General features: G+C 32.6%; 4 protein-coding genes and 2 non-coding genes across 6 annotated transcripts; 5 read left to right on the plus strand and 1 right to left on the minus strand.

The window, feature by feature from the left end:
• Window positions 1-13,832: 13,832 nt before the first annotated feature.
• LOC21402878 lies at window positions 13,833-15,849 on the plus strand. Its single transcript, XM_010096451.2, has 4 exons — window positions 13,833-13,973; window positions 14,114-14,301; window positions 14,499-14,565; window positions 14,936-15,849. Exons 2-4 carry the CDS (start codon window positions 14,147-14,149, stop codon window positions 15,212-15,214), a joined length of 501 nt encoding a protein of 166 aa, XP_010094753.1. The 5' UTR covers window positions 13,833-13,973; window positions 14,114-14,146; the 3' UTR covers window positions 15,215-15,849.
• Window positions 15,850-24,166: 8,317 nt separating this feature from the next.
• Window positions 24,167-24,237, plus strand: TRNAG-GCC. Its single transcript has one exon. It is a non-coding gene; the product is annotated as a tRNA-Gly (tRNA).
• Window positions 24,238-24,246: 9 nt separating this feature from the next.
• Window positions 24,247-24,335, plus strand: LOC112091297. The gene has a single exon (XR_002902080.1). It is a non-coding gene; the product is annotated as a small nucleolar RNA snoR114 (small nucleolar RNA).
• Window positions 24,336-27,202: 2,867 nt separating this feature from the next.
• On the minus strand, window positions 27,203-33,036 carry LOC21402880 (kinesin-like protein KIN-14K). Its single transcript, XM_024164519.1, has 18 exons — window positions 32,847-33,036; window positions 32,372-32,499; window positions 32,187-32,270; window positions 32,019-32,096; window positions 31,830-31,922; window positions 31,713-31,742; window positions 30,890-31,231; window positions 30,720-30,801; window positions 30,536-30,631; window positions 30,269-30,448; window positions 30,003-30,109; window positions 29,713-29,891; window positions 29,389-29,553; window positions 28,957-29,210; window positions 28,666-28,829; window positions 27,764-28,290; window positions 27,385-27,485; window positions 27,203-27,267 (listed from the first exon to the last, which is right to left on the minus strand). The coding sequence occupies exons 1-18, from the start codon at window positions 33,034-33,036 to the stop codon at window positions 27,203-27,205; spliced, it is 2,865 nt and encodes a 954-aa protein (XP_024020287.1).
• Window positions 33,037-38,751: 5,715 nt separating this feature from the next.
• On the plus strand, window positions 38,752-42,539 carry LOC21402881 (post-GPI attachment to proteins factor 3). The gene is made up of 6 exons (XM_010096454.2): window positions 38,752-38,982; window positions 39,066-39,164; window positions 40,010-40,271; window positions 40,380-40,576; window positions 40,788-40,975; window positions 42,049-42,539. Exons 2-6 carry the CDS (start codon window positions 39,070-39,072, stop codon window positions 42,333-42,335), a joined length of 1,029 nt encoding a protein of 342 aa, XP_010094756.1. The 5' UTR covers window positions 38,752-38,982; window positions 39,066-39,069; the 3' UTR covers window positions 42,336-42,539.
• Window positions 42,540-45,353: 2,814 nt separating this feature from the next.
• LOC21402882 (NADH dehydrogenase [ubiquinone] 1 beta subcomplex subunit 10-B) lies at window positions 45,354-52,741 on the plus strand. The gene is made up of 3 exons (XM_010096455.2): window positions 45,354-45,727; window positions 45,835-45,925; window positions 52,458-52,741. Exons 1-2 carry the CDS (start codon window positions 45,439-45,441, stop codon window positions 45,876-45,878), a joined length of 333 nt encoding a protein of 110 aa, XP_010094757.1. The 5' UTR covers window positions 45,354-45,438; the 3' UTR covers window positions 45,879-45,925; window positions 52,458-52,741.
• Window positions 52,742-62,785: the final 10,044 nt, after the last annotated feature.

Here is a 62,785-nt window from a genome sequence, read left to right on the forward strand (position 1 = left end):
CACATTTAAAGTTTATCAAAGAGGTTCGAGAAATAATCTAATAGCAAGAGAAAAACAAAAACAAAAGTGCTTTTGCATCTACAGAACATTAACTTTCTGACATTTGGCACTTGGATCTTCATTTTGAAAATTTGAACAATTAGTTTCTCAAACTCTCATTTTCTTGGCACTTGGTTTCTCATTTTAAAAAAATTTGACAGTTAGGTCCCTAAACTCTCATTTTCTTGACATGTAAGTTCACTTTTTAAGAATTTAGACAAGTGGATCCCAACCACCCATAAGAGAAACCAAGTTACTTAAGAAACTCATTAAAAAATAAGTCAACATGATGTATGCTCACTAGTTAAGGTGAACGTTCAGACTGTCTGCCACGACCCTAAAGTCCGACAGGCCTAGGACTGGCCTGACTCAGTCAAGAGTTTTATAAGATATTTTCAAAAATAAAAATACAAAGATATTATTTGGAGAGGCCCGGTCCGGCATGAATAAGCTTCTGGACTTAAAACCTCAGTCTGGCTCAGAAATTAGGATGGGACTCGTGCCAACAATAGAGGGCCTCGGGCCGGCCCATTCGGTCTGGACTAAACTTGCAGCTCTATTCACTAATAAGTAATATCTCTAGAAAATTGATATGGTAAATGTTTTAGAGGGTATTAGGTACATAGATCAAATAATCTGAACCCATAAGTCCGATCCAAATTGTTCTTTGATTAGTTACTTTAAGTAACATTATTTGGATTGTGTAATCGATTTGAATCAGATTGCAATTTAAACTATATTATTTAGATTTTATAGTTTTTGAACCAAAAAGGTTCAAATCGCCACAAATCGAACTCACAAATTAATTATACCATAGTGTTTTAAAATACTTATTTCAGTATCCTAAAATTTTCATTGTATAAATTTTTTTCTTGCTTTTCGTATTTATTTTGAATGTAAGATAAAAGTTGAAAATAAAATAAATTTGAAAACTTTTAAGAGAATAAGTAAATGGGAAGATTAGCATGTAATCTTTTAGATTTATAGTTACTTGGTAGGATAGCTAAGTAATAGAATAAGGATTCAAATTACCTTTCCAATTTTAGTATATAAATTGTGTCTAATCAATCAAAATGTACCACAATTTAAAAATTAAAATATCTTTTTAACTAATTTTTTCCCATTTTTCAAGCAAAAAAAAAACTTTTTCTTATTTTGATATTTATATCTATTGAATGACATGAGCTATTGTAATTAATTAGACATTAATTGAGACATAAAAATTGAAGAGTCAAAAAAACTTATCTTGTGAGAGATTTAAGATTCTTTATGTGTAAGATAAACTAATTTCAATCCTTTTAAAGTTAGACAAATTTATGCAAATTAAAGGAAATTTTACTTCCTCTAATATATAAAATTCAGAATATCCTCTTCTTTCACTCTTCATTTTAGTCATATATTCCTGTTTTTAGTTTTTTCTCTCTTTTTTATTGGACACATAAACTTTATAACATGATTACTTGGATAGATCGTTACGCCCTTTATGTAATTAAGTTATCATCATAATTTACAAAAGAAAAACATAATCATCACATCAAGTCTTGGGTCCTTTCCATAAAAAAAATAAAAATTGGGGACTTGCGCTGTTAGAAAGCCGTCAAAAATTCAGCTATAATGCCATTTAACTCAGATAAATAAAACAAAAATTCACACGCAAATAAATCTAATAATCTATAATCTATAATATTAGAAGTGTGAATAGCGCTTCACTTTTTTTTTTTTTTTTTTACCAAAACGGGCTACGTTTTTGGTCGAAAAAGTTACCCCTCCCTCTTTTCTTTAAGTTATTCATTTTATTTTTTTATCCTATTATTTATTTATTTTTCATTTTAGTCCTTTTTTAATTATTTTTTATTTTTGCATGAAATTTTATTTCTTTTTCATTTTGATTTCTTTTATCTAAAACCTATTTATTTCTTTATTTTATGTTTTTTTAATTTTTTACCATGGAACTTTATTTCTTTTTCATTTTAATTCCTTTTACCCTAAAATATATTTATTTTTTCATTTTGGTCCTATCATTTTGTCAAAAAAGTGAACCCCTTCCCCCCTCTTTTAAGTCCTTCAATTTTTTTTATCCTATAATTTATTTATTTCTTCATTTTAATTCTTTTTTTTATTTTTACCCCGAATCTTTATTGCTTTTTCATTTTGTTTCCTTTTATTTTAGAACTTATTTATTTCTTCATTTTGGTCCTTTTTTATTTTTTTTTATTTTTACCCTAGCACTTTATTTCTTTTTCGTTATGGTTCCTTTTGTCCTAAAATTTATTTATTTCTTTATTTTGGTCCTCTTTTTTTTTTTTTTTTGCTTCTCACCCTAATTTTTTATTTTATTTTATTTTTTCATTTTGGTTCCTTGCCTTAAAGCTTATTTAATTTTTCATTTTAGTCTTTTTTTTGTTGCTTGTCTAAAACTTTATTTTTTTCATCCTGGTTCCTTTTTAGAATTTTATATTTAGATCTTATATGCTTTTAAATGTGTCTCATTCCCAAAACTTTATTTTGATACACATTTCCCTTCCACTATGCCTTATTTAATTGTAACTATTATTTTTTAACACAAGTATTCTCTCTAATTTGTTTTTATTGTGTAATTTTAAGATGCGATTTTTCTCGTACTTTGCTCCTACTAACATGATTTCTTTCATATGTGCCCATGTTCAATTTTTTTCCCTTTTTTATTTTCGCTTTGCCAAAATGTTCTTTGTAATGTAATCCTTTTTTAAAGTAATTCTTTTAAATAATTTTGTCATCGATTGTTCACATTGAAATCAATTTTTTAGATGTGTCTCTATTTAATTTTTTCTATATAATCCTTATTATTTTAGTAGTGGTACTGGTAAAGATGTTTGTTTTAGTTATTATTTGATTAACTAGCTAACAACATCTTTATTATTAAATGAATTAAAAGAAATAATAATGTGGTAATCAAAACTTAACACAAAGATTACTCCCTACGTGCAGTTCAACTAGTGTATACTAAAAAGAATGAGAGTTTCTATACTAAGACCCCACTCTTTTCACAACTTAAATTACAACTTAAATTTTTGCTACAGTACTTTTTTCATAAAAATTCAAATATAATTTGTTTATTACAGTATTTTCTCTCACATAAATTTACTTTTTAATTCAAGTTCTCTAACTTGAGTTGTGAAAAGAATTGCTTAAATTTTCCAAAATTTTAGAATAGAGACCCCAAGTGTCAAGGCAATGGGAATTTGAAGGTCTAGTTCAATTTTTTAAAATAAGGTTCCAGTACCAAAGATTAAAAAGTATGAGGACCCAATGTGAAGGGGGAAAAAATGAAAAAAGAACAAAAGCAAAAACAAAACAAAAAATGAAAATAAAGAGCGCGTTTAGAACTCGTTCCAAAATGATTTTATTTTTTGTATGAAAATGAAAATGAAAACGTTTCCAATCTCAGACAGAAATCATTTTTAAAAATGTGTTTGATTGTTTTATCAAGAGATTATTTTCAGTATAAAAAAACTCATTAATGTATCTCTCTCTCTTCGAGAGAGGAGAAAGCGAAAAGAAAAAATGAAAAACAACTAAAATTCGTTTTTCATTTCGCTCTCATTTTATACTAAACTAAAAAATCGTTTTCATTTCTGTTTTTTGTCTTTATTGCGCCAAACGCCGTTTTGAAAACGTTTTCATTTTTTCTTTTTCGAAAAACATGAAAAATAAAAACATGATTAATTCCAAACACGGCCCATCCTTTTAGTCCACGTAACCTCCAAGCTGACTAATGGTAATTACTGCTTTAATGGGCTAGCCATCATAGTCCCATGGACTCCCAAATAAACGCGTATTTGCATGTGCTCTCATTTACCCATGGAATTGAGTAATAAATGGGGAAAACTCTGTGTCATTAGACACAAAAATGTGAGGCTACATGGTGGAATCCACGTAGACCCTACAAATGAGATCACTTTTGTGTGTAATTTAGATAAATCTCATTGGACACATAAGGATGCTCAATAAATGAACCGTACACCCAAATAACAAAACTGATTGTTATTTGGGTAGTATATATTAGGAAGAAAGAGGGAAATATACTAATATTTGTATTTGAGATGAATTAAAATTAATAGGTCAATAGTTTATATAAGTTAATAAATAGGTTAAATTACTGTTTTCGTCCATAACTTGTCTGGTTATGAATCATAACTTGACAAGTTATTTTCAATTTTTGTCCATAACTTATCTAGCTATGAACCATAACTTGACAAGTTTGTCCATAACTTATCTGGTTATGAACCATAACTTGACAAGTTATGACCTATTAATTTCTATAACTAAAAGTTGGCATATATACTTTCTTAAGCTTTTCATATTGGCATATTTCCTACTATTTCTCTATATATTAGTAGTGTACATTGAAATTTTTCCTTTTTTGATCAGAAGGAAAAAAACAATGTCTTTTGACAAAATAATTCACTCATCGAAGATATATGAAAATTTATCTAACAAACATTTAATTTACATTCACCTCACTATCGATTATCTTTCACATGTAAACAACAAAATTAAGAATACAAATACGGAACATATAAGATTTTTGAATACATACAAATATTTGAATACATAATTAGATAATTATTAGATCAAGTATATAGTTATCTGATCTGAGATATCCTTTATGTTTAGCTTGAAATTGAATGTTAGGGGTTCTGAAGATAATCTCATGATTTTAGAGACTTTGGAGACATTCTGTTTAATAAGAGAGAAAGAAAAGCAAACGGAAAGTAATTACATCAAAGAAAGAAAATTTGAAGGAAAGGAAAGAAGTTAATTTTCCTATCGCTTTCGTTAGGTCTGTACATCCACTTAGTATAATATTATCTGCTTTGCTCCTAAGTCTGTACAGTTTTACTTTTAGACTTCTCCTTAAAAGATCTCATACCATTTGAAGGTTGTGTCCTTCCTTTTACATTATCACCTATATCCTTCTCCATGCGATATGGAATTGCACAGTTTACCTTATCTTGACTATTTTACCTCAAGGAATTGATAGCTATCACATCCTTAACCTTATCAAACTTGTCCAAAGCATCTAGATGTTTAAGTCGAGTTAAAGACGGAAGATAACTCGTGATCTTATTGAAAAGATTATGTAACGACTCTACTTCTCAAACTGTTACTTAACGTGCTTAAACATGATTTCTTGATTCTAAAACATTTCCTTGAGTGTTAAAAATTCAGAGAATTTTCTTTTTTCTTTTACTAATATTAAAAGAAACTTCAAAATTATTAATTCAAATATAAAATGATCAGAAACCATAATAACAATAAATCGGACAAAAACTTAAAGTCATAAAGTAATAGTCAAGGACTTTAACTTATAAAAATGTATCTTGTAAAACTAATTATTTAATATATAAGCTTTACGTAAGGTATAAATTCAATACTGATTTATTAATATCGTAAATCATTAAAATTATTAAGATAATATGCATTTAATAAATTTATCAACTTCACATTTTTTAACATGCAGTTCATATATTAAACTTAGACTTAATCATAGAAAAGTCTTAAGTTTTATTTCATTATAAGACCTATCATTATTAGTCAAAATCACTTAACATATATGGTCATATACAATTTTATTCAATTATAGATTTCATAAAAACTTTCTTAAGTGCCGAAGTCAAATTGCATGATGGTATTCTATACCCTTACCTCCATCGTCTTTGCATTGCTCTGCCAGTCTATCAGTTCGGTCAAATTACAGGTTTTATAACCGATTTACCGATAGCATGAACAACTTTAAATGAGCTTTCACTCAGTAAGTACAAATATTTCCCATAAAATATTTACATAACAATAAATAAATGCATGATTCCTTATGCTCAATTATTCAATGTGTCTTATTGTTGTGGGTCCGTAACCCACAAGTCCCGGGATCGAAACCCCTCACCTACAAAATTGAACATGTTTGTTCTCGAATGGAACTATGTTGTGCTATGTTATGTTTGCCAACATGATTTATTTTATGCCTCTATTTAATTTGAAATAATTGATATTTATGGCATCATGCAAACAGGTGAACTAAGAAAACAAGAGGCTAATTAAACTTAATTAAGTGTTGTATCAACCTTCACTATGAAACGATACAACTAAGACCTTGGGTGTAGTTGGAAGGTCACTTCCCTGACTCGTCATTGGTTGCGCGCACCCGGTACAAACACAGGACCCATAAAATATAAGAAGCATAAATGGAAATTCATAATTGGTCATGCATTTTATTTTAATGTATCGTGATACTACAGTTTGTACTTACTGAGCTTTAACTCGCCATGCGTTTGTGTCAATGTTGTAGGTAATACGGATAAGAAACCCACTGTCTGATGCGTTTTGATAGATTGACTGAAGTGGCACAAGATGATGGAGGCCCCAGTTTTGGACGCTGCTCCACAAGTTTATACATTCCGCAGCCACAAATATTTTGAGTTATACATGTCTGAAACTTAGAATACTTTCACTAACATGTTTTGACTTATTAACAGTTAGTTAAATGACAAACTTATGTATAATTAAGAACAAGTAATATGTTTTATCAAGACTAGTAATCAACTGTGTAAATTATAAAAATGTTATTTTGATACTGGAAGGTCGCTTCCCTGACTCCCCATTGGTCGCGTGCACCCGGTACGAATACAGGGCCCATAAAATATAAGAAGCATAATTGGAAATTCATAATTGGTCATGCATTTTATTTTAATGCATCGTGATACTACAGTTTGTACTTTTGGAGCTTTAACTCACCGTGTTTGTGTCAATGTTGTAGGTAATATGGGTAAGAAACCCACTACCCGATGCGTTTTGATAGATTGACTGAAGTGGCGCAAGATGATGGAGGCCCGAGTTTTAGATGCCGCTCCACAAGTTTATACATTCTGAAGCCACAAATATTTTGCGTTATACATATCTGAAACTTAGAATACTTTCACTATTATGTTTTGTCTTATTAACAGTTAGTTAAATGACTAACTCATGGATAATTAAGAACAAATAATGTGTTTTATCAAGACTAGTAATAAACTATGTAAATTATAAAAATGTTATTTTGATACTGTAAGAATATTATTTTGTAAATTCTGTTATTAGGATTCTGTAAATCTAGTATTAGTAAATATTTAAGTTTTAAAAAAATTCCCTGAAATTTTAGTAACTAAGAAGCTAATCAAGTTAAGTAATTACGTTTAAGCAAGTTTTGTGACAACTCGGGAAGTCGGGTCATCACAAATTATCCTGACAACCTATCAACAAACAACGTGACTGAATTTGGTTACACTTTTATTTTTGTATATATTACTAGTTGGAAAGCACGTGTTATCCACGTGCATATTCAGTTCTTGAAGTTTTTAAATGTGCGAATGATTTTTCAATTCTATTTATTTTTTAATCTATTATTTTCTTCAAAGTTTATGGTAAAATTAAAAATAAGTATTTAAGAAGAGTAGATTTTAAGGAATAGTTTGTATTTGATAGAGTTAGAGGAAAAGGATTTAAAAGAAAAGAAATGGTTAAGTAGGGCCACATTTAAGAAAAATTAGATAAAACGAATTTTTAAAAAATAATTTAATGAAGCAGGTTGACAAATACATAAGATGTGAGAGGGAACAACAAAATGAATAAGAAGAAATAAAGAAAGATTAAAAAGAAAAAATAAAAAGAGAGGAAGGACTGAAATAAAAAATAGAAAAGCAAGGAGAGACTATAAAAGAAATAAAAAAAGTAAGAAAAGGAGGATTTAAAATGAAAAACTAAAGAGGGGAATGACTAAAATAAAATAAAATAAAAGATGAAGAGGGACTAAAAAGAGAAAAAAGTGGCATTGTAGAAGTTTGTTTTTACACTGGTCAAGAAGGCTCGGGGAAAAAAATTTAAGTAGGGGCACATTTGTAAAAATTTATTTTGGTAGGACAACTAAGAAACAAAAATTATGAGAATAACTTTTGTATAACAATATTTTAGAACACTATGGAAAGAAAAATCTAAGTAGGATCACATTCTAGAAAAAATATTTTAATCATGGTAAGTCAAAGGAGAAAAAAAGTTTAAAAAGAATGATAAAAACAAAAAATATAAAATTTTATGGAAGAAAAGTAAATGGGACGATAAAAAAATTGCGAGAATAACTTCTAGTATAACAATATTGTAGAGCACTACTTGAAAGAAACATATAAAATAGGTTCGCATGTGAAAAAAAAAATGTTTTAATTGGAAGTAAATGGGAGAAAAGAAGCTAAAAAGAAGGGCATGAATGAAAAATATAAAATCAATAAAAGAAAAAAGAAAAGATGGAAAGCAAAAAAAAAAATCCAAAACATTCATTTCAACCAAAACGAGCATTTTGATTGAATTTTTTGAAACTTCTACATACAGATAGATTATAAATGTAAAATAAAAGGTGAATATATATATATATATATATACACATGTTTTTGACAATATTGCTCAAGAAAATCTCCCAAACTACTTTTATTTTAAAGAACAAAATACAAAAATGAAAATCTTGTCGAGGAAAGTATACTGTTCGAACTTGGAGCTCATACGCCGTCCATTTACAAAATAAAATTAGGGTTTTTTGCACGATTACCCTATAAATTTATTGTGGTTTAGCAAAGTGTCTTCAACTTTCAATTTGACAATCAACTCCTTAAATTTATAAAATTGTTGTAATGTATCCCATTTTGTTAAATTTGCTCAAACATTTTTATTAGATTTAATGGATTAATACTTGAGGAATTGAAAAATATTTGTATTATATATGAATTAGGATGTTAAAATTTTTTGTTGAACTTATTTTTACGACACTAATTTAACACAATCATCATCAAAATATAGCATATTGCAATAATTTATAAATTTAGAGGCAACTTGTCGAAATTAGAAGCTCAAAGAATAAGTTTGTAAAACCAAATAAGGAGTAAATTGCTAAAGCCATATATGTGTAGAGACAAATGTGTAAAATACTCATAAAATTATGACTAAGCTAGTAAGCTTGATGTAATTTATTAATCAAATAGAAAGATAGTTTTTTCGTTGCTACAGATTAGTATCCAACTCGTATAAACATATTTTATTGTCAAAAGAGAATAAATTAAAAAAAAAAAAAAAAAAAAACCCATCGTATAACATATTTTAGGTCACACTATCAAACACTAGTAATTCCATTCAAGTGCCAGCGTAGCACTAAACAATAAAATAAAAAAGCCAGGTTCCCATATTAATGTAATATTCAAAATACGGTACAAATAGAATAGGGTTTTTTTTTTTTTTTTTTAGAATAATAGAATAGGGTGTTTTTGGCGAATGCAACAATAAGTTAGTTGGCATCTTAAATTCAGTAGAATATACTTTTTTTTAATAAAGAATTCGGTAGAATAAGTTGACCCATAGAGCATTGCTCCTTTTAAATTGTTATTGGTTTTTAAAATTAATCTACCATAAAATTAAAATATAAAAATATCGCACCATTAAAACACAATTTTAAACCGTCAACACTATGTTCCATTAAATTATTATTTATATATATATATAGATTTTTAAATGTTATTAGATTTTGATATTAATGTCTTGGTTAAAAATTATATCCTATCAATAAAGAATTTCTTTCTTCTCATACCCTAAAATTCTTCAAAAAATGTATATTTATTTATTCAATGTAAACAGGGGCGAAGCTAGCAGCTCCCCCACTCCCCCGGGCCAAGGGCTCCTTTGCACTTTTACCCTCCACTAGAATTTTGACATTTTTCCTTCTAATTTGCCCCCTTTGAAATATTTTTATTACAATATGTACAAAGATTTTTTTTTTAAGTTCAATTACGCTCCAAATTTTGACTCCCATGTACCCTAATATATATATATATATATATATATATATATATAAAAAGCTTAAATAAATCAAACATCAATTACACTACTATATAAATTCATAATTCTTTAGATCTGTAAGTTTAAAAATTGAATTAAGACTCTATTATACTTTTACAAAATCTTAAATAAGGCCCCGTTTATTTCACCGATTTGAGTTTAAAATTTAAGTTTTGTTACAGAAAAAGATCTCAGAACAGTCACATTTAACTTTTTTGCTACAGTAAAAAACTCTCACATAAACTCATATCTCAACTCGAATTAAAAACTAGAATCAACGAATTAATCTAAAATTAAAAACTCGAATCAACGAAATAACATTTAATTTGATTCACACCCTCTAAAAAAAATTTTCTAGCTCCGCCAGCATCTAAACGACTATTACTTTGGGAGAATGGTGAGTATGAGACGTGTATGGAGAAATCAAAAGGAGAAAGGAAGAGAAACAGAGTGGGGTTTTCTTCCATTTATCCCGTTTTTTTCGCTGATTTGAGTTTTGTTACAGTAAAAAATTCTCAGAAACAGTCACATATAACTTTTTTGCTACAGTAAAAAACTCTCACATAATATCACATTTCAACTCGAATTAACAAACCGAACGGGTAATTTATCAAATCACAACCGGCAAATTTACGCTTGTCTTTTCCACTTTGGAGTGGAATCATCATGGACAATCTTTAGCCCTTTTTTAAGATAAGCTTTAACACTTTGCTGCACTTAATTGTTACTCAGACACTTTTTTAGATCACACTAAGGTTCAAAATAGTAATAATAACAAACAAAAAAAAAAGAATCTGTCTCTTTTTTTTTTTCTTTTCTTTTTTACTTTTTTACTTTTTTACTTTTGAGATAGTTGGATCCATATACGCATATTGTTTGGACTGCATTCAAGACCATCATAGTTAATGAAAGAAATTTAGAAAATAAGGATGATGTAAACATTCAAACCAATAAAAAAATGTTCCTTGGTTGGACTAAAGTCTGTTTGCTTAGTCTTGTTTTAGTCCAACATCAATATAGGTCAAGTAGACAATTCAGATTCTCATTCAATGGAGAGATTCGATTTTTTTTTCTCTCTTTTCTTTTTTAATTAAAAACTCCATTAAATCTAATCCAATTAAATCAGTTTTTTCTGACTTTTCTATCTTAATAATTGAGTTAATAGTGGCCTTTATTAGAGCTAAATATCTCATTAATACTCTGTATTTTTTTATAATATTAAAACAGTATTTTTACCTAATTTAAAGAAACGTACTTTTAGTACCCCAAGACTGATTTTTTCTAACATAAATTATACATTCTACTATTCTCATTAAGTAATGACAAACTAATAATTTAAAAAAAAAATTATTTAAAAATTAAAAAATTAAAATACATTAAAATATTTTCAAAAAATATTTTAAAAGTTACTAATTTCTATTTAATTAATTAAAATGGCAGTTTGAACATATGTCCCAAACATCAGTCTTAAAATACCGAAAAACATTTATTTAAACATAAAAGTACCGTCTTAATATTATTAAAAACACAAGATAACAGTGAGATGTTTCAATATAACAAAATGATTTTATCCTTTCGTAAAATGGTTTCATTTTAGGGAAAAAAACACCATCCAAAAACTTTATAAAAAAGAGATAAAAAAAGATAATATTAAAGAAACAAATTCAAATTATGAGATGAATCTTTCAACCAAACGTCTCCTAAAAACTATGTAAGGTGTGTCATTAGAAAAGTGATGTTCATGTGTAATATGTAAATATAGTCATTATTATAAAGGTTGCAACTTTAAGATAATGATTAGAGAAACTTTACGGTACATTTGTGACGGGGTAAGTATTTTTGACTGTTAGATTAAATTTTTAACGATTAGATCTATATAGGTTAATATTAAAAATTTATAATACGCCACATAGACATGATCTTGTTGTAAATCTGACCTGAAAAAATTAATCAAACGGTAAAAACATTTATTCTACTGGTGGGTCACAATTTTAAAATGCACTGTACAAAACCTAATGATTAATATCAAAATATACACAGATAAAACGATTATCACAAATAATATTATTGAAAAATTTAACAGTATAAACATTTTATATACTAACTTATTTTTTAATAATCAACTGAAAAAAGACTGATAGTCACCAGGGGCGGAGCCACTTGAGGCCCTACGGATAGCTGCGCCTCTCCATCCTCTCTGTCCAAGTGGCTCCTTCAATATTTGGCCCCTAAAATTTTATTTCTTACATTTTTGCTCCCTTTGAAATTTTATAACTACGGTTTCTTTACATATGATTTAAAATATATTCTTTTTTGTTATCTCCCAAATTCTAGTTTTATTTATATCCTTTTTTAATAGAACTTTTTTACTGTGAAGATAGAAACAAAAATTAGTTTTGGGATGTCTAAACATCACAAAAGAACTAAAATGAAATTCGGTGTAAAGCCAAATTTGAGTTAAAAAGTAAATTTATGTGAGAAAAAATATTGTAGTATAAAAAGTAAAATTTAAATTTTTATAAGAGAAAACACTATAATAAAAAGTTTGAGTTGTGATTAGGGGTGTACATGGGTTGAGTTGGATTAATTTTAAGATTTTTTTAAACCCAACTCATAAGCATCGGTTTGGAGAAAATACAACCCAATGTTACTAGAGAAATACTCTTAATTAATGCGTTTTTGGTTGGTTTAGGTTAGGTTGGGTTGTCGGTTTATGAATAATTTTGTTATGTTTATTTTTTTTAGTTTTCAATTGATAATAAGTAGAGTTTCAAATTTTAATTTGCTCATAAAGAAGTGGTGTTTCTTGTGTTAGTTAATTGAGCATTTATAAAATAATTTATACTACTATAAGCTCTAAAAAACATATACTAAGATAAGCTAACAAAGGTGCATTTTCCTTTATGCTTTCGGTATATCAAATATATTATACATTTTTATTTTAAGTATATATGAAATTCAGGTTGAGTTGGGTTGTAAAACCCAACCCATAACTTCAGTTTGAAGTATTTATAACCCGTAATATATATTTTAATTTGTCGGTTTATCATTTACACAATAAACTATTCATTTATTATTAAAATCTGATACTTATTTAATTTAATTTTAAAAATATGTTATTTATTATAATTTCTCTTTATTCGAATATTGCTCTTTGTATATAGGTAAAATATATCTCGTTTACTTTGCAGATTCAAGTTTTTAATTCGAGTTGAGATGTGATATTTTTTAAAAACTTTTTACCGTAGCAGAAAAAGTTAGATGTAATATTTTTTAAGAATTTTTTACTGTAAAAATCTAAAATTAAAAACTTAAAACGGTAAAATGAACGAGACAATAGTTTATTAGCGGTGCACACTAGAGTGGAGCAATTGAGCAAACAACAGATTAGGCTTAGCTTCACAAACCAAAAAAAAAAAAAAAAGTTATTAGACGTAAGGAGGAAAAAAAATAAAATAAAAAAAGTATTAGACGTTTGGAGGGAAAAAAAAAAACAAAAGAAAAAAAAGTTATTAGACGTAAGGAGGAAAAAAAAAGAAAAAAAAAAGAATTAGACGTTTGGAGGAAAAAAAAAAAACAAAAGAAAAAAAAGTATTAGACGTAAGGAGGAAAAAAAAAGAAAGAAAGAAAAAAAAAGAAAGACGTAAGGAGAAAAAAAAAAGAGAGAGAGAGATGATTTTTCGTGCATATCTTGTGGGCCAACTACCTCCATTTCCCACACGCTTTGTAAATTCTAATCCAACGCTGGGAAAACCCGATAACGCAGGATGTACGCTACAACCACTCGCAGAGTAGAACTCGTCATTCTCATTTCCTCTTTCGTTGCCTACAGTTTCTCTCTCCTCTCTCTGTGAACGATAAATACTCAGACAACCCAATCCTTATCTTCCTTCTCCCTCCTCTCTCTCTCTCTGTCTGACCCTAAAAAAAATCTCTACTTTCCTTTTTTTTCTCTTTTTTTTTCTTTTCTTTTTTTTTTTTTTCTTTCAATTCTCCCCTTCAAAACCCCTCCTCCTGTTTGGAGGAGCCTCTTCTGCTCAGCACAGGTTTTCTCTCTCTTCTTTCTCTCTCTATTTTCTTCTTCTTTCTCTGGTTCAAACACGATCTAAAACGTGTAGATCTGCGTAATAAAAATAATATTTTGATATATATTTTCTAAATTTGTTTTCTTTTTTGGGTTTATAAGGCGTTTTTGGTGCGAGATCTTTGGAATCTGAAGATGATGAAGGGGTGCGGTTACGAGCAGAACGCCATGGCAGGATGCGAGGGGTTGAGGATGGTTGTGGGATCTGTCGTTTGTCCAAAACCTCGTCGTTTGGGGATTCTCAATCCCTCCATTAACGACCACATCAGACCTCTTAGATATCCCACCAAGTATGACTCGTGTTTTTTTTTTTTTTTTTCCTGTTTTAACTTCTTCCCTAAATTTCTGGAATTTTAATTTAGAGTCTTGTATGTACGTATGTGTGTAAAGAGAAGTGAAAAAAATTCGTTTCTGTTTTTGGGAAAAAAAAAAGATTATTTCTTTCTTCTGATAGTAATTATTGTGTTTTTCCTCTTTGTCTTACCAGTCCTTTTCAATCGGAAGTTGGGGATTCTCAAGCCGGAACAGAACTCCTTGATATCATTCTCACCAAGGTTTTCTCTCTCTTCTCTCTATGTGCAATTTTTTTTCTGGTCTTTTCTTGGTTTGAAAACTTGAACCTATTTTTGTGTTTTTAATTAATTTTTCTAAAGCTTGTTTGGTAACAAATTTTTTCTTTGACTGGGAAAATATTATATATATTTCTTGAATCTTAATCAATCTTCACTTAATCTGAGCGATACCAAACAAATTTTGCAGTTGAAATTTTGGTTTGAAAATTAAGACCCATATTCTTTATTCGTTCAAGGATTATTCCTAACCCAAAAACAAAAACAAAAAAAACAAGTAATTAAAGGGTAAATTTTGTTTTTTGACCTCAAGCTGAGATTTTATTTTATTTTGTCATATGAATTTTAATGGCAGGGGAATAGTTCAGAAATACACAATAACCAAGTAGCTTCATCTCCACCGTATTTCTGTGGATCTCCACCAAGCAGGGCTTCAAATCCAGTAATCCAGGACGAGCAGTTTGGCAACGGGAAGGTGGGTTTTGTATCCGCAACACCGCCGTCGCCGTCCTCCGCCCGCAAAGGCGGCTGCGCTCGGATGAAATTCGGGCACAAGCCGGCGGCCGTGCGCGTCGAAGGGTTCGATTGCCTCAGCAGAGACCGCAGGAATCGCAGCATCTCTGCAGTGGCTTGAAAAAGGAGGAGGAGGATGATCATATAACCCCCAATACAACAAAAAAAAAAAAAAAAGGTTTTTGAGAGAAGTAAAAGGGGTTTTGAGAAAGAAGAGGAGAGAGGGAGAGAAAAGAGAGTTTTTAGTCTTGTAATATATTTGTGTATATAAGGGTCAAGTTTTATGCAAGTTTCTGGTTCTGCTGATGATTTTAGTCTTTTGTTATGGTAACCCCAAAAATGTATCTGTAAAGTAAAGGTCAGTTTATGAGAGTATTTTCCCATTTTGATGATCAGGAATAAAGAGAGAGAGAGCTAAAGAGGGACGTCTTGGTAGAGTTTGTCCACCTTTTTTCTTTTGTTTTGTTGGGGGTCTTTATCCGAGACTCCTTTTGAGAGAAGGTTCCTTCATTGGACAAGAGTCTGTAATTTAAAAGCAAATCTTTGAGTCTTTTGTTTCTCATAATCCTCCTTTGTAATTTGTGAAGAAAGATGGAGGAAAATGGGGGCTTAAATTATTTTGGAATTTTTGCTACTTTTTTTGTTCTTTTTGGTGGGCACCCATTGTTTTGGTGCCTTTGTTTCTTTTGCTTATGAACAAGTCTTGTACAGAGAAAGCACGTGGCTGTGAATACAATTTATGAAGTCATTAATTAATCTGTGAATTTCGTAATAGAATATTGGGGGGCGTGTGATTATGTTTATTAAAATAAGAAATAACAACGTTTTGGTTCACATATTCAGAATTATTTTTAATTTATATGTGAGTTTTATAAGAGAAAATATTGTAATAAAGTATGAATTATAATTTAAATTTTGAATAATGTTATGAATTCTCATACTAATCACTTTAAATCAAGAGTTTATATTTTCATAAGTTGTAGATTAAACAAAAATGAAAAATACTAGGGTTTGGCAGGCGACACTAGTGTTCACGCGCGTTATGATTTAAAATTATTTTTGATTTATGTGTGTTTTGTGAGAGAAAAGATTATAGCGAATTACGAATTATGATTCAAATTATAGTACGAATTTACTAATTAAACGCACGCTAATTAACCTGTGTATTTCGTAATAGAATATTGGGGAGCGTGTGTTTATGTTTATTAAAAAAAGGAATAAGAACGTTTGGTTCACAGATTCAGAACTATGATTTAAAATTATTCTCAGTTTACGTGTGTTTTTTGTGAGAGAAAACATTGTAGCGAGTTACGAATCATACTTCGAACAATGTCACGAATCCTCATACCAAACACCCTCTTAAATCAAGAGTTTATATTCTCATAAGTTGTGCAACTGCATGATTATTTTATAAGAGATTAAACGAAATGAAAAATGCTAGGATTTGGCAGGCGACACTAATGGTATTGCATGCGCGTTAATCCCTGTTATGATTATAAATAAACACATCAATAGATGAGGGGAAATTATTTTTAGTTCTAATTTTCTCATTCATATGAAATAACGACGCCCCATAGAGCCTTTTTTTTTGTTTTTTTAATTAAAAAAACAATCATGTTAAGCATCTAAACATTAGATAGTTTTATGTGGAAACATCACAATTACATGGTTATCAATATTTAAAAATAAAATACAACCAGTAATGCTAATGTCACTGAGATAATCATTAATTCATTAGTACTTTTTTTCCCTATAGAGTTCATTAGTACTTAGATATGAAAGTACGTGACTTACCTAGCTACTAATTACATACATGAACAGTGATACACATGAAAAATTTTATTCATGGTACACGTACTAAACCTCAGTAGTTTTTGTAATATTGAATTACTATTTTGTTTAAGTTATTTTACTGTTCTTAACTAATATTTAGGGCTGTTCGGCAACTATGGGCTTGTTCTTTTGAGTGAAAAACTCAAAAAAAGACAACTCGAGTTACAACTTTATTCGAGTTCATGTTCTTTTAAGTTTAAACTCTAGTTCAAACTCGAGTTTAGAACTAAAACTCGAGTTCAAATTTCTCCTTCAACTCGAGTTCAAAAACTCGAACTCAAATTAATGAACAATATTTTTTCTATTCTTAAAAATGCTATAACTTTTTCGTTTTAATTCTGATTGAGATGATTTTTTTTCTATGCGTTGACAACGAAAAGACGAATAAAACCCGACCCATATACCCTATTAAAATTTTTCATCAACATTGAGTTTTTATTAAAATACTATATAAATACAAATTCAAGTTTTGACTCACTTAAACACAAACTCAAAAAGATTCTTATCTCAAACCATAACTCAAATGTACACAACCAAACACAAACTCAAATTACAAGTTCAACTCCCCGTTCATTTCGCTGATTCGAGTTTAGAATTCAAGTTTTGCTACAATAAAAAGCTCTCACAAACAATCACATTTAACTTTTTTGCTACAGTAAAAAGTTCTCACATAAAATCACATCTCAACTCGAATCAGCGAACTAAACGGGCCGTTATAACTCAAATTCAACTAAAAAATTATACTCAAGTTAAACTCTAAGGCCCCGTTCATTTCGCTGATTCGAGTTTAGAATTCGAGTTTTGCTACAGTAAAAAGCTTTCACAAACAATCACTTCTAACTTTTTTACTACAGTAAAAAGCTCTCACATAAAATCACATCTCAACTCGAATTAAAAACTCGAATCAACGAACTAAACGAGCCAAAGAACAAGCCCTATGTTTTTGAGTGAAAAACTCAAAAAAAGCAACTCGAGTTACAACTTTATTCGAGTTCATGTTCTTTTAAGTTTGAATTCGAGTTTAAACTCGAGTTTAGAACTAAAACTCGAGTTTAAGTTTCCCCTTCAACTCGAGTTCAGAAACTCGAACTCAAGTTAATGACCATATTTTTTCTATTCTTAAAAATGCTATAACTTTTTCGTTTTAATTCTGATTGAGATGATTTTTTTCTATGCGTTGACAACGAAAAGACGAATAAAACTAGACTCATATACCCTATTAAAATTTTACATTAGCATTGAGTTTTTATTAAAATACTATATAAATACAAATTCAAGTTTTGACTCACTCAAACACAAATTCAAAAAGATTCTTATCTCAAATCATAACTCAAATGTACACAACCAAACGCAAACTCAAGTTACAACTTCAACTCAAGTTATAACTCAAACTCAACTAAAAAATTTAACTCAAGAATACTTGTAAAAGAACAAGCCCTGAATAACTATTTTGTTTAAGTTATTTTACTGTTCTTAACTAATATTTAGGGCCTGTTCGGCAACTATAGGCTTGTTTTTTTGAGTGAAAAACTCAAAAAAAGACAACTCGAGTTATAACTTTATTCGAGTTCATGTTCTTTTAAGTTTAAACTCGAGTTCAAACTCGAGTTTAGGACTAAAACTCGAGTTCAAACTCGAGTTTATGACTAAAACTCGAGTTCAAGTTTCTCCTTCAATTCGAGTTCAAAAACTCGAACTCAAATTAATGAACAATATTTTTTCTATTCTTAAAAATGCTATAACTTTTTCGTTTTAATTCTGATTGAGATGATTTTTTTTTCTATGCGTTGATAACGAAAAGACAAATAAAACCCAATCCATATACCCTATTAAAATTTTTCATCAACATTGAGTTTTTATTAAAATACTATATAAATATAAATTCAAGTTTTGACTCACTCAAATACAAACTCAAAAAGATTCTTATCTCAAATCATAACTCAAATGTACACAACCAAACACAAACTCAAATTACAACTTCAACTCAAGTTATAATTCAAACTCAACTCAAAATCTACACTCAAATTACCTAACTCAAAAACATCAAAGAACAAGCTCAGTTTCATCATCTTTGTTTACAGTGACGGAGCCAGCCTTTCACTTCAGTGGAAGCGTACATTAACTTTTTTTAACAAATTATTTTAATGGGAGTATATAAAAAAATATATTTATTTTAATAAGACATATATTATTTCAGTAAAAATTTAAGTGTAAAATTTTAAAAATTTTAAAGATAATATTTTTTTAAAAAAAAAATTTGAATAGGAGCTGCTTCCGCTCATCTTCAAGTTGTTTGTTTGATTGTGATGTGTTAATATTTTTCTCTATCACTAGATCTCAATATTATGTAAATATGAATACCCGCTAAATGATCACCGCACATGTTCCCTTAGCCTCAATACTCTTGACACAGCACTTTTCAACAATAAATTATTAAAGATATTTTTATGGTAGGATTTGAAAAATAAACTGTCAGTAGGTTGATTTTTTAATAATTAAATTAATATTAAAAATGATTTATTTTATATTTTTGATAAGATTTAATAGTAAAATTCAAAAATCATGCAGGACCCTAATATTAGGTCCATTAGGTGGTTTGCTTTTTCGTATTAAATTCGTACACGTGAATCTAGAAAAGGGTCGCATTTTGAGAATAGTCGTGATTAGCATATTTTTTGAATATAAAAAAACGTATTCTTGAAAGCATCGTCGGAGAGGGGGTGTTGTGGGGACTCTTTTGTTTGGTTGTGTGTGGTGTGACGTGGAGGATTGGTATTACGAGGGTGTTTTGTGGGGGAGATTTTGAATGGTCCAAAAGGCTGACGAAAGGGAACAAAGTTAAGTTGGTGGGGCAATTTTGATAGCAACTAGTTGGGCTAAAAAGCCCAAAAGGGATGTACGTACAGAAAAACTGTTTTAAAATTTTAAGAGAACGCAGTAAATAGTAAATTTTTAAAATTAAATTAAATCAACAATAGATTTTAAAAATATTTAAAATAAATATTAATTTACGAGGTAAATTAATTATTTATCGCGTAAAAATTTATTTACGGTTAGTAAAATGTAATTTTTTTTTAATGATTTTTTACGATTGGTAAAAAGAATTTTTTTTATGTAAATAAAGATTTTTTTAAAATTTTTTATCGCGTAAGTTATTTTTTACCGTATAAATTACTATTTACTTTAGATTGTTTTAAAATATACTATTTACTTAATCTAGTTTTAAAAATATACTACTTATTACAATTTTCTTAAAATTTTTACCTTTTACTCTTCATTAATACTTTTTTAACTAATATAATTTTTTAATTAAAGAGTATTAATTAAGAATAATGAGTGAAAATCTAAAACACGTGAATTTGTCTCTTTTTTCCATATAATAGGAATTTGCACGTACATTCTGCAGATACACACACATACATATATACACACTGAATAATATTAAGAATACTAATTTAAATATCAATTTTTGTGTATTAACTTATGTAATATGTGAGTTGTTATTTTTACATTAATGAGTGTTTAAAATATTACCACTTCAATTAATGATAAAAGATTATATCTACTGATAAAAAATAATAATTCAAATATCATATCAATTAGTACATAAATAGTTGGGACTTGAGTTTGTGTTCCTACATTACTCATACACATTATATGAAAATCTCGTTTATTTTACTGATTTAAATTTTATTATAATAAAAAATTTTAAAAAATAATTATATTTAATTTTTTTACTATAATAAAATTTTTTTTACATAAAATTATATTTTAATTTAAATTAAAAATTCGAATCAGTCAAGAGTATGAAAGGAAGGAATGCTTGTGTTGAGTTTGATGTGTTTTGGTTTTAATTAGAGTACGTTTAATTTATGTATTCAGAATCATAATTTAAAATTATTTTTATTTTACGTATATTTTTTATAAAAAAAATATTATAAAAAATTATAAATCATGATTTAAAATTAAAAATGAATATAAGAAACAAACGTCATGTTAGTCCTTGAAAGGTAAAGCCAATGGTGAGCAAACGCGGGTACAGTTGTGGCAGAGCTATGTATATGTAAGGTCTGTTTGCGTTTGTGTCATAGAATGACATAATCGTCTCCAAGTGCTTACACGCCTCTTACTATTGTAATTGAACGTCTAAATTGGTAAGTAGGAAAGAAAATAGGATAAAAATATATATATATATATAAGTGATAAAAAATAATAATGATAGAAAGAAAATTATTTTTTTTTATGTTATTTGGTATGAAAAGATAAAAAAAAATTAATTTACTTTCACTTGTTTAGTATTAAAAGTTAAATTAAGAGTAAAAAAAAAATCTTACTCATAAATTACTTTTATACTCTTAAATTTTTTTGCTTGAATGTTGATGAAAAAAATAATAATTTAATAACTTTACTCATTTTAATGAGTTGTCCTCATTTTCTATCCACTTGTAGAAAGAAAAAAAATAATAAGATTCACATGTATTATTTTTCACTCTAATTTCTCTTCCTTTCTCTTTTCTCTCTTATCAAACAACTTACATTTTTATTTTCCCTCCTAAAATCCCTCCGGCTTCTCTCTTCCTTCTACTTTTCTTTCCTAACGAACATACTCTAATAAAGTCGTTGTCCTTACCCCTCGGTGCTTCATCCTTTGGACGAGGTCCACTCAGCGGTTTAGACTCTTTCAACGTACATGTACGGTTGCTGACGTACGTAATAGTATTGCCAAGTATCAGTCACTACCATGCTTCTTACCCAAAAGAAAAAAAAAATTCAAAGATGTCCTTAAGCTATGTACCCTTATTTAATATGTTTCTAAACTTTAATGAAGATTTATTTAGAGCTCATTTAAAGTTTCGTTCATTTTATCGATTTAAATTTTTAATTTTAGTTTTCTACAGTAAAAATCTCTCAAAAAATGTCGCATCTAACTTTTTCTGCTACAGTGAAAAGCTCTCAGAAAATGTCACATCTCAGCTCGAATTGAAAACTCGAATCCGCAAAGTGAACGAGGCCTAATAGTTTATTGATTTGAATTAAAATGTAATTTTATGTGAAAATTTTTTACTGTAACAAAAATGTTAGATGTGATTGTTTCTGAGAGCTTTTCACTGTAACAAAACTCGCATCGGTAAAATGAACGATACCTTAATTCTCTAAATTACGAAAGGAAAGATTCTCTAGTACGCTTGACGTACTGATAGGTTAAGTTTTTTTAACTGTTAGATCTGCATACTTTTTGACTTTTACGTGATTTTATACAGATCCGACAGACATAAAACCTGACCTACCTATATGTTGACATACCGAAAAAAATTATTTACACAAAATATTCAAAAATAACACATCCATTTATAAAACTAAAAAAATGATTACGTGACACTACTTATAATTTTATAGATGTCCCTCCATCTATTTATTTAGTTTAACTTGTCCTTTTATTGAAAAGAAAAGTATGAGTTGATATAAAATCAATAAGTCGCGGGATACTAATGAAATATAATCCGTTCATCAAGCATTTTGGACGATTTTATCTAGTTCATAAATGAAATGAAGCCTTTTTAAAATTTAAATGACATGTTAACTATAGTATATAGTTCAATGTATTATATGCAATTAATAAAGAATAAAATGAAATAAAAGTTCACTAGCTTGCATACGGGACTCTTAACAGAATAATTTTTAGAGTGTAAATAAGCGAAATTATTTGACTCTCCATGTTAACAAAGAGTGAGGGTTCGTTTAGCACGATGATTTAAACCAGAGTGATTCTAATAATGATTCTAAAACCAGAACCATGATTCATGATTTTAAGTTAAAATCATGATTATGAAACCATGATTCAGAATTATGAGTTTAAATCACTTTGAATTAAGAGGGGAGGGGTGGTTTTAGAATAATGAGTGATTCTAGTTTAAAATATCATATCAGATTTCAAATCATGATTCAGAATCATCCAAACCAAACACTGATTCAAAATCACTGTAAACAACCACTGATTCTAATTTAAGATCCAGAATCATAATTCTAAATCTATCTACCAAATGAACTCTTAGTCTCATTGAGGTGAGATCCACTTGCTCTATTTTTATGGTAAAGTAATGTATTTGAATACGAACTCTCTAAAAGGGGTTAACTCTTGTTTTGCAAGAGATACAATATGCTAACAAAAAGTAGTTCCAACTATTCATTGTCATAAATATGCATATTTCTAACATCATATTTTATTATTTAAAATCATGCCAATTTAACATGATCTAACAAGAAAATAAACCTTATGCATTAAAATTATAGCAGTTAAGTTGTTTTAATTGAAGTTCCTTAATTCTATGCCTCTGATATTTATTTGATTTATGAATAAGAATAATAAGACTATACTTTATGTGTTCCTAAATAGTATATTTAGTAAGAATACATAAGTTTTTCAAAAAAAAAAAAAATACTTGGTACAACAATTCCAATCCCAATTTTTTGTCCTAATTCTCCAGCTATCATTCTTTTACTGTCAAGTGTTTAAAAACTGTACACATCAAAAAATAATAAGAGGTTTCATCTATGCATATAAAAAAAAAAACTCAAAAGTTAATATAAAAATTGAGATTAGATTGGTATCTCTAGCATTTTTTTTTTTCAACAATTGGCATAATTAAGTAATTTGTACTTTTTTGTATAAAAATTATATTTATTTTTGGGTGCTCTGTGTTAATTTTCCTCTCAAGATTTAGAAATTTTAAAAGGTGTAGCATGTTTTTTTATTCGCACCTTTACAGGTACTCCTCAAAATTGCAGTTTCTAATTCGTGAATGTATGAACCGGTTAAAAGGGGCAATACAATATTTTTCATAGTTAAATGTTGGGCCAATCCTAGTTTATAGTCCTTGAATTCTATTTTTAATTCATTTTGGTTCATAATTTTTAAAATGTTGAAAACTTAATCTCAATGTATCAGTTGTTTCTGTTTTAGTCGCTTTTATTAATTAGGTGTTAAAAAAAAACAAAATATGCACATAATTATGACCTGAAAAATGCAAAAATAACACTACTAACTAAATATCATCAACATTATGTTATCTAGTTAACCTCAATTGATGAAACCATCTAAAACAGTAATAAACTAACAAATTGAGGTTAAACATAGGACGTTAAAGAGTCATAGATTAAAGTGGAATTAACAACAAAATCTAGAGACTATTTATTAGTATACATTATTAAAACTCATAAAAGCTATCACTAAACACAAGAAGCACCAGTGGTCTAGTGGTAGAATAGTACCCTGCCACGGTACAGACCCGGGTTCGATTCCCGGCTGGTGCATTTCAAGTTGAACTATGATGAATTAAGCGCTGAGTGTGATAGGTGGGGTCTATCACAACCGTCCGATTCTTCCGACGAAATCAAGCGCATCTGAGCTTTAACTATTTTTTTTTATTAGCATCAATTTCTAACCTCTGATGATAATTTTTGATAAAAAGATCCTTAAACTTTTAAAATATTATAATTTAAACAATCATCCATTTGTGTTAAATTTCTAAAACCGTCCGATTCTTCCGACGAAATCAAGCGCATTTGAGCTTTAACTTTTTTTTTTAAAATTAACATCATAGTTTCTAACCTCTTATGATAATTTAATCATATTTTTTTAATTTTGATAAAAAGGTCCTTAAGCTTTTAAAATATTATAATTTAAACAATCATCCATTTGTGTTAAATTTCTAAAACTCTCCGATTCTTCCGACGAAATCAAGCGCATCTGAGCTTTAACTTTTTTTTTTATTAGCATCAATGGTTTCTAATCTCTGATGATAATTTTTGATAAAAAGATCCTTAAACTTTTAAAATATTATAATTTAAACAATCATCCATTTGTGTTAAATTTCTAAAACTGTCCGATTCTTCCGACAAAATCAAGCGCATCTGAGCTTTAACTTTTTTTTTTATTAGCATCAATGGTTTCTAATCTCTGATGATAATTTAATCATATTTTTTTAATTTTGATAAAAAGGTCCTTAAACTTTTAAAATATTATAATTTAAAAAATCATCCATTTGTATTAAATTTCTAAAACCGTCCGATTCTTCCGACGAAATCAAGCGCATCTGAGCTTTAATTTTTATTTTATTTTTATTAGCATCAATGGTTTCTAACCTAATTTAATCCTATTTTTTTAATTTTGATAAAAAGGTCCTTAAACTTTTAAAATATTATAATTTAAACCAATTCGTCCATTTGTGTTAAATTTCTAACGGATTCTTACGTGTGACTTCGCGTCCTTTTTTATGTTCAAAGACAAATATGCCTTCAAGCTCACACCTAAAAAAAAAAATAAAAACAAAACAGCAAAACTCCTTTTCTGAAGGAAAAAAAAAAAAAAAACTCAAAACCCTTTTTTTCTTCTCTCTCCCACTCTCGATTCATCATCAGTGTCGACGACCAGAGGCCGTCGGAGATCTCGAGAATTGGGTCTCGAGCACGGGTTCGCCAAGCTCTGCGACTGAGGGCGGCGGGAACTGGTGAAGAAAGTACCAGATTTGCAAAGTATAAGAAGAAACTTACCGCCATTGACGAGCTTGGAGAAGCGTAGCTGAAGGGCGGTGTGCTTTTTCGTTCTCGCTTCCTCTCTTCTGCTTCAGAGTGTAAGGTCATTATTTTCCCATCAAGTGTTGGAGTGCTGAAGATTTGTTGGCTTGAGGTTGTTTTCCCCTTTTATTGAATTTCGAATGCGGTTTATTCAATTCTCATTTGGTCCATGTGAAAATTTTACAAATTTTTTGTTTTAATTTAGTTTGTTGTGAAGGTTGTCGGATTCTGTATATACATATATGTATATATTGTTGTAACGTAGCTTAGTAATCATGTAAACACGGTTAATTTGTTTGTTATGTTCATTTTGACCCAAATAATTTGAAATTTGCTTAATTGTAGCGTTCTGTTAAGGTTTTCATTTCTTTTCTTCTTCCGTGAAATTAAAGAGGTTTCGAGAAGCTAGTTTCTGAAACTCAGTTACTTGGAAATTTCATGTCAGGATTATGGTAAGTATTTCAGGATTCGAGTGTTTTATTAATGTATAAGATCATTATTTTACTAAAATTCCTTGAAAATCCAGTCACATCCATCGCACATGAGATATTCTGTTAAATAAGTAACAGAAATGGATGGAAAGGTTTAAATCGCTAAACATGGCATCGTTTACTTCGCGGATTTGAGTTTTCAATTCGAGTTGATATGTGATATTTTTTAAGTACTTTTCATTATAGCAGAAAAAGTTAGATGTCATATTTTTTGAGAGTTTTTTACTGTAAAAATTTAAAACTAAAAATTTAAATGGTGAAATGAACGAGGCAAGTTCGTTTATTTTGTTGATTTGAGTTTAAAATTTAAATTTTATTATAGTAAAATTTTTTTAAAAAATAATCACATCTAATTTTTTTGTTACGATAAAATATTTTTATATAAAGTTACATCTCAACTTAAATTAACGAATTATACAGAATATAAGGATTATTTTATCAAAATTAAAAAATAAGAATTAAATTGTCATTTAGTGAAGATCAGATCAATGATATCAATTACTTTTTTTTGTCCCCTCTCTTCATTGTGTAATATTTGGGACGTTTTCTCCTTTTAAGTTTTAAAAATTCTTTCTCATCACAAATCAAAAACTGACGTTATAGGGGTCAAGTACCAATTCTAATTATTGGGTTGGTTCAATCATTTATGACGCAAGAAAGATGTTTAGCAAAATACAACGTTATATATCTCCCAAAATTTTCGAAGCAAGAAATTTATTAGATTTTTGTTTCTAACAATTACAATATAAAATATAAATTTTTTAAGGATAGACGGTGTTTCCTTATGTTTTTGAATATTCGATTCGGTCAAATAAAATACAAAGTAACAAAACCTTTTACTTATATGACGGATTAAAATAAAACCCTACTGTAATGGTATTTTTTCACACTTTATCTTAAAATCATCATATAAAATAACTTAAAAAGGGCATGGATACTTTATTATTTGTCACAAAGCATAAGATATATGCTCCAATAAACGCTCCATTGCCATATAATTAAAGCTCCATTACAAGACAAGAGGAATATTACAAGCTTAATTTTCTCGCCCCAAAAAGAATTGATACAAAACAGGCTTAATTGTTTTTTGCCCCAAAAGAATTAATACAAAACTGGCCACTAGAAGAGACAAATGAAGTTGGAAGGGAAGCAAGAAACTTGTTTTATAGCAAACAAGAAAAACAAGAAAAAGGTAATACCAACCTTCAATTTTACTGCCATCTTTTACTAGGAGGCTTCACTGAAAGAGAGCTGGCACTAGGAGTTCTCTTCATACCTGAAAAGAGCAGCAATTGTTGGGAAAAACATTAATATCTTTCTATTAAGAGTAGTAATTGATCATATATATGTATCTTATGTACCAAGAAGAACAAAATGCTTAAATTTTACATACTTGATGAAACCTTGGAGATGCCTTTTGACAATGAGGAAGTACTCGACGTAGTTTGCTCAGGTTTCCGAGAGGGTCGAGAAATTTTCGACACAGTCCCGGGCCTGCATAGAACAAAATTTTTGCTTAATTAGAATCCTAGGTAAGCACAAGTTCAGATTTAGGTGATTCAGCAATTGAGCAAAGATATGTAAAAACTTTTTTAGTCTTTGTTTTTGGCACATTGTAGGAAATCTTATTGTACAGCATCAAACACCTTATGGTACTAATTTGTATTACAAAAGCAAAACAGTTCATTGCAATCTGTCAGACAAAAGGACAGGAATTAATTTCCCTTGATAAATTTACCAAAGCAATATTAAGAACACCAAGAAAAACTCACTTATCAGAGTTATTAGACCTTGTGCCTCCATCCGCGAAAATAGCATTCTCTGCGGAGCCATCAGTTAATTCTGTTCCCACAGAAAGACCACCATCAGAAATGTCACTTAATCTCTCCTCAGTATCTGCATCATCTTCAAATCTTAATATCTCATGATCATGATCATCTGTAGGAATGTTCTGACCTATGTCATTTTGGTGTTTAGTGTCCTCATCATCCTCCTCCTTTGACTGCTGGGAATCAGCTTCTTCGGAATAGTGCTTATCACTGTACTCCGCAGAGTTGTCGTGCTCAGAACCTGCTTTCTCAGTGAGTCCTAAGCCTTCGCTGCTTGACGGCTTTTGGCTTTTCTGAGGAGATCCTACTATAGATTCTCTGCTTGAAGATGCAGAACCGTACCTTAACAACGAGCCTGATCCACGTCTTTCGCCATCGGTTGCAGGATACACGTTTTTAAGATCTTTAAGCAATTGCAGTCTCTCAATCTCTTCATCCTTTTTTGCAATGGTGTTCTTTAGAGAAGCCACCTGCATGGTTAACAAAACTTATGTTCCGACTTGAACTCTTTAAGTAAGAAGTAAAGGATTCACTTTACTTTGGTCATTTGGGGTGATTTAAAAAATTCGGAAATGGAAACATGAATATTCTTCCATTCCGCGACATGGAAGCTACAGACTAAGTTCTTCATAGCCATGTTACCAATTAATCAAGACCACTTCTTTGGTATTTTTCATCTTTTTCAGAAAGAAGGATGATCCATTAGCAATTCTCAAAATTATCTTTGACAGGTTCTACATATTTGGTCCTCGGAGGAAAGGACGAGTAAAAGGGACACTGATTAATTCTTATTCAAATTTGAAATTATGTCTGAAGAAAGACAAGTAAATGTATAAGAGAAGAACCTGCTCCACTAATTCCCTAACATCTCTTCCCTCTTTATTGCTCTTTGCAGCACCCAGCTCAACTCCAGAGACCCTTTCAGCAAACCTCAAAGTACTTAAAGTTTCGGAATACGAATTCACATCAGGATTAAGCTGCACAAACATTAGTGCTTTTGCCTGTCCACCTATTATAGAGTAACAAGGAAATATTGTAAGCAATATAAAAATCTCATGCAAACTATAACGCAATACATAAAGCAGAGTATGACTATGAAAATGGCACCGGAAAAAAAAAAAAAAAAAAAAAAAAACCTAGAGAGCTTTGTAGAACTTGAGTGAGCTTGCTATTTCTGTATGGAACGTGAGGACTCTTTTGTGCTAGAGAGAAAATGACATCTCCAAGAGCAGATAGTGATTTGTTTATGTGCTGTGCTTCCTTGAGTCTATCACCAGTTACTTCTGATCGATCTACTCTTTCGCTTCCTGCAAGATCTACCAGATGCAGATTACCAAGAAAAGCAGCGCCAGTCTTCAAATCCAACCCGCGAACATGCACAGTGACGCAACTGTACACACACATCTAAATGAAAATCACAACTCAATCGAAAACTCATAATACTTGATGGAAATAGAGCTAAAGAAAAGAAATGGTGTACATCTTTTCAACGAAATCATCGCAATTTTCCAACAATTTATCAGGACGTGTTAAACAAATATGCTAACAAAGATTAGAGAGTAACAAACCTATGCGAACGGCTACTTCTTTCGTTAAGTGCAGTGGCGCCAACAGACCTGTTCTTTAATCCAATATCCATCAATTCTATGACATCTGAGGTTGATTTCACAGGGTGCATGCTGGCATCAGGTATAGCTAACCCATTGGGTTGAGACTGGGTCAAAATCCCAAGTGTGTGCAAATCAAGGGAAACATGATGATAGTAATGAAAGTATTCAAGTGCTACACTACATTCAAAGAAAACACATTGCTATGAAGAAAAACATGTATGGAAAGAATTTTGTTTATAGTCAACAACGAATTTGGAGTATATTTCTACAGAAAAAGGATATTTTTTCTGAGAACCATCACTTGATAGCAAATCCCTCACTTGCTCATTGTATATTTCAACCATTTGGACACCAATTTCATATGTTATGGAGCTTCTTCTATTCTGAGAGATTGCAAATAGATCATTCAACGCTCGGTAATTTACTCCCCAATTGTCTTTGGATGCAGCATTGGGACCCGTCTGAAAGTAATAAATCAAAAACCAGTTACTATTTTTTGGTTTTTGATTTTTTTTTTTTTTTTGTTTAAGTACATCATGAACAAAGTTGAGATTTGAAAAGAAGGTCTATACCATTGTGTATGTCTTCCCTGAACCAGTTTGACCATAAGCTAATATGCACACATTATATCCATCAAGAACGGACCGTATCAATGGCTGTATATCAGAAAATACCTCCGCTGCCAACAATCAAAGGAGTTAGTTATGTTAGTTAGGATTTAGAGTACTTATCACAACACACACGTTTATGAAAATCATTAGTATTTATACAAAGACCTTGATTTGTTAAATAATAACCAAGTAAGATGAAACAAAATGAAAAGAATGCAGGAGAAAACCTTGAGTTGAAGATGGACCAAAGACCTTGTTAAATTTGAACAACCGCTGACCTTCTTTCCCTGCTTTGGAGGGATTTGCAATTATCAACTCCCCATTTTCATCAATACGTTCTACGGTTGTCTTTTTTTCTTTTTTTCCTGGTAAGAATGGCCTTATCCGACAATATACTCTAATGTTTCCTTTGCAAAGAAAATAAACATGTCAATTCAAAAACTGCATTAGATATGTATAATAAAAAAAGATAAAGATGAATCAAGTAATGTCACCCCTTAACTCCTGAAGTTCATTGAACATCTTCCGGTTTTCGGCAAGAAGCGAATGGTAGTTCTGAGCTGCGTCAGACAATGCTTTAAGCTTGACTCCTGAAAAGGCCACAAATTATGTGAATATTCTATCATAAACTGTATGACAATGATGAAAGTGGCACACTTTTCTGATTGAAATTCCCACCTAAGCTACTAAATTCCTCAGCATAGCTCTCTTTTGCTTTAATAATTTCTTGCTTGATTGAGTCCGAAGATAATCTCAACTCCTGAATTTACACAAGTATTGCAAAATGACATAATGTTAAAATAAGAAAACAATTAAAGATAAAGAGTAGAAGGGTATATAAAGCTTACTCGCAATGCACCAAACTGAATTTCCATAAAGCTTTGGTAGGTGTTCTCTTTTTTGCTCCAACTTTGGCATTTCGTCTCAGAATATGACTCTAGCTCTAGCACCTTGTTCTTTAAATCTGCCAAGAGGAGCTCAAGTTCTTGTAACCTTTCTTCAAGCACAGATTTAACATCCTTTGCATCTTTTTCGTGTTCTAAGCAACGCATTTCATAACTCTTCATGGTTGTTTCCAACTCTTGCTTTAATGCTGAAATTTCCAGATTGCTTTGATCCTTCTCTTTCATCAACCTGCTTAAGTTCTCATCCTCAACTTGCTTCTTTTCTTCCCTATTGGTCTTCTCATTCTGCAGTAGGAACAAAGGTAATGCTAAAGTACATTATGAAACGCATCCACAAGTTTAGAGGTTTGAAATAATTGCCTTAAAAATGGCATATTAAAGATGGACAAATTACAAAAGTGTCAACTTGTTGCGCGATTTTTCGAATGAGCCAAAAACACTCCATGAGCTTGAGAAAAGTGACAAGTTAGTCCTTCGGTCTGTTTTCCGTCCAAAAAATAGCATCGGACAGACACACGACTTCACATGAGGTTTTTCGCCTATTCTTTGGCCTCAAACAGATGGAAGGACCAATATTACTGCTTTTATCAAGTTCAGGGGGTGTAGTTGGCACATTTGACAAATCAGGTAGTACGTTGATACTAGTGGGAAAATCAATGATGCATTTTTGTCCAATAAAAGAAAGAAGAGGAATGGTGTTACTAGATGGAAAACAGATGACAAGCAAGACAAGGATAAAATAAGACATTATGCCTTTGAGCCACACCTTCATTCTCTGAAGCTGATTCAAAACAATCTGGAAAAAAAAAAAAAAATCATTTAATAATAAAATAAAAATATTGGTAGCATTAAAGTACCTGTGTTTCAAACCCAAATATCATACCTCACTTTCTTCATTAGTCCCAGATGCAAGAGCTTCAAGTACTCTAATTCTAGATTGGTATTTCTCTTCACGAGCCTTGAAAAGGTTGTTTTGCTGCAGGCAAAAAAAAAAAAAAAGGATAAAGAGATTGATAAAGAACATTCTAAAAGAAACCACAAAATCAATAACAATAATATGAACATGTATTACAGTTCTCAAGTGCTCCGCTTGAGTGGAGATACGCCTTTCGATCTCCTGCACAACCTTTCGCAACAAGCATGCCACGCGCTGATCGATCAACGAAGACAACAAAATCAGAGAATCAGAGAATATCTAGTTGAGCAAAGAAGACTTAAATACATGCTTAAGAACACGTACATGAGGTATTTCACTGTTCTTTCTCTCAACACTTTCATCAAGAATTCCATTCACAACACTCAGAAGTGACTGAGTTGGCGCGTTCTGCAACAACAGATGCTGAAATGCATTAAAGATACATTGAACTCAAGACGTCGTCAAAAGAAACGGAGTCACGTCAGAAAGTCCGCGGATAAGATACTTACATCCAAGTTGTTTGATTTCATCATCTCCGAGATTTTGGAAGCGGGGAGATCCATGTAGTGTCCTTGTTTCAGTTGAAACACCTCGTGGAATTTGTGACCAACATGATGTGCTAAAGCAGCTGATGGTTCTGTGGGAAAGAGGAAATTGCATTCAAGTTTTTGCTGTTAAACATATATAAAGAATGTTGTTTTACAAGATCTTCTAAAGACTGGCCACATCACATTTCCACTTGTTATACATTGTAATTAATCTTGATTAATACTTAATTCTATATCTGCCATAACATTAGATGTGTTGAGATCTCGTTCATTTCACTGATTCGAGTTTTTAATTTCAGTTTTGCTATAGTTAAAAGCTTTCACAAAAAGTCACATCTAACTTTTTTACTACAGTTAAAAACTCTCATATAAAGTCACATCTTAACTTGAATTAAAAACTCAAATCTACAAACTGAACGAGGCCTGAGAAACGTACCTGACATAACGGGACTTTTAAATGCACGCTGAAATTTCGACTCGGATAATCCTTTCCTCTTCTCTTCTCCTAATAACGGCGGAGAAAAACCACCCCGCAGGCTTTCAGCTTCGCCATTACTTTTTATAACGATTTTTTCAGAAGGATCACCATTCGAGTTTCCACCATATACTTTTGTTTGGTAATCCATTATGGAATTGACGACACCAAAATTATGGGCTAACAATATGGATTTGAATTAGTCATCCATGTATAACCATTTCCAATATGAAACAATGAAACATAGATAATCGGGTTTTATTTTGTTAGGGACTCGGAGACAAGGGTTTTAGTTTAAACTTTTTTGTTTTTTTGTTTTACATTAAATCATATCCAAATATAATGTGCTATCCCAACAACAAAAAAAGGAAAAAAAGAAAACATCATTTCAGGTGTAAGATTCATACAGTTTATTTTACTTCCTTGACATACTACTGCTACAGAACAAACCAACTACAATACAGATATCTCTGATATGCTTTTAGTTCAACTAAAGGGGAAAAAAGAAAATAAAAATCCTGAATTATTTTAGTTGTGCAGATTTTGTGTTTGTCTTCACGAAATTTCATATGATTCTATGATAAAATAAGCTTCTGACAGACAAGAGATACTTCCAACCTATCTTTACATATTCAAAGTTTGGTCATCAAGACTTAAAAACCCAAAGCTCCAACAGTATTACTATGTTTGATGAACAAGAATTGAAAAACAGTTTAACAGTCTTACAATGAAATCTGGAAACAGTTCCTTCTGCGCCAAGCAAAATCGTCTATGTACGACTTCAGCTCTGCATGTAATGGAAAAATTTATGGAACGAAAAGTTAACGATCAAAATGCATCTTATCATGACGATTGCAAAAGCTTATCAATGAATTGTTAGACATTATATGTACACATTATATATATATATATATATATATATATTAGGAAATAAAAACATGAGAAAAAGGATGTATTCACCCAGAAATCTTCAACCAGATTCAATACCCAGAAAAAACTAAGAAGCCTTATTTACACAACACAAATTGAGATATCAACTTTCAAGAAAGTTTACTAGGAAGATTAATATTAAAAAAAATGAAAAATGAAAAAAAAAACTCTGGAACATGTTCTGAATTGGGGTTTTTCATACATAAGAAAAAGAAATACGCATTCAAGAGCTTGGTATTCGTGTGAAAGTACAAATAGAAATCAAGAAAACGAAAAGAAATTAGTTTCTCAATCTCCACATCTTCGAATATTCATCAGGAACTATATACGTGACAAGTAAAACAAAATACAGCTGAGAGATTATATATATATATATAAAAGGAAGTTAATCCAATAACATACCACGAAGAAAGAAATTAGTATCCTCAAAAATCTTGATTTACCAAAAATGAATGAAAATGTGAAAATCGAAAGTAAATGGAACAAAACCAATGTGAGAGCATTGTCGGCTCAAGAGAAAGGGCCACAACTACCTGAGGCCCTCCTTAAATCGAGGCTCCTCATTATTAGGATCATCATGAGGAGTGTTAAATACAAACTTCAATTTCAGATTCTTATTTGAATGCCATCTTCTTATTTTGACAAGTGTTTTCTTGATTTTCTCAAACAACCGTACTTAATATTTAATAAATTGTCATTTTTTTTTTCTATAAATGAATTTACAATTGTAATCCTTTATCTCTGTTTAACGATATCTACTTCCATTATTTAAAAAAATATAACCAGACTTATATTCCGCCTTGTTTCTTTTGCCAATTAATAAATACGAGATGCCACCGTCCCATGCAAACTGCTGAGTTTAAAGGCTTGTAACAGTGATATTTATCAATTTGCTCCAAAAAATAAAGTTCACTTAGAATCGTAAATAGAAAAAAAGAAACTTAAATAATTTTATATGGGTAAATTAGGAAATTGCATGTATATAGGCCTTTTTTATTTTATTTTATTGAAATGCTATATAGGCCATTTTTTTTTTTTTTTTATAAAGAAAACAGACAATTTCATTGAAACAAATCAACTTAGAAAAAAGAAGAAATAAACCGGGGAATAGCATCAAAATAACTTAAGTCTAATATAGAAATATTAACATGTGACGCCAGGATTTGAGCAACAAGAATACTCTCTCTAGGAACATGAGCACATTTTCAATTAGAGACAGCCGAGAGTAACCCAACAGGCGACCTTCTCGCTATATTAATCTCCAAATTGCAAGATCTAGCAAATAGGAGACCTTCTCGTAGTGCTAAGCATTCAGCAACAAAAGGCGAGAACGAACCTGGAATTTTTTTAGCCATGTAAGCCAAAACCACTTCAGAGTGATCTCGGATCAGAGCACCTGTCGCAACCAATCCAACTCCTTCTCGCACTGACACATCTGAATTTAGTTTCAGCAAACCTTCAGGGGGAAGCAAACCACTTATGAACTGGCTTAGCCCGAATCTGACTTTTCTCTATTTCCATACGCGCGCAGGTGTGAAAATCTCCAAGCACCCTAGCAGCCATCTCCAAAACATCCCTCGCTGTACGCCTAACTCTTTGATGCACTAAATTATTTCAGTTCGACCAAATAGCCCAGGCTATTACACAGAAGATCTCCATCTCCGCATTTGTGACAGAATGATTAAAGGAGTGGCCTCGAAGGACTTAACTAGAACCGATTTCAGCTTTGGCCAAAGAGCACACGAATCCCAGATTTGCAACACCTGAGGACACTGCCATAGCGCATGCCAAACCGTTTCCCGGGACTCCAAGCATCTCATATACACCTCCTCACATGGGACTTCACGAGACTTAGGTGGACGTTTGATTTATAGATTCAGAATCATGATTTAAAATTATTTTCGTTTTACGTGTATTTTTTGTGAGAGAAAAATATTATAAAAATCATAAATCATGATTTAAAATCAAGAAAGAATACAGAAAACAAACGTCCTCTAAAATTAATATAACATGGTAGCACCCCACGCACAGCACAACACATGAAAATTTTTATTTTGTTTCGAATCCGCAATCTCCAAAGAGTATTCCACCATCCCTGGCCATGCATTCCAGCCGATCCTCCTCGGTCATAATACAACCCCATTGTTAGCTTATACCCGGATTTCACGTGGCCTCGTTCATTTTATCGATTTGAGTGTTCAGTTCTAGGTTTCTACATTTTTTAAGAGTTTTTCACTCTAGCAGAAAAATTTAAATGTGACATTTTCTGAGAACTTTTTACTGTAGAAACGTAGAATTGAAAACTCGAATCTGTGAAGTGAACGAAGCCACAGTGTACGAGCCCTTAGAATCATAATGCCACATCCATTGATCCTCACTCACACTGTAAGTCAAGGGACTTCTTGATCTACTGGTGGAAAAGAAGCTTGGATAAATCCTTGATCCCACTGTATATTGACAATTAAATATTCAACCATTAAATCATCAATCCCTTCAAAAGGGGCTGTAATCGGCTTAAAAGAATGAGGTCTAGGTAACTATTGGTCAACGAAAACCTTGATAGTCCTCCCCGATCCCCTACGCCTCCACAACCCTTTAACCAATAACCATCATCTCCATAGGAGGCTCCTCCAAGTATATGAAGGATTATGACCCGCCTCTGCTTCAAGGATAGATCCATGAAGGAAATATTTAGCTTTGAGAACACTTGCTACTAGAGAATCAGGATTTTGAATTAATCTAGTTTTATTGAATGTTGACAATCTCGAAAGTCAATCCCACCTTCCCGCTTTGGTTTACAGAGCCATTCCCAGCGCATCCAATGGATTCTCCTGCCATTTTCATCCCTACCCCACAAAAACCTCGAACTAAGAGCTTGGATATCATTGAGGAACACGAAACACACTAAGAGTGTAAGTAGCCGTAGCTTGAGCAACAGCCTTAATCAAGATTTCTCTCCCCGCCATAGAAAAGAGCTTTCCTCTCCATATACATAATTTCCTCATCACACCATCCTTCACCATGTTAAAGGTAAAAATTTTATCGTTATAAAAAGACGACGTTCTATAGTAACAAAAATATATTAAATATGATATAAATTGAAAATGAGAAAAAATAGCAAAGAAAAGATTATACAAAACTCTATACAAATTATTCACACCTTAACTTCTTTTATTTATATATATATATATATATATATTTCATTAATTGAATTTTGTTTGGTGATTAAGGCAAAGTTCCATGAAAACCCCCGCCTTCTTTGAAATATCATGAACAGTTTCTGTAGGCTGAGCGCATTTTTCAAGGAAATATAGAATAACAGGAGCGTTTAAATAGGTTTGATTATTTATCGGATCATTCCCACAAATGATGGCAAGCCCAAGTACTTATCATGTGAAATGTTTGCCTTAATAAGACCGAAGCAGCCATTTAAATCTACCATTACATCTGCCTGCACGTTTGGGCTAAAAATAATCTTAGACTTTTGGAAATTAATTACCTGACCCGAAGGCTTAGCATAATCCTGCAGAACATCAACAATTGCTCGTCCCTCTTGTGGAGTGGCCTCGCTAAAGCCAATGGAGTCATCTGCAAAGAGAAGATGAGTAACTCTAGGAGCATGCCTAGCCACCGACACCCCCGATATAAGCCTTGAGGCATCCGCTCGCCATAAGAATGCAGACACGCTCTCTGCACGTGAAAGAGAGCTGAAATCATGCAAGTCTATCAAATTTTAAGAGTTCAACTTGACCTAAGAGGTTATTCTAATAGGTCTTGTGTCCTTTTGTGTATATAAACCACTTCACATTCTCATTCATTTTTCATGTGGGACAACACACATGCACTTTTTTCAACAATCTTATTCTCATGTGTGTGTTCACTGAGCTCCTCCTCAAACCAAAGTATCTAGTAGGCGGCACATCCAAGCAACACACTCTAAGCGAGAGCCAACTCCAGCATGAGAAAGAGAGCCGAAACCATACACAAAAGAAAAAGATAAGGAGAGAGCGGACAACCCTGGCATACTCCCCTAGAAGGCCAGCCCAGTCCTTGAGAGCTCTCGAAAAGCAAAAGAAAGCGAAGTGGTAGTAACATAGTCCATGACTAGTCTACGAAAACGATCACCAATACCCAGTTTCACTATCATTTGCTCTAAGAACGGCCATTCAATCCTGTTATAAGCCTTACTCATATCTAGCTTAAGACCCATCAAACCAACTTTCCCCCCACCTTACGCCTAATGGAATGCACCACCTCGAATGCCACAAGTACATTGTCGGAGTTAAGACGGCCCATGATAAAAGCACTTTATTCGAGAGAAATAATGAGCGACATGACCCTTTTAAGCTTGTTAGCCAAAGTTTTAGAGACAACTTTCTATGTCACATTACAAAGACTAATCGGCCTATAATCTAACAGCAATTTGCGATCCTTAATCTTAGGAATGAGAGCAACATTGGTTTCCATCGAGTCATGTGAGTTAAGAATCCGCAAGCAAGCTCTCACCAAATCTCCATCAACCAAAGCCCAGTTATGAAAAAGAGGGCATGAAAGCCATCCGGTCCCATTAACTTTTGAACGGATCTTGACGGAAAAGACTAGATTATACCTGTTTTAAACGGTTAGAGGTTGATTTGTCAAGAAAAAATTAAAGACTAAACAGTCACTTTACTAAATAGATTGGAGACTATTTGTGTCAATAAAACACACAAATGTTAAAAAATTTAAAATAATAATAAAAAAACCTAACGTAGATAGGACGACTAAAGATTTACTTCGAAATAATAAATAGAGTCCCGTTTAGTTCGTTATTCAAATTTTTAATTTAAATTAAAACGTAATTTTACTATAATAAATAAATTAAATGTGATTATTTTTAAAAAAATTTTAATATAATAAAATTCGAACTCGAATTCGACAAAATGCACAGGCTAAAACTTACATAGACCGACTTTTATTTCTAGTCTTTTCTGTCTTCCCTTACAACCAACTTCACCATCCTTATCTCTTCCCTCTCCAGAGAGTCGCCGGAAATAATCGACGATAAATTTCCAAAGGCTACCGGCGATTACGTCGATAGACTCTTTGTCGTCGGCCATTCTTCTTTGAACTTCACAAGCAGTGAATGAGGCTGTAGATCCGAACTTCTCGTTTTTCTCTCTGCTAGGTTTGTTTTTCCTCTATCTCTTACAGTCTTTATATTCTTTTTATCTCTCTCTCTAATTTTGAACTCAATTTTGTTCGGAACAGAAAGATGTTGAATCGATTTTGGATTGCCTTGCTTTTCGTGGTCTCATGGCACGTCGGTGTTCTAGATGCCAGTGCAGGTGATGTCGATGCACGTTACAGGTACATACATACATAGAAATTTGCTTGAGTAAAAATATTTTGGCAAGTTATTTTACATATAAAACTTTCCTATTAAGTTATTTTTACAAAGAGCTTTATACATACTTTTTTTTTTAAGTGGAATTATGTTTTTGGCAATTATCGTCAGGAATCCGTCATCTACAAAATTGAGAAGGAAGAAAAAAAAAGGAATAAACTCTACCTTTTGCACACACATTTTTCAGTTGTTGCGTTATAATTGCGTTTGGTTTTGTTCTTTAAAGATGTTGACGATAGAAGTCCTCCAACAGCCAAGAAATTAAACTTCGAATCAGACAAGCTAGTCAAAACGGATCAAAACAAGAAAAAACTCATGTAATGTAAATTGCAAGTGAAAAAGTAATGATTTATACTGGTTCGGCTTAAATTAGGCTGTTGGTTTCTTACTATTTGCAATTTGCATTACACGAGTTTCTTTGTTGTTTTGAACCATTTTGACTAGGTTTTCTGATTCAAAGTTTAGTTTCTTGATTGTTTGTAGAATTTCACCGTCAATGTTAGAAATTATTTATGTTGCCCTTATTATTTACCATAATTGGGTTGTTTGATTGTGTAAAATCTCAGCTTTTTGGATACACCTTTTAATTGACATGCCATTATTTCTTTTGGCTGTGTTGAGTAGAAATCAGTATGCTTGTCATTTATCTTGTGCTATTTCCTGTGTTTTTTTTTTTTTTTTCCTTTTTTGCATCCACGAAATGTTAGAAATTTGCATATGTTGCCCTTGTTACTGTAACAAGAACTAATAATTGGGTTCTTGGAATACTATTTTTATTTTTTATTGTTTTTTTATGTTTGTTTTCTAGGGCTTGTGTAAAAGAGTGTCAAGAAACTGGATGTGTAGGGGAAAGATGCTTTCCACACTGCAAATTCTCTTCAAAGGGTGTTCCATTTGACGGTCCATGGTACATGCAAGAGCCTCTTTATTTAAAGTGGAAACAATGGGATTGCCAAGGTGATTGCCGTTACCATTGCATGATAGATAGAGAGAAAGAAAGAGAGGCCCTTGGTACTGGTCCTGTTAAATATCACGGAAAATGGCCCTTCAAGCGTGTATATGGGATTCAGGTCCAATTCCTAATTACTATGACCGGGCAACAATTTATTTCCCTATTCATTTCGGATGTTAACTTAGTTTTGTAACATGTAATTTGACATGGCATTCGATTTATTCAGGAACCTGTTTCTGTTGTTTTCTCTGCCCTCAACCTTGCAATGCATTTTCATGGTTGGCTCTCCTTTTTCATCCTTTTGTACTATAAGTTGCCTTTGAAGCAAGATAGGAAGGCATACTATGAGTTTGCCGGTTTGTGGCATATCTATGGACTATTGTCACTGAATTCCTGGTTCTGGAGTGCCATTTTCCATAGTCGGTAAGACTCTTTATGCCTTTCTTTATCTCTGCCACAATCAATTCCCTGAAGGCAAAAAGAAATTAAAAAGTCGAGTGCCTGGTCCTGTCAACTGAGCTTGCATTTCCATCTTTCACAACACACACTCACACATATTCTCCTTTGTAGGTTATTTTATTGCTGTGTTACTGCATTTGTTTTAAGTTTTTTAACCTACACTTATCTACTGCAGAGATGTGGATCTGACGGAGAAGCTGGACTACTCATCGGCAGTGGCGTTGCTTGGGTACTCATTTATTCTTTCCATACTAAGAAGTTTCAACGTGAAGGCAGAGGCTTCTAGAGTTATGGTTGCTGCCCCGTTTCTTTCTTTTATAGCCACCCACATAATGTTTCTGAATTTCTATAAATTGGACTATGGTACGGTTCTCCTCCTTATGTAATTACTTTCTATACTAAGTAGAAACTTAGTTTAATTATCCCTGATGGTTTAGAATGTAGAGAGTAAGGCATGTTGGGTAAATGTAGGCATTTAGACATACATAGATACATGGTATCTAACACACACACGCCTACATACATATATGGTATCTACAACACACGCGCGTGCGCATGCATCCAAACCCTTCAAAAGAGAGATAAAAGCGATGATAATGCTTGATAGCAGTATGACCAGCCTTCACAGACTTGACAAATTGTCCTGTTGCCACGCCCTGCTCATCCACCTCCATCTCTGCCTCTGCCTCAAAAGTTTCCTTGACCTCGACTAAACTGTTGAAAATTCAGATTTCCACCAGTAGAATTGTTATTCTTGAATTGTGCAGCAAAATTAGCAGTAGGACCACTCAGTTCCGCAGAAACAGGGGAGTTAAGGTGCTCAAGTCTCGTTTCTTGATTTTGTAACATGAATTGAGCTTCTGAAAGAGTAAGAAGATCGGGTCTAGAAGTAAGATTGACAATAGTAGCTTCATATTCATTATCTAAACAACAAATAATAGAGTATCAATGCCAATTGACAAATAGTAGCTTCATATTCATTACCTAAGCCACAAATAATATAGAGTATCAATTCCTCGTCCGTGATACGCGGTATATAAATGAATAGAATACTGAATACTCATAAGAGAGAATTAATGAATATTTGTTCTGTCTTTGCTCTTCATTTTCTTCTCATGAGATGTATCATACAATGACTCCCGCCCTCAATACGTCTAACATTGGACATCGGAATATATTCACACACCCACTAAATGGAATTAAGTGAATAATTCTAGGTTTGCAGCAAAAAAAAAAGTGAATTATTTTCGGTCTTCCGTTTGATCTGACCCGATAAAGATTCCAAAACTATGAACTACCATGAAACGTTGAGTTGTTTCTGTTCCTACAATGGATAGTTTTAGGCTTTAGCCTTACTTCAATCTTCATTCTTTATTTCTGTTAATGGTATTTTAGACTTACTGTGATAATCTGAAAACACGTTCAACATCTTGCAGGGTGGAACATGAAAGTTTGCGTTGTCTTGGCCGTGGCCCAACTTCTCATTTGGGCAATTTTTGCTGGTGTAACTCGCCATCCATCCCGCTGGAAGTTGTGGCTGGTGGTAGTTGGCGGCGGCCTCGCAATGCTCCTAGAAATCTATGATTTTCCTCCATATCAAGGATTTGTTGATGCCCATGCTCTCTGGCATGCAACCACAATCCCTCTAACTTACATTTGGTGGAGTTTTATCAGAGACGACGCGGAATTCCAGACCTCTAACCTGCTAAAGAAGGCAAAATAGAATGTTTCAAGAATGCCTGACCTTGTAATTCTTCATTCTTGTGTCTGGGATATTAATTTAAGCTCTATTATTTATTTCTTTAGTGTAGTTTGTATCATTTCAGTTATTTTAACCCCCAAATAGCGAGTTTGAATGGATACTAATTCCCTTTTTTGCTGAAACCAATTGACAGTGTTAGTCACGGACTTGTGGTTTTACAAATAATTTTATTTACTTTTTCTTTATAAATGACGTACCAATTGATGAGTGAGATAGATTTAGTTAAACCAATACTAACAAGATTCTAACTTTGCAAAATAAAAGAAAATAAAGATTAGTTATGTCAGTAGTATACAAGTATTGAAGGCACGATGGAACACATTCTACGACCAATTTCAATGCAAATGTAAGATGAGGTGAATTGGGTTTTAAAAGCCTTTTCAAGCATTTTAAAATTATTGGTAAGTCCTCAACAAAACACGAATAAAACATGCAAAGTATGGGAATAGATATTCAATAGCCCAAAAATCAAGGTATGGGAACATAATAACAACCTAATTAAAAAAGCTCTTAGAAAATATTACATCTAAATTCGAATTAAAAACTTAAATTTACAGAGTGAACGAGGTGTTGGTTCAACTCCGAATATCAACCCATAAAGATTAACAAAAGAAAAAAAAACACCGTGATAAAGATTAAGAATAATAACAATAACAAAGTAGTCCGAGAGATGAGAGTACAACGCAATTTATTATGGTTCAACAATGTGCCTACATCTATTATCGGAAAGTCGCTTCCACTATTTGAGCAACTTTTTGGCACCAACAATAAGTTTAATTGCTGATTTGTTCCATCTGAGGATGTCCACATCCTTTGCAACTGTCACATTTCAACTTAAGAAGTTGGCTATGCTACCGCATCAAATTACAAGAGATTGATAACTTTTAATCACGATTTCGAATATCAATTGATTAACAAGAATTTCTCCTAGAGTTTGATTTGATACAATGTAGGCCTTGGAGATGAATGAGTAGGCACAAATATTTCATGCAAGTTTGGTTCAAAGTTTAGAAAACATTCTCAAGAACATATAAACACAATTTAATCTCTGGAGAAAGGAAAAAAAAATGTCTAAACGCTTAAATGTTGTCTTAAAAAATAGAATTTATTTTATTAAAAATTTACTTTCTTTTCTCTATATTTATTCTTTTTTTTTCTTCCAAAGATTCATGTTTAAAACTGAAAAATACCACTTTCTTTTCGGTCCTTTTCCTCCTCTCTTTTTCAGTCCTTTCAAATGCACTTCTTTCAATATTCAAAAAACCAAAACTGACACCAAATCTTGGCCTTCTCCTCCTCTCTTTTTCTTCTTTCTCCCCTCTTCTCGAACTATGGCACCGGACCTCTGCACAGTCGACAATCTCCCTCATGCAACTTTCTGGGTTGCAAGGTTGCAGCGATGAACGTTCAAAGTCGCAAGCTCTTTAGAACTGGATATCTTCCCCTTATTGATCAAGTAGCCATGCTAATCTCTCCTCCAAATGCAGGAGAGATCAGAGTTTTTAGGAAGAGGAAGAGACTAGAGTTTTTAGGTATGAAGGATAAAATCGTTTCTTTAAATTGTACATAAGTAGTTTGTCTCAAACTAATTAAAGAAAGTGACATGAATATATAATAATATCTCTAATGTAATGTTAAATTAGTGCGTCAATACCGAAATGTAGTATTTAAGTAGGAATATCACTCTTCAATAGGATGCTATTTTTGATGATAAAACATACACTATACTTAGTGGTATGTTTCCACTTTCCATCATATATAGCATATGCTAAATTTTAGCTTTTGATTGCTACTCGTGATATGTTTATCCTTTGATTTATTAAGTACAAGATCAACATTTTTAAGTTGGTTTAAAACTAAAAGTTGACTGTTACAACTTTTTAAAGCTTTATACAAAAGAAATTTAACATTTGAGTTAGTAATATGCATTGAAACACAAACTAAAATAATATATATTCACACTTTTTGGTGCCAAATTTGACATTGTCCTTTTAAAAAAAAAAAGTTTGACATTGGCGTTAGCATTAAGAAAATTACATAATTTACTGTTAAAAGTGCACGGGTTTAGATTTTTACCCTCATTTTTTTTATTAATACCCTTTTGTTACTATAGTTATTTTACTAAAAATGTTATTAATTAAGAGTAAGTGGTAGAAAAACAAACCCATACACTTTTAAAGGTATTTGTCTTATTTCGCGTTAGTATTTGCATTGGAATTAGGCCTTTAACCTCGGAAGACAGGGTATTAAGCCTAATTTTTAAAGTATTTACACAAAATGAACATTTTTACTGTTTAGGATATATCTTTAATGCAATAATATTATCAGTTTCTATATTTTATAGTTACTAATAGAATATAATACAAAATATATGGTTTTTTATCTGAGTGGTTGTGAATTTGTATAAATACTTTTAAAAGGTAATTAACTAAGGATAAAAATATATTGACGAGATATAAATATAACAACTCGTGGACATTCCCTTTTTCATAATTGTAAAATGAACATACATGTAATTAAATGAAAATGAAGGGAAATAGTAGAAAATAGGCCAATATGAAAAGCTTAAGAAAGTATATAGGCCAAATTTTAGTTATAGAAATTAATAGGCCATAACTTGTCAAGTTATGACTCATAACCAGATAAGTTACGGATAAACTTGTCAAGTTATGGTTCATAGCCAGACAAGTTATGGACAATTATAAATAATAACTTATCAAGTTATGGTTCATAACCACACAAGTTATGAATGAAAACAGTAATTTAGCCTATTTATTAATTTATATAAACTATTGACCTATTAATTTTAATTCATCTCAATCTTTAAACTATTTTCCTCTTTCTCCCTTAAATGAATTTTCTCAGCAATAGGACCAATAGGCCAATCTCAGCCCAAAAGAGTATCGCATCCTTACGGCCCACAGCCTAAAAGGCCACACGATCAAAAGAAAAGCGTAGAAACTCATCGGCAGAACAAGAACGAAAGCAAGAGTAGAGGATTGAGTGAAGAAGAGAAGAGAAGAGGGAAATTAAATTAAATTAGGATCATAGTGATAGAAAAAAGATGGGGAGGAAGAAGGGAACAGTGGAGTTCGATGAGTCGGCGCCGGACGACTTCGACGCATCGAAGCCATACAAGGACCCGGTGGCGATGCTGGAGATGAGGGAGCACCTCGTGAGGGAGAAATGGATCGACATCGAGAAGGCCAAGATCATCCGCGAGCGCCTCAAGTGGTGCTACCGCGTCGAGGGCATCAACCATCTCCAGAAATGCCGCCACCTCGTCCGCCAGTACCTCGACTCCACCCGCGGCATCGGTTGGGGCAAGGACGGCCGCCACCCCGCCCTCCACGGTCCGACAACTACCTGACAAAATCAAATCTTGTTCATTCACTCACTGCCTTTGGAATTCATTCATACCCTAATTTTTTTGGCCTTTTTTTTTTTTGTTTTGAATCAGGTCCCAAGGTTGAGGTTGAGGGTGAGGCGGCGGAGGCCGAGTGATTTTGATCATATGCTGTTTGTGTCTCCAGATTGATTTTTGTTTTGAGGTACTTTTTTTTTTTTTGGCTTTTCATTATTGCATTGGTGATTATTCACTGTCTCGTATGCAATTGGAGCAATTTAGTTCTTGTTGGCGATTTGTTTTTTTTTTTGTTTGTTTTTGTTTTTTTTTTTAAATAATGTGATACTGGCAAATACTTAAAATAATACAAAGGGCTGTGCTTTTATCACGATTGCAGCACATATCTTTTACAAATGGTGGTGAAATTATCCCTATGTTTTACATATGGTATTAAAAACTCTCCCCAAAATGGTGTTAATATATCCCTTGTAGGAAGGTTTTAACACAATTTGTATTGTGTAGGGGATAAGTACCGTATTTATGGAAAAACACAGGGGAGGTTTTTGTTATTAACCCAATAGAGAATCAATGTATACCCTTGGATTGAGTTTACTGTCGTTTAAGCCTATCCAGTTACTAATATCGAAGAAAATCTATGCCGGGAAGCTGGAATTATAAATGTGGGTCATTTTAAGAGGAAGTCTTTTAGTCCTGGGAATTATGTCTGTTTTAGATGGTGTGAGAAATTTGTCTTGAGGATTTTCATTGAGGGTGGAGTGAAAACGTTAGTTGGGTGTGGACTGTTGACTGTATCTAACTAAATTGACGCTTATTGCTACTGCAAATTCTCAATGACAAAAATAAATATTAAGGTAGTTACAAACTATGAACTATCTGGGTGGGAATTTAAAGCTATGGTTCCTTGACCTGTGATTGTCTGAATTATCAAGGTCCTGGTCATAGACACATTGTAGGTAACACAAATTGGAGATCATGGATTTTAGATTTATATCATTTTAAGGGGAACTTTAATCATGAAATTTTTTGGTTAATGATAGAGTTGGCAAGATATTGATTATGCTGAAACTAATTTGAATGATACCTTAGAAGGAACATGATGCAGTGGAATGGGATATATCAAGCCTAATCCATGGATAAGGGGAAAATCCCCAAAACTTAGAGAGAAAATTTTGGTAATCAATATGTCAATAATCTAGTCTAACTATTACAATGGCTAATCTGGTTATTTATAGCTTGCATACAACGATAACAAAAATACTGAGACAAACAACATACTAGATAGATAACGATAAACAAATAACAAAATTAAATTTAAGTTGATAAACTAAAGCAAGGGACAATGAAACTAAAATAATGGCTAATATAGCTAAAAGCTCCTATATTAACCCCCCCTCTTTTTTTTTTTTTTTTTGGAAGAAACTCAACCTCAAGTTTGGTAAAAAGCACATCAAAACAAACGTGATGTAATAGGAGGCCACTTGTGAGAAAGGTCCCGTTTTGGTTTGCGGGAGTGGTAGACCCTAACTGAATAGCTCCTCCGAATTACATCCCAAACCCAAAAGGGCACCAAAGCAATGGAGCAATGAAATAACACTAAGCTACTGGCCATTTACTCTTGAAATCTTCACAATCATTGTCTAGTGTACCAACAACTTGGCCAACAAATCAGTGGCTTAACTTTCAAATCTTAACAAATAATTCACTCAATTTTCATTTTCAAAGTTGGTACTTTAATTATTTCGATTTCTCCATCAACTTGGTTTGTTGGTTCACTATGAGCTACAACAACTATTTTAACATCTATTTGATTGTTCAAATTTTCAAGTTTGACCTCTTTGAGGTTCTCGAACAATGATCTCACATTTAGTAATTTTGTCTCCAAATATAACACAAGCTATCTGTTTATTTTTCTTAAAATCAAACAAGTCAGCTACAAATTGCATCATATTGGAGAGAGTTGTGGGTTTTATCTTGTAAAGTGGGCTTGGATTTATGAACAAATCGAGTTTGGTAGGCAGAAGGTTGTTGGGCTTGAGAATTTGATCTGGTCCACTTTAACCGTGGGTTAACTTAGGTGCATTGAGCTCTTCATTACCACCACCATCCAAACTACCTTAGTCATTCCTACCACTGGCCAAACCACCACGAACGCACGAATATAAAACCACCATTCACCTCACAGATCCAGAACCACCACCATCGGAGGGAGCAGTGTTGCACTTCTTCGTGCAATTCTCCTCTAGCTTTTGACATCGATGCCGGCAACTCCATAGATGCGATTCGGCCGAGGTCCTAGACTCCTTGTCTTCCCCCTTCTCCACCGTTCCCATGAGTGAATTGGCGAGCTCTACATATCCCTTATTCGTAAATTCATTGCTACCGACGAAGAGGCATGGAATCTCGGCGAATGCCCACAATCTCAGCCAAAGACATCCAAGAAACTCAGAGATTCCGACATCCCTAATCTTTCTTGCCGTCAATGCTCAGCTCTGAGCTTTGCGATTTTCTTTGATGTCCCCAATGTCTCTCGATGATGGCACTCGTCGACCTCTCTCTTAGGTGCATTGAGCTCTTCATTACCACCACCATCCAAACTACCTTAGTCATTCCTACCACTGGGCAAACCACCACGAACGCACAAATATAAAATCACCATTCACCTAACAGATCCAGAACCACCACCATCGGAGGGAGCAGTGTTGCACTTCTTTGTGCAATTCTCCTCTAGCTTTCGACATCGCTGCCAGCAACTCCATAGATGCGATTCAGCCGAGGTCCTAGACCCCTTGTCTTCCCCCTTCTCCACCGTTCCCATGAGTGTATTGGCGAGCTCTACATACCCCTTCTTCGTTAATTCATTGCTACTGACGAAGAGGCATGGAACCTCGGCGAATGCCCACAATCTCAGCCAAAGACATCCAAGAAACTCAGAGAGCTGCGATCTCTTCCGACATCCCTAATCTTTCTTGCCGTCAATGCTCAGCTCTGAGCTTTGCGATTTTCTTTGATGTCCCCAATGTCTCTCGATGATGGCACTCGTCGACCTCTCTCTTTGGTGGCTGTGGGATTTAAGAGCGTTGAGTCCAACATCCAAAGACGAACATCGCTAGTGCAGACTCGGTGCAACAGCGACATTTGCATCCGGGCACATAGAGGTCGCACCTATCTCACTCACCCATGTTCGAAGTCAAAAACGATGTTGCAAGTTGTTTCTTCGTTGTCGTCCAAGTCAAATGCTGGTGAGGGCTGGAGTGGGCTTGGCGTTGGGAGTGGCCGTGGAAGATGGTGCACTCATTGTGGCGACAAGTGTCCTCTCATGCGATTTGCAACTCTAATTCGTAAATTGTATCAAGGAGCCCTACGCATTAGTGAGCAGAGGCCCAAAAATAGTAGGGCTCACATCAGATTTTTAAGCCCAACAAAGAATGTAGCCCTAATAAAACTTTCAATCAAGTTTTCCTATGTTTGACAAGCCTAATAGTCAAATTGGCCCAAGTTTTCATTAGAATTCCATGCTCACATTACAAGGTAGATATGTAATTCTCTATGATATTATGCAATTCGTATATGATTGGTTTGATAGGAAAATAAAATTGCATCTTGTCTTACATTGGAAGACAAAATTACTGATTGTGGAGACATTTTTCAAAAGTAGTTTATGAAGAATCTTGATGGGTTAATTGAAGTGTTCGTTTGGTTCGCGGGTTCGAGTTGGTGTGGTTGTAAACCTTTACAGTTTGAGCTGAAAATTTTGAACCTATATGGTTTAACTTCTAACTGTAGTCTGACTTGATGGTTGGCAGTATGAAGTCTAATCATGGAATAAAACATCACACTATGAAAATGTGTTTGGATAGTATGAGAATTATGTTGAAACTGGAAATAAATTCATGATTTTATTGTAACAAAAAAGTTCAAAACCAATTCAATCAAATACACATCGAAATGCCTGTTTGAGCTAGGTTCATGGGTTCAAACCCATGTGAACCTACAAACCAAACACACCCGAAAATTTAGATGGTCAAATTGGTCTTGAAATGATTGTTTAAACTCATAATGGACAAACCAAATTACTTGATCAAGAATTTGGTACATTGGGAGCACAACTTGGAAAGCCAACAACTTAAGAGTGCAAATTTTGAAGATTGGTAGTGAACCCTTTAATTCTCATTGGTCGAAATTGTTGGAACATGAGACATTGATTTTCAAGACCAAAGGGACAAGGCGATGTCCATGGTGATTGGTTTGGAATTTTTCAGCATTCCAATGCTCCATTGCTTTGCTGGTTGTGGGTTTGGGATGTGATATGGAGGAGCTATCCGGTTGGGTCCACCACTCCCATAAGCTAGAGCGAGAGTGTTTTGGCACTTTTAGTTGCCACATCACGATCGTTTTCATGTGCTTCTACTAAATTTGTGGTCAAGTTCTTTTTTCAAAGAAGAGTGAACTGATTTAGGAGGTTTTAGTTATAGTAGTCCTTTTTAGTTGCATTGTCGTTTATTAAATTAGCTATGCTTTTTATTTGTTTATTGTTGTTTGTTTAGCTTGTTGTATGTCTTAGTTGCTATTTTGGTATTGTTTTGTCCGTGGGGTATAAATACCCGCATTAGCTATTGTAAGGGTTAGACTTGAATATTGACATATTGATTATCAAAGTCGAGTTCTCTCTCCATTGGGATTTTCTCCCTTATGGGTTAGGATTAAGTGGATTTGGAAAATTATGTCCATCTTCCGTCCGGTTAGGCCAGTAAATTCTATCCTCCCAATTCAGCTGCATCAGAACAGGTTCTAAGCATAGTATGCTATGCTCCTTTTTGGAGAACCGTGTTACTGTGAGCCTTCTATTTTGCAAATATTGGTAGTCATGCATCAAATGTCTTTTTGGCATATTGGAGAACTCAACGGTTTGGTTAGTTTACTTGCTTGGAGTGAGATATGATGCGGAAAAAAAAAAATGTATTTGGTTTTTCAGAGTTTGACAGCTCCATGTGGTGTTTGGGGTTTGTAGGCTTAAATGGTATACCGGTAGTATTTTTTGAGGACCAGAAAGTAATGTGAGTACGTCCATTGGTTCGTGGAACTGTATAGGGTTTGTTATAACCCTTGATTTAAAAAGAATAAGCATTTTGGGGCCAATGCAAGTAATACATCCAAAGGTTCGTAGTGATTTAGAGGTTCAAAGGCTTTTGTCAACAGTTAGTTTAGAAAACCTCCCGTGTGGTTAACTGAATGCTATCATGAAATCCAGTGACTTGGGAAATGAGTTTGTGAGTTTGGTTGCCTGGTTACTCTGATATAAGAAGTTGACCAAACTGGGCATTTGTAGTAATGTTAATGGTACTTGCCAAGCATTTCTGCAATTCTTTAAGTATGGATTGTGTTGCAAAAAGAAAAAATAATAATAATAATAATAAAAGGACTATAGTTATATCCTATGATTTGAATGATTTGCTTGAATGTTAAAATCACTCATATGTTTAAATTTCTATTGTGAATAAATTTCATCAATATGTTTGTCTACTGTGAATTAATTACATTAATACCAGATTTTCCTTACCTTTTGACCACCTTGAGCATCTTCTTTTCCTGCTGTGTGTCGTGTATTTCCACAATGAATGTTTGGCTTTGCTAAATGGTTATACTTCCACTCCTGGTTATTTACACAAAGTAAAAGTGCAATAAATTACATTTGGAAAGCAGAGTAAAAATATGCATTGTTAATTCACCAATTACTTCCCCGAATCACCCATTCTTCAGGGCCTCACACAGTTGATTACTCGACTCAAAGCTCGCAAAGGATTCTTAGTTGGAATGATAATCACAAGAAGGGAAAAAAAACAAAAACCAAAAAACCAAATTGTCGCGTATTTCAAAGAAACAGTTTCTTTTTAGTGTGCTGAAATGCAAAAAATAAAAAATCTTTTGCCGACTGTTATTTGCATTTCACTGCAAATTCTTTTGTTGGTGCTTACCAAATAGGTGTAAAATTGCAAGCCCTCTTGACTTCTGTTGGGCAATTGAGGATTGAATGGGCCTTGGATTTGAACTTTTTCACAGAATTAAATGCCCTTTTCAAAACATCTGAAAGTAGTAGTTGCATTATGAAAAGTCTAGGAAATAGTGAACCGTCACTTGCATAGTAATGTATCATATAGGTTTAATGCAGAATTTTGTGCTTAGAATAATTTTTATTTGATGCTACACCAAGTGCATTAATCTGATCATTTATTAATTTTTGTATGTAAAAAGTACTTGAAATGTTGAACAAATTGAAGGGAAATGGAAAATTTTTTTTCCCTTCTTTGATGGCGTAAGAAACTCTTCATTAATTTACTTGATTCTAGCAAAGTGTGATTATTAACTTCCCCTTTCATTGTGAAATTTACATGTTCACGATGGGATTTATTTACCGCAACCAGTTTCTGTGTCCATCCGACACAACTTGTACACTGCATTCTGCAATATGACGCAATATGATGTCCTGAATCTGAATCTTATTGTGATGCAAGGGAAAGGGAAAGGATAATGTGACGTTTTGTTCATGAATTCAGAGTTATAGTTAATGATTTTGATTTTTAAAATTTAAATTTTTTATGAGAGAAAAATACTGTAACGAATCAAGAATTATAATCTTAAATCACATCAGAACTTTCGAAACAAACGGAGGCATAATTCTCAAGCTGAATTTTTATTTTATTTCTCTCTTTTTTTTGCAGGTGCCTAGAGTTGGTGTGAATAGAGGTGCTCAAAATGGAGGGCTCAACTTCATTGTCCTTTGGTTTCATTGTTGCTCTCTTTTTCTTTATCCAGACTCTCTCATCATCCACAGTTCTTCTTTTGTCATGTAATGTGCAGAGGCCAGGTGCCCTCGGATCTTATCCTTTTTCTTAGATTTTCCTGCTTGTCAGCGTCAATATACAGGCATGCAACTATTTTGAACAGGACCGTGAATGAAATTACATCAGATACATAAATAAATAAATAAGATTCTTGTCTGGATGTGCTTGTATTTATTCTTGTAAAATCTCATTTGTTCAGCTGTTTGGTGGAGGAATAATTCAGCTGAGGTTATGGGTTATTTACACACACACACACACACACACACACACACATATATATATATATATATATTATCGAAGGTAAAGGTTGTAGCTTTTATTATAGGTCCTGGCTTCGGCCTTGGAACTCAGCTTTAGCAGTGACTAGATCGTAGGGAGCAAGAAAATTGGAAATATACTTATTATTATGCATTCGTCTTGAGTTTATCTGAGAACGAAGACGATATTTTAATTTCGTTACTTTCATGATTTAAGATGATTCTGCTATGTCTCGTAATTATTGGCAGGTGGCAAATTAGTGGAGAATTAATTGACATGATAAATTATTGTTTTCAGCCAAAAAAAAAAAAAGGAACTATTGTATACCTACCTTTAAGTTGATTCGTCAGTACCTTTTTACTAATTTAAATTGTTAAGAGGGTCTTAACATTGTTGAGATGCTCTATACGGTCTTGATTTCAGTTGAGCTCTTATCGTTTATGATAAGAAAAATGGTACAACTTTCTACGAAGTCGTGGTCTTGTTCAAGGAAAACTTCTTGCCCTTGTTATTACATTAATTTGGTTTTTCAAGGCATTAAAACCACGTCTCACTTGGTCTATGTTTATTCTGAATTCATGGTTTTGCTACTTGTAAGAACATGTTTATGCTAGAGACAAATATATATATATATATATATATATATATATATCTCTCTCTAATTCATGGTTTTGCTACTTGTAAGAACATGTTTTTGCTAGAGACAAATCTCTCTCTCTCTCTCTCTCTCTTTCTAATTCATGGTTTTGCTACTTGTAAGAACATGTTTTTGCTAGAGACAAATCTCTCTCTCTCTCTCTCTCTCTCTATATGAAGTAGTAGGCAGAGATGTTAGGAACTCGCTCGTCTTGCGAGAAAGCAAATCGATTATGGATGAGAACTTTTAGTTGCATTTTGTACTAATTCCTTCATGAAAACCTCAATACAGGAGTACAAGTTATGGCCCAAAAAAAAAAAAAAAAAACTTAGCTGGGGACTTGGAAAGATATCTATACAAAATAGAGGAACAAAATTACAAGAAGATGAAAAAGTTAAAACACCTATTCCTGAGCATACACGGCCAGTAACAAATGGGAAATCCATATCCCTCGTCAACCTACTTTTCTCGAAGTAGTCACCAAAGCATTTGTATCGGCTATAATTCTCAATTGCAATTTTCTTTTCTTTTCTTCCCATGGTTTAGAAGAAAGAGCTCATGGCATAAACGAGGATCACTCAAGGCAGTGATATAGACCAGGACTGAGCCGTTCCAAGAAGCTTGGAGATTTGCAATGGGACAATATTGACATTGATCTTCTCTGCGTTATTCCTATATATGCACAAAAAGAGCAAAGTAAGCAATATCCAAAAAAAAAAAAAAAAAAGTAAGCGAATGAAATGGTAAAGCAAATAAGAGGGAGCGGGTGAGAGTAGTCTTAAAATGAGATTGTTTATGGAATCTGGAACCTAATTGTACGTGCGTACATGCAATATATTATGACGTAGAAATTAAGAATATAATATTGTGATAAGAAAGAGGAGCTCCCTTCAATCCAACAGGTGAGCTAAAGAAGCGGAAGGAGTTGCTCCCACGCCATGCACCTGGCCAAACCCTTAACATTTATGATCAACTTCTCTCCTTTCTCTCTCTCTTCACTTATTTCTTCGGAATTTTTGCCATGAAAATATTAAGGATAGCCAAAATGCATGAAATGGCAGCTCTAGCCACTCCTCAGCTCTCGGCATTGGAGTGAAGGGAGCTTCTTATATCTTCCCATATGTATGTGTGTGTGTGTGTGTGTGTGGTGATTGCAAGTCTCTTTCTCTCTCTCTCTCTCTCTCTTAGTGAGCGAAGTGCTAGAAGATGAGAAAGAACCATAAGTTCTTCCCCCCTTTGCTTTCTTATATAAGCTACTCTTCCATTTTCTTCTCCTAAAGTAATTTTTTCTAAAAATGCTTATATTAATTTAGCAAAAGATAAATAAAAAAGAGAGCTTATTTTTAAAGTAATTTTTCTTGTCTCGGTCTTAGTCTAGTCGGTGTTCCGTCACGTGCTTAGATTCAGGAACTAGTGAGGGGACACTAGTGTGGTGCCTGTCAAACACACTCTAACGCTCAAGTTAACTGAGCAAATTGAGAACAATAAATGTTATGACAGGAATAAAGTAGGAGGATTATTCTTACCTTAATAAATGATTATGGAGTATTTGTAGTCCCATTAGTGGATCCGGATTTTGTCCATGACCCACCGGGGGCCACAAGTACACGTGTGACAAGTGTTGCATATTAATGGGAGCATGTGGTATCCATCCAACGGTTGGAATCGATTTGCTTGTAGATTGTTTATCGTGATGTGAAATTGCCGGGCAGCCATATTCGGTGACAGACCTGTAGACATTGTGTTCGGCCCACTGTCAGGATAGTAAGTGTGCCTTACATTAGATCTATTATCTATTGTCGAAAAGAAGCTTAGCTATATCAGTATGCCCGAACACTAATCGAAGACTTATTCGGCCGTACCGCCCGAACACTAATCGAAGACTTATTCGGCCGTACCGCCCGAACAGTACTCTGCACGCGCTCGGGGTGCACTGCCAAGCTACCTCCCAACATGTATTATTTGTTTGTGGCTCTGTTTATTTCGCTGATTCGAGTTTAGAATTTGAGTTTTGTTACAGTTAAAAGCTCTCACAAACAATCACATCTAACTTTTTTGCTACAGTAAAAAGCTCTCACATAAAATCACATCTCAACTCGAATTAAAAACTCGAATCAGCGAACTAAACGGGCCCGTAGTGTACTCGTATACGGCAATATTTCTTTTAATAGTTATGTGTGATATTATGGCTCCGTTTTTTTCGCTAATTCGAGTTTAGAATTCGAATTTTGTTACAGTAAAAAGCTCTCAGAAACAGTCATATCTAACTTTTTTGTTACAGTAAAAAGCTCTCACACAACATTACATCTCAATTCGAATTAAAAACTCGAATTAGCGAACTGAACGGGCCCATATGTGATTATAATTAACTAACAAAGCTTGTTGTTGAAACTTGCAAGCTCCCTCCCCCACTAAGGTTCAACGCCCTCGAGGCCAGCCCGAAAAGGCCGTGTAACAGAGAGAAAAAAGAAGAAATAAATAATTTTCTGAAAAAAAATCATTTAAAATGTTTTTTTTTTTTTTCAATTTTTGTTAGTTTTATACTTCATTAATGATTAACTTTCTTAAAATTTAAAGTAAGTTTGTCTTTCAACATAACTAATGTCTTATTATTGTTATAGATTTGTCACTAAACACCATTATTTTAATCAAATTATTTTCGGCTACTATATTTTATTTAGTACGTCCATGATTCACCGAATATTGCTTTTTTATGCGTACAATTTGATAACTCATCAAACAAAGGATAGGAGTCAGCATAATCAATGCAGTTCTATCCAATTTAATCCAATTCAATCTTAAGAGCATCTTTAATGTAATACTAAAATATTAGTGTGATACACTAATATTTTAGTATTTAAATATGAAAAACACTCTACAATACAATATTATTTTTGATGTTAATTAAATTTAGTATATGTTATATTTGGCTTTTGATTGCCGTTGGTTAATATGTTTTCTCTTTTATTGAATGATTACAACATTTACATTTTTAAATTATGTTAAAATCAAAAGTTATTTTACAACTTTCAAAACTTAACTACTATGCCATTTAAAAGTGGATTTAGTATTTGAAATAGTTTTATTTATTGGAGTATAAATAAAAATATCATATCAAATATATAATTTTCACACATTTTGATGTCAAATATAACATTGACGTTACCCTCGTAGAGAAACCCCCTGATTTACTCCCTTATCTGATTTTCAAAATAGTTGGTCTACTAATATCACAATTCATTTTGTTTTTATTAATTGGAACATTTCATATAAAATTGATAAAAGTACTTATAATTGCTTGCGTTCTTTTATTTTTATTACTATTACGATTTTTAAAATTTACTACGTCGTTGTATAAGTACTTATACAAAACTAAATTTAGAGATCAATTAATCAACCTTAGTCTGTTCAAAGCAAAAGAGCTAGACAATGAGACAATAATTTGGCAGCATATGCGTGTACTAGGTGAATCTGTATAACCTTATTGTTCATGAAATGGATCTCAAAGCTCTAAATCTGATAATGCTAAGACTTCATTGTACTGGGTTGGGTAGGGGTTACATATAAATGCTTAAACATTGATATTGATGAAACCAAACTTTTGGGCGCGTTTGGAACTCGTTCCAAAATAATTTTATTTTTTGTATGAAAATGAAAATGAAAACGTTTTCAATCTCAGACAAAAATTATTTTTAAAAATGCGTTTGGTAGTTTTATCAAGAGATTGTTTTCAGTGTAAAAAAAACTCATTAATGTCTCTCTTTCTTTCTCTCTGCTCAAGAGAGGAGAAAACAAAAATAAAAAATAAAAAACGACTAAAAGTCGTTTTTCATTTCTTTCTCATTTTACACTAAACAAAAAATATCGTTTTCGTTTTCATTTTTTATCTTTATTGCGTCAAACGCCATTTTAAAAATGTTTTTATTTTTTTCTCAAAAAATGTAAAAAACAAAAATATGATCAATTCTAAATACGACCTTTCGTACTGATCATAAGACAGTACTGAAACGTACCACTTTATCCGGGTCAAAATTAGGTTGCAAATCCAGCATATTTATGAAGAAGCAGTCAATCAGATAACAAATACATGCTATTTGAGATGACACCACCATTTTGACCCTGTGATTTAGCATTTGTCCCTCTCTGCGATATGCTTGGATTCGGATTCTCTTTTAGCATTTGTCCCTCTCTGCAATATGCTTGGATTCGGATTCTCTCTCTCTCTCTCTCTCTCTCTCTCTCTCTACCATGCATGACGACCATCTCAGTCTGTATTTCTATAGATTTCTTTTTTCTTTTTCTTTTTTTAAATAATAAAGCATAAACTGTAAATAGAAAAATAATCATCTACTTCATGCACATCCCTGTCGAGATTGCATAACTATTAAGGCATATATGGATATTTATTGGTGATAATTATAAATCATTGTCACGGATAGGGACACCTTTGATTGGTTCACAAAGGTTATTTTGTACATCCATGTTATACATTATTGTTATTTTCTTTCCAAATAAATTAATGGAGAGATATATAAGAACTGAGTAGAGAGACTTAGCACCTTCCGACTAGATTGATAATGACTAACTCAAGTAAATTCCCCACGGCCCCACCCCATTTTATTAAGAAGATCAAAAGAAAAAATAAAAATAAAGAAGTTTACAATCTAACCAAATTTAATGAAAATCCTAACCAAAGAAAAATATAGTAAGCAATAACCCTATAGAGAAGGCATGCAAAAACCCACTGTGGGCATCTTTCTTCTTAAAATCAGTGGTCATGCCTTTACGCAGTTGTTTATTGAGTACGTTTGGAACTCGTTCTAAAATGATTTTATTTTTTGTATGAAAATGGAAATGAAAATGTTTTCAATCTCAGACAGAAATTATTTTTGAAAATGCGTTTGGTAATTTTATCAAGAGATTGTTTTCAGTATAAAAAAAATCTATTATTGTCTCTCTCTTTCTCTCTCTCTACTCAAAAGATGAGAAAACGGAAACAAAAAATGAAAAACGACTAAAAATCATTTTTCATTTCTCTCTCATTTTACACTAAACCAAAAAATCGTTTTCATTTCCCTTTTTTGTCTTTAATTGTGCCAAACGCCGTTTCTCTCCCGTTTTTATTTTTTCTCAAAAAATATGAAAAACAAAAATAAAAACAACTCCAAACACATCCATTAAGTTGCACCAATTTATCCTAAGACCTTGAACCACGTTAACTCCAATTTTTTATGAGCAAGTGTATAATTAACGATTTTCACTCCCCACTGGATATTTGATAATGTCTTCAATTAATATCTCTAGCCCTAGTTGTATCGTTCCTATATAGCTTTAAAAACTATATAAACAAAATACACATGAACATCTTATTTATTAACAAAAGTATGGTAATTATTTATTCAATTGAACAAAAAGATGATTGATATATGGTGTTCGGAATCACGGATTCAGATCCTAATTCCAAAATCAAGGTTCCTGAAGTTGCAAGAAGGAAGTTTTGAATGCATGGATTGCATACCTTGGGAGAGTTTGAAGAAGATCAAATGAGATAAGTGTCTTGTATGTATACATTCCAACAGACAAACTATTTAAAGTTGTCTATGTTGATACACACAATGATTAGGTTGCTTATAAATTTGTTTGGTTAGACAAATAGTAAGCAGAAAAAATACTAAATAATCAATATCACATTAAAAGGAATGAATATCAGCTGTTAATTTTATCTTTGAAGTACTACTATTACAACACAAATTGGAACTATGAGTATCACCAAAATATTTCACCCATATTGAACTCACAAAGTGTCCCCTCTCTAGAAGCATCTTGCTTGCATAGCTTCTATAATTTGTTCAGTTGAAATTAAAAGACAGTTTCTATCGTAAAAATTCTTGAACTTAAAGTAATTGGCATGAATAGTCCTAAATTATTTAATCGTAAAACTACGCATCAATTTACAATTATAGGAAAATATGTGATTGTGAAGTCCCATAATATGATAACTGTGGGCTTTACTGCAACCAATTTTCATGTCTATCCAACATAACTTTTGTACTGCATTCTGCAATATTATTGTTCTCATGCAAATGGAAAGGAGTAAACGAAAGTTGAAATATTTTCTCTTTTTTGCATGTGACTAGAATTGGTCTGAATATTGGTTTCATTGTTGTTCTCTTTTACTTTATCCAGACTATCTCATCATCCACAGTGTTTCTTTTGTCATGTAATGTGCAGCAGCTAGGTGCCCTTGGATACTTTGATCAGGACCGTGAATGAAATTACATCAGACAAATAAATAATATTTTTGTCTGGATGTGCATGCATGTAGATTTTTTTTTTTTGTTGCTAAAAAAATTGTTTGATCGCTTATTGATGAAGGAACAGTAAGAAAACTGTGGATGTGGGATATATATATATATATATATATATATATTGGAGAATGGGATATATAAGTGAAAATACCTCTGTTTTGTTTTATTACTCAGGAAAAACACTAATATATACATGAATTAGATATTAATTGTATCTACCTAGTAATACTAAACAGACAAAAAATAAGATACAATAAATAGTGCAGCTAAGTAGCTTTTATTAGAGAAGACGATCTTAGACGCTTCTAAGACTCCCTCTTAAGCTGGTGGAAAAATACTTTGCATTCCAAGCTTGCTTTTAGCTGTTGAAATGTTGAACTCAGAAGCTTTGGTGAGAGTATCTGCAACCTGACAGTGAGAAGGAACATATGGTGTACAAATTAACCTAGATTCAATCTTCTCCTTGATAAAGTGTCAATCAAATTCCACATGCTTTGTGCGATCATGGTGTATAGGGTTGTGAGCAATGTTGATAGCTGCTTTGTTGTCATAATAGAGCATCATGGGACCATCAATGTTCATTTGTAAGTCCGATAGAATAATCTTTAGCCAAAGCAGTTCACATATTCCTTGTACCATAGCACGAAATTCTGCCTGCACTAGAACGAGCTACAATTGGTTGTTTCTTGCTTCTCCAAGAGACCACGTTGCCTCCAAGAAAGATACAATATCTAATAGTAGATCGTTGATCCATTTTGGAGCCTTCCTAATCAGCATTAGTATAAGCTTCTGCCTGTAGTTTCTCATTCTTGCAGAATAGAAGACCTTTCTCCAGAGAACCTTTCAATATCTTAGGATGCGATGTGTGGCTTCAAAATGAGGTTTTAAAGGATCATGCATAAATTGACTCACCATGCTTTCAACGTAGGCAATGTCAGGTCTTGCATAAATTGACTCACCATGCTTTCAACGTAGGCAATGTCAGGTCTTGTGTGAAATAAGTAGATGAGCTTTCCTACCATCCTCTGATACTCACCTTTGTCAACTGGTTATTCTTCCCCTGTGATTTCCCCAAGACAATGGTTGGCCTCAATTGGAGTATCACTTAGTTTACATCCAGTTATTCCTACTTCTTGAAGTAAGTCTTGAGTGTATTTTTGTTGTGAGATGTAGATCCCATGTTTTGATCGAGCCACTTCAATTCCTAAGAAAAAACGCAAGCTCCCTAAATTCTTGGAAAGATAGGTCTTCAATCCAGCTATCTGCTCATTGTCATCACCCGTCACAACGATATCATCAACATATACAATCAAAGCTGTGAGCTTTCCATGTCCTGACCTTTTTGTGAACAGGGTGGGATCACCTTGTCTCTGAAAGTAGTCTCGGTTTTGCATACCTCGAGAGAATCTTCCAAACCACACTTGAGGCATTGCTTCAAACCATAAAGAGACTTCTTCAGTCTACACACTTTATTGCCTCTAACTTCTTCTTGATACCCTGGAGGAATATCCATATACACTTCTTCCTCTAGATCCCCATGTAGAAAGGCATTCTTCACGTCAAGTTAGTGTAAGGGCCACTCCTTTGTTGCTGCCAGTGATAAGAGAATCAAGATAGTGTTAATCTTGGTTATTAGAGCAAATATTTCAAGGTAGTCGATTCCACAAGTCTGAGTGTAGCCTTTTGCGACCAATCTGGCTTTATATCTATTAAGAGACCCATCAGAAGTGTATTTGAGGCTGAAAATCCACTTACATCCAGCTGTCTTCTTGTCTTTTTTCAACTCCACTATCTCCCATGCTTGATTCTTGTCAAAGGCTCTCATTTCATGTAGTGACCAAGAAAAATCCCATAATTTTAATAATATAATTCATGTATTCAAGTCAAGGATTTTCCTGGAAAATCATTATACTATGTACATTTTGTGATTGAAGGATTTAGGGAATTAACATCTGCATTCCTAAATTCTGTAGCAGATTTCACGTTAAGTTCACATTTTTCCGATCAAGTAAATTCGATCGATAAATTCTCACCGTACTTTAAAACGGAAGAATTTCCAGTATAGATACAGTTAGAGAATCTTAATTTTAAGAATCTCCCAGCACAGTACAACCTAGCATCCAGAATCCGTATACAGGAGAAAATAACTGTCAGTATGATTTTGGACAGTTTTAATGAGTAAGTTAAGGGAATGGACAAAAGTACAAGGTGTAGGTTAGTGTGTGTGATTTGATGAGATGTGATGAGAGAGGTGAATAGGACTAATGATTAGTTTTTTTTCTCCTTTTTTCTCTTCACTTGGCCGGCCATCCTTAGGAAGTTATATCCAAAAATTTTGGTTATATGTTGAGTGTGTTAGAAGGTCTACAAGTTAAGGTGATGGGATGGTAGTGGTTGAAGGGGAATTAATGGCAATTTTGGCTTATCCTTTTCTCCTTCCATAACCGGCCAAGATTGGGGGAAATTGAACCAAAAATTTGGTTGATTGAGAGAGTTGATGTGGTGTTAAAAAAATAGTTTCCAAGTGCCTATAAAAGGAACCACCATAGGATAAGCCTCATTTTTTTCCCTAGCTTTTCTCTCCCCCTCAAAATCCGGCCATACCATACTCCTCCACTCTTTCTCAAATATTTTCTCCTACTCCCCCAATCTTGAGCCACTACAAACCATAGAAGAAGAAGAAGGAGACCAAAGGGTCTAGGAGGAGTCTAGACAAGCATTTTTTCAAAGGGTATAACTCTAAATCCTTTTTTTATGTTTTAGTAAAGTTTGAAATGTAGAAATATTCCTCTTAAATTTCCTTATACTTTCTAGTTCCAAGCCAATAACAAATCTTAGAGGAGTTCAAAGTTTTCAAGGGAGAGAGATAGTTCTTCAAGGGTAAGCTCTCAAACTCTTCTCCATTAATTTCTAGCCAACTTTAAGCTTGGATTTGTGGATGTAAATTTGAGGTTCTTGAGGAGATGAGTTGTAATAAGGGTGTGTGAGTTTTATGTTGGTTT

Source organism: Morus notabilis, unplaced genomic scaffold (assembly GCF_000414095.1).
Source record: "Morus notabilis unplaced genomic scaffold, ASM41409v2 Scaffold2035, whole genome shotgun sequence".
NCBI classification, from domain to species: domain Eukaryota; kingdom Viridiplantae; phylum Streptophyta; class Magnoliopsida; order Rosales; family Moraceae; genus Morus; species Morus notabilis.

Excerpts from the sequence above, each read along its gene's own strand:
- LOC21402878 (XM_010096451.2), top strand. The coding sequence starts at position 14,147 with ATGATGAAGGGGTGCGGTTACGAGCAGAACGCCATGGCAGGATGCGAG. Across the intron at positions 14,302-14,498 it reads CCTCTTAGATATCCCACCAA|TCCTTTTCAATCGGAAGTTG; the intron begins GTATGACTCGTG and ends TTGTCTTACCAG. Across the intron at positions 14,566-14,935 it reads TTGATATCATTCTCACCAAG|GGGAATAGTTCAGAAATACA; the intron begins GTTTTCTCTCTC and ends TTTTAATGGCAG.
- LOC21402880 (XM_024164519.1), bottom strand. The coding sequence starts at position 33,036 with ATGGATTACCAAACAAAAGTATATGGTGGAAACTCGAATGGTGATCCT. Across the intron at positions 29,554-29,712 it reads AGTGATGGTTCTCAGAAAAA|ACTTGGGATTTTGACCCAGT; the intron begins ATATCCTTTTTC and ends TGATTTGCACAC. Across the intron at positions 28,830-28,956 it reads AGTTCTACAAAGCTCTCTAG|GTGGACAGGCAAAAGCACTA; the intron begins GTTTTTTTTTTT and ends ACTCTATAATAG.
- LOC21402881 (XM_010096454.2), top strand. The coding sequence starts at position 39,070 with ATGTTGAATCGATTTTGGATTGCCTTGCTTTTCGTGGTCTCATGGCAC. Across the intron at positions 40,272-40,379 it reads AGCGTGTATATGGGATTCAG|GAACCTGTTTCTGTTGTTTT; the intron begins GTCCAATTCCTA and ends CGATTTATTCAG. Across the intron at positions 40,976-42,048 it reads TTTCTATAAATTGGACTATG|GGTGGAACATGAAAGTTTGC; the intron begins GTACGGTTCTCC and ends AACATCTTGCAG.
- LOC21402882 (XM_010096455.2), top strand. The coding sequence starts at position 45,439 with ATGGGGAGGAAGAAGGGAACAGTGGAGTTCGATGAGTCGGCGCCGGAC. Across the intron at positions 45,728-45,834 it reads CCGCCACCCCGCCCTCCACG|GTCCCAAGGTTGAGGTTGAG; the intron begins GTCCGACAACTA and ends GTTTTGAATCAG.